Source organism: Neltuma alba, unplaced genomic scaffold, assembly GCF_004799145.2.
Source record: "Neltuma alba isolate B1F8T4 unplaced genomic scaffold, ASM479914v2 tig00012753_pilon, whole genome shotgun sequence".
NCBI lineage: Eukaryota > Viridiplantae > Streptophyta > Magnoliopsida > Fabales > Fabaceae > Neltuma > Neltuma alba.
In genome coordinates this window covers 40,361-112,449 of record NW_021637167.1, presented here as the reverse complement: position 1 = coordinate 112,449, position 72,089 = coordinate 40,361, and the positions used below count along the sequence as shown (strand labels likewise).

The 72,089-nt window shown below is 31.9% G+C and overlaps 5 protein-coding genes across 5 annotated transcripts; 2 read left to right on the top strand and 3 right to left on the bottom strand.

Moving 5' to 3' along the window:
• Nucleotides 1-15,836: 15,836 nt before the first annotated feature.
• On the bottom strand, nucleotides 15,837-23,291 carry LOC114730653 (dolichyl-diphosphooligosaccharide--protein glycosyltransferase subunit 1B). Its single transcript, XM_028917759.1, has 9 exons — nucleotides 23,153-23,291; nucleotides 22,148-22,192; nucleotides 21,130-21,761; nucleotides 19,660-19,807; nucleotides 18,206-18,385; nucleotides 18,031-18,099; nucleotides 16,914-17,003; nucleotides 16,203-16,335; nucleotides 15,837-16,093 (listed from the first exon to the last, which is right to left on the bottom strand). Exons 1-8 carry the CDS (start codon nucleotides 23,267-23,269, stop codon nucleotides 16,213-16,215), a joined length of 1,404 nt encoding a protein of 467 aa, XP_028773592.1. The 5' UTR covers nucleotides 23,270-23,291; the 3' UTR covers nucleotides 15,837-16,093; nucleotides 16,203-16,212.
• Nucleotides 23,292-26,501: 3,210 nt separating this feature from the next.
• On the bottom strand, nucleotides 26,502-31,199 carry LOC114730656 (E3 ubiquitin-protein ligase WAV3). Its single transcript, XM_028917763.1, has 2 exons — nucleotides 30,480-31,199; nucleotides 26,502-28,591 (listed from the first exon to the last, which is right to left on the bottom strand). The coding sequence occupies exons 1-2, from the start codon at nucleotides 30,717-30,719 to the stop codon at nucleotides 26,675-26,677; spliced, it is 2,157 nt and encodes a 718-aa protein (XP_028773596.1). The 5' UTR covers nucleotides 30,720-31,199; the 3' UTR covers nucleotides 26,502-26,674.
• A 10,239-nt stretch (nucleotides 31,200-41,438) lies between these two features.
• Nucleotides 41,439-46,425, bottom strand: LOC114730654 (synaptotagmin-3). The gene is made up of 12 exons (XM_028917761.1): nucleotides 46,315-46,425; nucleotides 46,074-46,172; nucleotides 45,935-45,985; nucleotides 45,731-45,854; nucleotides 44,992-45,110; nucleotides 44,789-44,890; nucleotides 44,601-44,675; nucleotides 44,039-44,115; nucleotides 43,369-43,618; nucleotides 42,564-42,914; nucleotides 41,955-42,083; nucleotides 41,439-41,840 (listed from the first exon to the last, which is right to left on the bottom strand). The coding sequence occupies exons 1-12, from the start codon at nucleotides 46,423-46,425 to the stop codon at nucleotides 41,712-41,714; spliced, it is 1,617 nt and encodes a 538-aa protein (XP_028773594.1). The 3' UTR covers nucleotides 41,439-41,711.
• An 11,228-nt stretch (nucleotides 46,426-57,653) lies between these two features.
• On the top strand, nucleotides 57,654-58,295 carry LOC114730660 (vinorine synthase-like). The gene has a single exon (XM_028917767.1). The coding sequence runs from the start codon at nucleotides 57,654-57,656 to the stop codon at nucleotides 58,293-58,295; it is 642 nt and encodes a 213-aa protein (XP_028773600.1).
• Nucleotides 58,296-58,790: 495 nt separating this feature from the next.
• LOC114730659 (BAHD acyltransferase BIA1-like) lies at nucleotides 58,791-59,444 on the top strand. Its single transcript, XM_028917766.1, has one exon. The coding sequence runs from the start codon at nucleotides 58,791-58,793 to the stop codon at nucleotides 59,442-59,444; it is 654 nt and encodes a 217-aa protein (XP_028773599.1).
• Nucleotides 59,445-72,089: the final 12,645 nt, after the last annotated feature.

Here is a 72,089-nt window from a genome sequence, read left to right as displayed (position 1 = left end):
ATGCACTACATTACTAAAGTGTCTACCATAAGTACAGTACGTACTATGTATTTATATTTTCGTATCAAATTTGTGATCCATGTTGCTTAATTGTTATGAAATTGAATTGCTAATGTTCATTGTGACATTGTGAAGAGTCGAATTTGTAACCTCGTACTTAAATTTAAAAAGTGTTTAGATGGGAATAAAATTATGATTTTTAAAAGTGATTTTACGGTACACGAAGTAAATATGTAGAGAATTTATTTCGAATTATAAAAAAATGCTTTTCAAAAACATTTTTATAACTTTCCAAGTACTCGTTGAGACAATGGCTTGGATTGATTGTACTTGTTCTGTGAAAATTTCCATTCCTAATCTTCTCATTTTGCAGGTATACTAATCCATATTTACTTGGTTAATCCTAACATAATTATCTCGTTCATTTAATTTAATAGTATTTGTTTGTGGGGTTAATTTAGGAGGTTGGAGGCATTTATGGCAGCGAAGGAGGGGGAAAGGGAGCAGGAGGAGGCGCGTGAGGCACACGGGATTGGAAGGCATGGGATGAGTGGTATGTGGGGCTTGGGAGGTAACTTGGATGCGGTGGCTACGCGCCTACCTTTTTGCACTGTTGCGTGCCTTTTATGAAGCTTGTCAAACAAAACAGCTCATTCTTAACATTACATTACAACACGCCCTCCTCTCACTTCCCTCCCTCCGCGCATTGGAATCCTATTTTTTCCAAATTTTATTTTATTTAGAGTACTTTTTCTTTCGTTTTGTGACGAAATCCCAAAATAATATTGGAATTTTCCTCCTCCTTGTTCATACGCCACCGTTTCTTACTATTTTTATCCCTCCCCCTGCTCCCTTGCCACGTCGACGTACCCCTCTACACGTGGCACTTCTCCTGCCCCCTTATTCGGCTCCTATTCACATCCTCAGACACCTCTAACCACTTTGTCAAAAAAAAATTTTAAAAAAAAATGATTAAACCATTCATTTTGTCTAAAAGTAAAAAAAAAAATCAAATTCACTTGTATTTAATAAGATACCAAATAGGGATAATTTTAAAAAATACAATTAATATTTTTTTAATTTGATCCAAGAGTTTTCTTTTCAAAATTTATAGAGCAAAGAGTTTTCGTCTCTTCCAACAAATTAGCTTCTAAGCATTCAAATTATATTATCCTCCTCCCAACATCTCAATCAACAACTTGTTGGTTAATTAATACTTATTTAATGACTTGTAATAAAAATCATCGGGCTTTTTTTTTTTTTTGAAAATACAAGTGGATTGATTAACAGGAACAATGTATGTATGTGTCTATATATAGAAATAGGACGTAAGTAGCAAAATGCGTGACTTTATTGGAATCATGCACATTGTTCACATAAAAGGGGGGTTGGGGCATGGTGGATTCCCAAGTTGAGAAATGGTGGGTGATTCAAGCTGCAAATATGTAAAGTTATCTTAAAAACGAATAAAATCAGAATCATATATCATTGCCACAATTTGGAATAATGCAACCTAATCCCGTGTTCAAATTTGAAAGTTTTTCCCAATATTATAAATATAACCAACCCCCCCCCCCCAAAAAAAGAAAACAACCCCTCCGTACGATTCTCCTTAATTCACTCTTCTAAACTCTAAAATGGCCTATATACACCCCCACACATATCATTATAATTATTAATTACTCCTCCGGTCCTTAATATAAGATCTAATTATTAAGTTAGTTCTGGTCCTAAATATAAGATCTATTCTCATATTATTAATTTTTTCTAAATTACTCCTATGGATACTCCATCGACCATAATTAAGTAGAAGAAGAAGAGGGAGTATTAAAAAAGATGAGTATGGTATTTTAGAAAAAACGCGTCATATTTCGTATAATTAAACTAACTTACCTAACTTTCTTAATCTATCAAATTAGTTAAATAGGTCTTATATAAAGATCGGAGGAGTATTAATTATCAAATTTGACGTTTGTATGAAAAAATTATGAATATAACAAGATCAAGACACTTTTTAAAAATTTCTGTTACTCTATTTATTTAATATTTAGGGAGGCGTTCTTCAGTGGTTATTATCATATAATTAATTTTAATAAATACAGAATTAAATATATGATGTTTCGACCTTATTTATTCATGGATAGTGTGGATGGAAGCAAGTAAAATGTGCTGAATTATGATTCTTTCACGGAATTTATTGTATTGCAAGTTTGATATGTATGCATGAATGATAATTATATAATCTGACAATATATGGCTATAAATAATAAATGTTTGAAATATATATATTTGCATCCGCAGATTAATTATATGAATAATGAATGCAAAAAATATCATATAAGTCTTGACGGGTAGCTAAATTTGGTATCAAGTTTGAAGATAAGGATGGGAAATGAAATGGTCAAGGAGCATTATTATGCATGAAATTTTATTATATTTTGTATAGTTAAATTCCAATTCAAGCTATACTCCAAACTTCAATTCCCTATTAATTGAGCCACCTTCAATTAAGGAGGAAAAAAAAAGAAAAGATGAAAAATTGAGACACATTGAGCACATAAAATAAAAACCCGAAAGCAGAAAAAAAATACTAATTGTTAATTCTCATTACAACACATTTCAAGTTTTTTTTTTGTCCGGTGTTAAAAGTATAAGTTAGATAATTAATTTATAAATATTATAAAAATAGTCACTTCTAAAAAAAATGTGTTGTTTTCTTAAAATGCTCTTTTTAATCGTTACATTAAAAATTACTCTATTGATTAAAAAACAAAAACTCATTACATATATGTGTAATTCAATATGAAGATTTTTAAAAAAATTATAGATTTAAAATACAAAATAAATTGAGATCTCGTATTTAAAAAAAACAAATCCTGTTATTAATTATTTTTCTTTTGATTTTGCAGGCTTATTGTATTTTATGAATAGAGAAGGAAAACGGGTGAGATAAAATAAAAAGGAAAGGTTAGCACAAAAGTGACGGCACAACTGAAGCGTGTTTGGTATTGGGCCTAACAAAAATGATGGTCCTCGCTCACAATATCTTTCCCTTTTTACTCCTTTTATTTTTTGAATAATAATAATAATTAAAAAAGTAACAAAAAATTAAATTGACTTGAGTTGTACTCTTTGAATCAATCCCTTCAGAAACACTCTCCCTATCTCTCTCCCACTATAAAAATTAAAAAAAAAATCTATCTAAAAAGGAGAGGGAGTAGTGTGAGGGAGTGTGTGTGTGGGTGTGCACTATGGCAATCTTTTTTATTATTATTATTATTATTTTTCCTTTAACTAACTTGAGATGCACTCTTTGAATCCCTTTCTTGTAAAAGACTTCTTGTTGTTCTGCTTCAACCAAATTATCATAATAAATAAATAAATATGAGTAACAATAATAATTAGTTCAAAAACCATCTCATTTTTGCAAAGAGTCCAAGTGTTAGGCTTTACTCATTTTAATTGTAACACACAAGCATCCATTTGTCCCCCCTCTTGTTTAATTTGTTGACTAAAAAGTAACATCATGACTTTATTCATTCAATAATCCTACCCCATTTCAATCCATTTTCAAGGCAATCTTTTTTTTTTATATAAAAAAAAGTGACATTTAGAAGGCCTCAGATAGAAATGAAAGGTCATGTACTTAAACCTGCTTGTAATTGTAGACTGTTAGTATCTGTCCCTTTGATTTTTTTTAAAACACCAATACAAAGTGGATACATAGGGAGTTTCTATTATTTTCATCACTTTTTTTCCTCCATCCCCATTGAGCAGGATTACATTTTGAATTAATTGTATAAAGTAAGAAAGGGTTGACATGATTTTGAGAATAGAGGGTAAAATAAGACTGATAAGAAAATAATGCGGGCGATAAATTGAATACTACCTCCAATTTTTAATATAAGAGCTTGTTTGATTTTTATTCTGGTCCTAAATATAAAATCCCAATCCATTTTATTTCTTATATTTATCTTTTTTTTAAAGATAATTCTTATAATAATAGTAGTACTAGTTAATATATTTGATTAATACAGATATTTTAAAAAAAATAATACTTAGTAAACTAATTTTTATATTGAGAAAGAATGGAAGGAGGTAATATTTGAAATAGAATCGAGAACGAAGAAAAACGAGTACGATTGAAGCCATCATCAACGGCAACGAATGATGATGGCCTATCACAGTCTTGGCAGTGCATTTTTCCCCAAACGTGTCTGGGATTTGACGTTTTGACGTTTTGACGTTTCATCCTCTCACGTTGCCCTCTTTTGGCTGCTTTCCAATTCATTCATTTATTTATTTCGGTAATAACAATAAGTGGATGGAAGCCGCGATATAAGGCAGAGCAACACTACAAAGTCTTCTTTTGTTTTCATTAGTATTTTTCAACACGCTTCTACGCACACAATACAGTCGTTTTGTACCTGTTTTGTTTTGACTTCACATGCCATGTTCGGTGTTCAATTCCCAGCAAACCTTCTCAGTTTGTTTTTTTTTATTATTATTATCTTAAAGATGTTTTTATTTGATTCAGAAAATTAAATTTAAATCAGATGAAAATAACAGTTAAAAAAAAAACAACAATGGTTTTGTTATTCAAATTCCCCATATTTTCACCTCATATGACCATGGAATGGCTAGGACTTAGGACTTTACTTTGACAGGTCAATATATCCCATTCCGAATTCTAGCATTCTAAGTTTTTGAAGCGAAGTTGACTATTCTATATTTTTTTTTGTAAATAAGATTTTATTTCTGTGGTATATTTCAAATGAAGACGTGATACATGTACTGTGAAAAATTATTCCCTCTAATTCCAAATTAGTTTTCATAATAAGTGTGTGGATTCTCTGAAATATCCTATATTTAATTATCACTGCATTACCTCTTTGTCTTTTTAAATTCAATATGTATTTTTCTGTTATTTTTTTAAATTATTCAGGGGAAAAAATCAAATAATATCTCATTGGCATTCAAAATTGTCTTACATAACAAGGGGAAAATAAATCTAAAAAAAAAAAAATTAGTGGACACCGACGCTCTTATTTCAGTCACTAATTCGTACTTAAATAACAAATGAAACAAATGCCCGTGAGGTTTAGTTTGTCAAGGACAGGAATTTAGTCAATTCTCCATCTAATGTGAAAGTTATGTGATAGAATTAATATTAATACTATTAATAATAAAACGACAAGTGGTTGCGCCTAGTGTGATGTCGTTTTCAACTGTGAGGCGCATTTGTTTTTTTTCCTTAAACAATTACTCAATCAATTTCAAATTTAAATTTTCATTTCACTGGCCTTTTTTTTTTTGCCCTAAAAAATTAAACTTCAAATCAATTTTGTGTTTTACTCATTGAAGCTAATTTGTGTTAGCAACCAATATTTTTCATTCATGAAAGTGTCGGTTGAAGGAAACAGATTTGTACATATGTTGGGAAAATGGCACATGGGGTTGTGCCCTAATTTGGGTAAGCATAAATGATAATTTATATAATTGAGGGGCCAAAATATTTTTAGAAAAATAAAAATTGCGTGCTTATCAAAATTATGATGTAGTACAAATCACTATTGCAAAATTAATGACAGGTCTTTGTAGCTTTTATTAGTGGCAAATCCCCTTGGATAAGGACTTTTTAATGTATATACTTACTTATTGTCTGTTTCAATACCCAACAACAAAAATCATTTGAGTTTAATTATTTTTTGAAAATTATGTGCTCTTTTTGTGTCGCCAAATTATACTTAATAATTTTATTCATTAACTTCTCTTATAAGAGATTCATGGGTGCCATCAAAATTATTTTGTTTGAGAATAATCTTAGTTGTAATAAACTAATAATAGGAGCCACACACAACAAAATTAAATTAAACAACAGGAGCATCTTTTCTCTCACATCACTGAATATTCTGAAAATAAATTATTTAAAGATTGAATATACAGAGCACATAAACATAGCACATAAACATAGCACAATTTGATCTGAACCTTGTTAAAACTGTAATTTTTTTGGCACAATAAAAAAATTGTGCAAAAAAATCTTTTTTATTTTCAAAGACTAAACAATTTTTAAAAGCATGTTCAAATTATTGAAACAAAATACAAATAAATAAGGGCAATTCATTTTTTTTAAAGGATTCAAAAAACTGAAAAAAAAAATTAAGTACATGTGGGGGGTAAACTAAAGATAAACTAAACTTTCCGTGGTTTATTGACTTTGCCAATTGCACACACATTATTATAATTTAATCAAGCTCACTGGGCTTATGTAATTGATTGATGATGGAAAAAAATTAATTGTTAATTATATTTAAAAAAATCTTATATTTAAAACCGTAAGAGTATTATTTAAATAACTGAATATTAAACGAATAATCATGTTTAAATATGCTTCTGGTCTCATGGTAGTATTGTAATCCCAAGTCGAACTTAATCTGGGTAGAAATTTTGGTCAGATGACTTCACAATGCGCCAATGGAAATTTTGAAATAATTAATTTTTTTTTTGAATTTGAAAAAAATAAAAAATGTAAAACTGGTGAGGTGGCATGAGACGGCGAGATGAGCGGAGGCGGAGGAGAAGGAAGGAAGGGGTGGGGGGACGTGCGGGCGTGGGAGCAAGTAAGAAGAAGGAAGCTCGAGCCATGTTCCCTGTGGGTCCCACTTTCCATGTTGTGAGCGTCGGTTCACACGTTCGTCAACGTGCCCCGTTTTAAACCCCCCCTCCTAACTGTCCCACGGGTCCCACTCTTAACCCCCCTCACGTGACTCTGCCCTCCACCTCCAGCCTATCATCTCCCTCCACGTCACCCATCTTCCATCTCCCTCAAGTACCTCTACAGTTTAAAGATGTTTTGCCGCATCATGTGCCCGCCTGGGCCCACCCCCAAACTGCGCCCTGCCGTACCTAAGCATCGTCCCCACCCAAACCAGTCCTTAATTGTCGACCATAATTCATGATTCATTGCTCCCAACTAAATTTCCCCTCCTCCATTTTTCCCCCCTTCAAATTAGGTATGGAAACGGAGATTTCTAGTTTTTTGTTTCACATGAATCTATTTTTTATTGATTGCTCAGTTGAAACTAATTTTGTTCAAAATCTTTTCAACACTAAATATGAACACTTGATTTATCGTTTTCTAAACCCAATTCTTATTAGCCGTGGAATGCCCTTGGGTTAGTTAATGTAATGAAAGCATCACACAAGCAATCATTGGAGTGGTGATATTAATAAATAATTTATGAATATATTTTGAGTGATATTAGTAAAACCCACTACCTTTGATCTTTAATATAAAAGTTTGTCTAATTTTATTTTAGCTCTAAATATAAAACCTCAATTTATTTATTCTAATATTTATCCATTTCTTTGAAACTAGTTCTTGTAATAATAGTAATTTTAGTCAGTACACTTGATTGGTAAGAATATTTAAATAAAAATAACATCTATATAATACAAATAACTAATTTAACTAATTTTTTAATCTACTCAAATTAACTAATTATTTTTTATATTAAACACAAGAGATAGTATTATAGCAAAAGGAGGGATTATGCATGGGGGAGCGGAGAGAGGGAACGCGGAGGGGGGAGAAGGAGGAATGGCTGAGAAAGGTTGGGGTTGGGAGGTGTAATATTTAATGATAAATGATTGGCTGAGTTTAGAGGGTTAGCGGCCGGGGTGGTGCTTGAGATTCAGAACCTGCGACGATGCTTCGCCCCAACTTGGCCACAAAGCACTAAAATTGACAAACCCACCGCGTCCTGCTTCTTGGTGAACACCCAAATTACATCTGTATTCGGATTTTGCATGTAGTGCTCAATCATTAATCCTCACCTCACTGCTGCCTCATCATTTACTTTCTCTTATATACTATTTTCTGTCTTAATTATAAGATTTTATTTATAAATTATAATTTTATAATTAGATTGAAGATATTATTATTATTATTAATTATTCACAAAAATCAAAAATAAAAAGGAGACCTCACTACCTCCTCCTCCTGAGCTCACTATCCCAACGAATATGCGTCCCAATGAAAGGGACTCCCCCAATGTCCTGCATTTAAAGACACCACCCTTTATACCAGCCATCACTTCCATGTATCCCTTCATTTCAAGCCCCACAAATAATTTCTTTTTCTTTTAGATTAAAAAATAGGATAAAACATTCATGTCAAGTTGCTTATACCCATCTGGCAAATTCTCCAATCATATTTATAACTAAATATTAATATTTTATTATACGTAATTAGAGAACTTGACATAATAAATACTCTTATGGTCCTATTTATAAGACACTTTCAGCATATTTCACACAGATCAAAGAAAACCTTAAAATGCGTTGGCTATCGATTAAAATATAACAATTTTTTTAATTTTACTCATATTTAATATATACACTTTTCAGAAGAGATAACTACCTACATTATAATAAATGAAGGACAAAATAGTACATTCACCCTAAAAATTTAATAAAGTGATTTATAAATAGGATCAAAATAAATTTTCTCTCTCTACCTTATAAATAGGACCAGACGAGTATAAGTAACTTGATCTAGATATTATCCTCAAAAAATAGATACTCACGATCGGATATTATAATAAAAATCAAATTACAACCTCTTAAAAAACATTCATATTGCCAGACTATAAGGTGATTGAACACCCCAAGCAATTCAAAATATTAAATTATTATATTCTCGTAATGCTCTTACAAAAAGTCGCTGTCTTAGGCCAGTGCACCAATAGCTAATAGCTGTAAAAACATAAAATATGAATATTGTGTGCGCTCCTCGCATTATATATATTACTAGTTCGGTGGTCAAACATTGTGAATCTGTGGGGTAAACTAGATGTTCAAATATTTACTAAAAAGTATTAAAAAAAAAAGTAAGAAAAATGGGAATTACTACTATTATTACTTATTAGTGGTTTAATATTTTTCCTTGGCAGCTTTTACGGGGGGAAGGGGGAGACGGAGGTAAGGCGTACGGTAGCGGAGAGCACGGGTAATGGGAAGACCAAGAAGGATGAGATGCCACGTCACGGGGAGGAGTGTTGAAAAAAAAGGAATGACCGGGAATGAATATGGCGTGTCGGTGCCGACAGGAATGGGATGGGAACAGGATTACCGGCTACGGAAGGTTACTGGACCTGAATCCCATGCACCCCTTTATCACACCGTCGGTGCCTCCCCACCCGCGGTTTTCCTACTTTTCTCCTTTCCCCACTCTCTCTCCCTATCTCACCTCATCCGTATATTTAATTCATCAATAATTTAATTTCCTACAAAACAGATATATTCTCTATTCTTAATATCTAGCATGAGGTTAGTATTCACTGCATTTGAAAAGCTTTCTTATGGTTGGTAGATTTGGTGTTATGTAACCTCAAGCCGTTAACATCTTGAGTTCTGCCTTTCTAATTCCCAAAAAAAAAAAAAAAGAGATAGTGTACTTCTTATTCCTAAAAAGAATCATGCATGATAATATGACTCATAAGCTTATAAGATCATTTAAAAGTATTGGTTTGGTTGTGGATGAGTATTTGATAATTTGGTACTACCTCCTGTCCTTAGTATAAGACCTCGTTTGACTTTTATTTTTATCCTAAATATAAGACTCCAATCCATTTTATTTTCTATGTTTGTATATTTTTTTTCAAGTTAGTCGTTCTAATAATAATAGTTCTAACTAATATATTGATTAGTAATGATATTTTAGAAAAAGATAACATATGTTTATTACAAATAACTAACTTAACTTGTTTTCTTAATGTCTTTAAATTAATCGACTAACTCTTATATTTAGGACTGAAGGTAGTATAATGTCTTGATTGATGGGTTGTATAATTTTTTTCCCTTATTAAAATGAGAACTTAGGGGTCTTTTTTTTTATTTAAAAAAAGACAATTTTGGACCCGGGGCGGGGGGTAAAATATTGGCTAATATGTGGAAGGTTAAGCAGAGTTATATTATTTGGAGAAGATGGGCCAAACCATGTGACAGGCAGAAGAAAGCAAATCAAAGAAGGCCTATAATGCATTATTTAATTAATCAGCACACTCAGCAACGGTCAGATTTGTCATTCCTCACAAGTCACAGTACATATAATTATATTATATATAGATTTCATATAATTTTATTATTGTTTTAAAAAATGATAGAATCTCTTGTTAGGATACACTTGATTGACCATTGGGGAAGTGGGGTGATTTAGGAATATAAAAATGAGGAGACATATACTTTCGTTGCTGGATCCCAACGGGGAATAAATGTGGCACGTGATTGTGCCATGTGGATTTGTATCTTTATTTTCATTTTTATTTTTATATTATCACCCCCGGAGCGTCGTCAGTAATCAGTAATTATGATTAATTAAGCTTAATCATGTAGTATAATTAATCATGCTTATTCGTAATTTGTCCACGCTTACTTACGCTGAATAGTGAATATATTTGCAACTTCGTGCTCAAAGCAAAGTGAGCTTCCAACTAAGGTACGGAGCCAGTCAAGGCCAACAGTTGTGTAAAGAAAAAAGGGAGCCATCACAGGCATACATGAAGCTTCCAGGAGTAAGCTAGCCGGTTTTTAAAATACGAGATAAATATGTATAAATAAAAAATTTTTATTTATGTAAAATGTGTTTATAAATATTTATGATTATGATTCTAAATAGGCCCCTATAGTAAAAACTTCTCTTTAAGTGAGAAATCATATATTTGATTCTATTTGTAATATCAAGTTGTTATGAGTGTCTTTTCCTCTATATATATTATTAAAAAAATACTTTATCCAGTTCTTGTTATAAGAATTTTTAACATGTTTTTTTAGTATATTATATATTGTCTGAAGCAATAATTTGTTTTATCTAATATCCCCAATCAATTATAAAATTTTGCAATTAAATATTTTTTTTTCTTTTATCAGAAAAATTAAACAGACTTTTCTAATGAATCAATTTTATAGAGAATAATTTAAAATTTTATAAGAAATAACTAATTCTTATTAATTCTCTTAATTTATGTAAAATTGTTGATTGAATATAAGAATAGAAGGCATTAAAATGTGAATAGAAAGGTTTCCAACCAAAAAAAAAAAAAGTGAATAGAAAGGAAGTATCGTAATCAGCTAATTAAACGGCGAGATTGATGAAAATGAAATTGATGGACGGGTCCTTACATGTGAAGTTACAAGACTTTTTATAATTATCTCGTGAAACTTTTTTAAACTTTTTATCTTCGTTTGTAATTTCCTTTTCTTCTAAGGAAATTCCACACCAAAAAACAAAAAAAGTTTTCTTGATGACCCCACACACACACAAAAAAAACACGGAATAGGGAAACTTGTTCTGCGACAAAAAAAAAAGTAGCTTCTAACATTAAAAATAATAAATAACATATCATTTTAAATATATATACTCGCATATACTGATTTTTTATTTGTCCTAAATGTAAGAGTTGACTGAAGAATTTGTTTTGATCCTAGATACACGTATTCAATCTACCTTATTTTCCAAATTGATAATTTTTCTTCTCAAATTCTCCTTATTAAATACACATATTAAGAAAGTGATTTTGATATAAATGATTAAAAGAGAAATTTTTTAAGAAATAAATATACAATTTTTTAACTAACTAACATACATATTTTTTAACATCTATAAATAAGCAGCATAATTCTCATACTTAGGATTGGAATATATATATATATATATATATTTGAAAAATCTCATGTTGTGGTATTAAACATTTGTTTTACTAGGTAGGGAGACAACCAAATCATGCTGGAGGGGGAGGGTAGCCCCAAGCCATGTGGGGAGCTACAAACAGTAATGACGTTATTGCCCTTATGCGCGACTTATTAAATGGGTGATAAACAAGGTTAGTTTTGGGATGAAAGAATTTATGAGAAATTGGTTCAATGGGGCATATAAGTACGTTGTTGAAAATTAATGTTTCGGGTGGTGGCAGGTCACATGCAAGGCAAATATCCTCTAACTCAAAAGCTGAGGTTCTTTTTTTTTTTTTTTTTTAAGTTTGTTCCTTTAGAAAGAGAAATAAAAAGGAAAATTGGATGGCAATGGTATTTGCAATTTTGTATTGGATGATACATAGATAAAATAAAACCGCAATTTCTTTCAATTTAAATGGCACAAGTGGTTATATATAGTTATTAAGATTTTACATAAATAATTTTTTCACCATAGAAAATTAAAGACTACTGCTTTCCCTTGCTTTAAATATGTTTTCTTCATGCTTCGTTTTAATTATAGTAAGTATAATTTTCAAAACAACGACATGGAAATTTTTTTAATTGTTTATTGCCTATTCCATAATTTTATTATGAAAGAAAATCTAATAAGAATGATATAAGTCACGGAGTTAAGTAGGATGATATTTCGATTTTGTCTAACAATTTTTTTTTTTGTTGAGAAGTTTGTTCGATTACTTTGAGACGAAGTAATTATATGAAGCTGCTTTCTGTTTTTTAATTTATTTCGGTGGGCCAGCCCAAGGTCCACTCTAATAGCTTTTTCTCAAAAGGTTAAAGCCCAAACTAAATGGACATATTTATAAGACAGGCAATTTCATAACATTTTTTAAGCACCTGAATTAATGACTTAATCTAGGAGTTATGAAGCAACATTAATATTAATATTTATATTTTTATTATAAAACATTGAATGAGGATTGATGGGGAAAAACTACGAACCAAACAAACATATAATAGCAGCGTGGGAATCGTTATCAATAATAAATAATAAATAAATAATCACATCAGGATGGGCTTTTCTGATGTAACCAAATACTGTGCATGCTTAAAATATGGTATGCTGTGATTGTTGTTGATGTTTTTGTCACACACACACACACATATTTTGGCATATTTTTTATATACTCATTTATATTTATTAACTCGTTTGGTCAAAAAAAATGTTTATTTGTTAAATTCAAATGAATTCACTTCCAAATGTTGAATAAAACTAGGTTAGCCGTGCGGCATTCCATGTGTATGAAAAATTTAAACAAAAAATACAGTGCACTCAAAACCACAAAAAACAAGATATATATATATATAATTTTTTAATAATTTTTATACAATGGTATTTTTAATTTTCATTTGAAAATCCAAGATTAAAATTATCTGTAATACTTTTATCCATAAAAAAATGCTGCAAAGTCGTTTATCCATGGGCTTTGGACAATATGATGTGATGTAGGGATGGGGCCATACATTATCTATCTTTTTGTTAGCAAAAACAAAAAAGTTCCTCTCGCAACAACAAAGATTCAAATTTCTTTTAGAAAAGATGTCCATATTTAATGTTGGACAGCATCTCAAATAGAATTATTTCTGATAAGAATGTACATAATTTCATTCTTTCAGTATCGTAAAATGAGCAAAAAAATCTGTTTAATGTTTTAAACTCAATAGATCTTTGAGGATGTCTTCACATTTGAATATGCTTGGATATATGTTTAATGGTTTATGATCAACAAATATGCATATTCACTACATTATCATGGGCCATATTGCAATAAAAAAGTTACATAATGAAAATCAATTAAAAAAATTAGTATTTATAGTTTTTTCCAGTTTTAGTAAAAAACAAAAAAGGTAGAGAACTAAATCTTACTGTTAGCTGCACACGAGGATGAACATCACAATTAGGGAAATACAAGAAAAGGGAAATTAAAGCTTCATTTTAATACCACTAGACATTTTATATTTCATTTATATTTCTGCTTATATACTTTTTAGGTTATTTGGCCAAAATATTTATGATTTTGATGTAAAGCATAGGGGCTGCTTAGTAAAGAAAAAGTCTAAAAAGGAAAGGAAGAATTAAAAAGAAAAACACATGGTGCTTTTTAAATTGGAGGTGCTTTTTATTTCGGTCAAGTATATTGGGCCACTTATACATAATCTTTTGCCTTTTTCTTTTTTTCCTTTTTGAAAACATTCTTCTCCATCTTCTTATACCTGTTCTGCCAAAAGAATAATCACAGCGTGTTTGGCAAATAACTTTTTTGGTCAGAAATTGGCACAATAACTTATCAGCAAAGAAAAAAAATTTCGTGCTGTCGATGAACAAAATATGACTTGAATATTGTATTCTTCTGCTCTGCCGAACTGTGTAGAAGGAAAAAAAAAATTGAAAGACTACAATAAAAGTTGTGTAAGTCAAATGAAATGCATAACCGAAAAAAAGGAATAAAAATTATATATAAAAACTGCATTATTTTGATGAGAAAAACTGAATTATTAATAGCTTATAGATAGTAGTGCTTAAAAATTTATGGACAATGAAAGTCGCTATGGATTTTTTATTCATAAAATACACCATGCATGAAATCAAGCACTTAATTTATTCTATGTAGATGAGAAGAAAGTGAAGGCTATTTGAAGTTTGTCAACTTCAAAGAATACAAGCAAAATTAGGGATTCTCATGAACAAGAGATTTGTTAATAGTTTTCCGTTCATTGCTGTACGTCAATAAACTTGAAAGACTAAAATATCTTCCGCCTTCAAAACCACAAAATTATGAGGTTCAATTGCACCAGAAGTCTGAAAGTGGGGGTAATGAGAGTTTTAAGACCAAAAATGATTTGGATGCATAATTAGGATAATTGAGTTGACATGTCCAATTTCATGTGTTCCCGGCATCGATGTCACATGTAGTGTTTGCTAAAGTCCGTTTACACTTGCCCTTCTCTCTCTTTTGCCAACTCAGTTTACACAGTTTCAGGCACTGCCTCATTTTAAATATCCACATGTAGCCAGTTATGAATCAATAATGCTTTTTATGATTTGAAGATGCCATCATGTGCCTCCACCCATCTTAGCCACCCAAAATGCCACCAACTGTTAAGTCGATTCTCCATTTTCCCCCTTGCTTAGCTTCGTCGCCATGTCACCCTTTCCGTTTCATAATTATCAAATGTTTTGTTCTTAAAAAGAAATCCCCAACGAACAGATTGAAACAAACCGTTATCTTATCACCTCGTGATTGATCTAAAGCTGATCCATCCACACCGAAATTTACATCCAGCAAACCTTTTTTGGCAAGCAGCTGAGGGTCTCATTATGACTACCCCATCGTGCATGATTAACCTGTATTTCCATATAGAATGAGACAAGTTGTCCTATTTTTCACGATTACACACATTACAAAAGAAAAAAAAATAAAGGGCAGGGAGATGAACCGACAATTTGATTTTTAAGGAAAGACGTTGAGTAAGCTCAAAACCTCACAAGTGATATGATTTGCAAGTTTAAAAAACTCTTCTTGACCAGTTTTTGGGATTATACTCCCTTTAAACTTGTGTTTATAGTATTGGTACTTTCATTGAGAGTTCAATACTCATTTTGAACTTGGGCTTTACTTTTGTGTCTGTGTTCATAACATAATACTCCTTCGGTCCTTAATATAAGACCCATTTAACTAATTTAATTAGATTAAGGAAGTTAGGTAAATTAGTTAATTATAAGAAAAGTGACACATTTTTCCTAAAACACCATAATCATATTTCTTAATACCTCATCTTCCTCTTTTACTTGATTATAGTTGAGGGAGTATTTATAGGGGTAATTTAGAGAAAATTGATAAATATGAGAAAGGAGTCTTATATTTAGAACCAAAACCAATTCAAGAATTAGGTCCTATATTAAGGACCGGAGGAGTACTTGTTATGATGGCTTCTCAAAATATATTTTTCAGAGCATCCCACTGAAAAGGGTTTCTCTCTCTGGTAATGTGTTCAGATGATATCCAGATTAATCTTGATGCATTTCGACTATGTCAACGGAATGGCTGAAATAGTTTCGTTATGGAAACTGCATAAAACGCCCTCACCAAAATTTGCTTCTCATCGGCTGCGAAGCTCACCACTCACCGGCTTTGACACAACCATTGTAAAATAAAAAGCAGACAATCCTGAATTCCTGATATTCTCTAACTTAAATATTATAAAAATTTAATGCTGCCGTATATTTAAGTATAATTTCTACAAAAAAGTTGTTTGACCTTATCATCTTACATCAAAGGATTCCCATTTCCCAGCAACTTCGGATCTTGCACAGTCGCTGCATGTTACGGAAGTGAGTGGGTCACAACAGGGAACAGTTACACACATCTATGTCAGAAATTCCAAAAGAAGGGATAAAAAGGAGGGGAGAGGGGGTGTTACCATACCTTTCTGACATCACTTGCGTATAGAAAAATCCAGGTGAAGGTATGACACAGCAGCCACGAAAAAGAAGAAAAATGCAGACACCAGCATTAATGGCTCAGCAAGCATGAAGATAGGGTTAAAATTGTAGTGGACCTACAAAAATAATGGGAAAACACGGTTAGACACAACCAAGGGGATGTGATATTACATGAAAGAGCTAAACAGAACTGTAAGTCTTTGGGTGCTCGAGCTTGATTATAGAAATTGACAGTCTAAGATGCACAAACAGTCTTTGAAAGTATCACTCAGCCCCGAAGAAAAGCAAAACATGCTTGTTAAAGAGACTCCTATCAAACATAAAATTCCATACGTCATCGTCAAAAAACAACATCAACAACTGCTACAGAACTTTCAAATAAGACTACGAAACACAGGGTCATCATTCCCAACTAGACTTAAGCCGCCAGTGGACTTCCATCTATCCGCATTCATCTTTGATAGTTTAGAGGTCTGGTTCAATACAAGTCATTGTTAAGAATCAGTCCATCTCTTGTACCAGCATAAAAATTCAGGCCTACTGTTGCCACACAATTGATCTCTCATGAAATCAATATCTTCATTAACATTATATCGCACATTTGAAGGAAAATTTACTTGTTTTTGGACCTTATCTAGCATCCAAATTTTCAAAAAGTTTTATACAGTAATTTTTTTAAAGATCCCAGTAATACCTGGAAAGGAATGTTATGCTCAGGCACTACATTTCTTTTTTCTAAAACCACCACAGTCCTGCCAACAACGTCAAGGTATGAATGCTTGATCTGCAAATATTCAATCAGAAAATACAGTTAGCTACAGTTAATCAAATGCTTTACAACAGAAAGTCAAGATCTGCCACAACAGAATTGCTCACAATTTATCAAAGTTGCACACGCACATAAACACAATTGATAGCAAAACCTCTGCTGTTTTTCTTAAGGTGATAGCCCTGCAGAAGTTGCTTTATACCTGTTATGGTTTTCTTTCTAGATTTTTCTGGTATTCAATTTTTTTACGGAAATTTCCAAAGTGAACCTAATCATTTAGGTTGCTTGGTTGACCAAACACTCGAATCTCACACCGAGCAACAGTCAGACTGCATATGCTTAGACAACCACCTATCATCCAGGTATTACAATTCCCCAACCAATCCTCGTCTCCTTGATGAGAAAAATTTAACTTGAGGTGCCATACCTCTGAAGTCTGAACCATCAGATCATCGCTACAAGGTTGGCTATAAGGGTTATCATACTCAAAGATGCATATGAACCTTTAGCCACTACCTAAAATGCATGCTTCAATCATAAAGTTTAAACCCAAGCATGTCTAACAAGTGAGGGTCTATAAATAATCTTAGAGGTATAAAATATCCAAGTTTAGCCACGGGATAATGAATGTCTTGGTTGTTGTGATGTAATGAACCGCCCCTCTAGAGTCTTGCCCCAGCTGCTTCTACAAACAAATACTTTCATACGCTAGTCATATATTAACCACAGTAGAACAAGGCCCTTTTTTTTTTTAAAAAAAAAAAAAAAGCCAAATACTGTGCATTCTCAATAGACAAAATATGCATGACAAAAATGTTCCCATCACATGCCTTAACGGTCGAGAGATGTAAAGTGTGATTGAAAGCCTGACTAACACAGTAATACTTATATTTTCTGCTTTATTCTATTTATTCATATTGTATTCTTCTTTCTTCTGTAGGTGATTGAGAGATAATTTTACTAAAAAGAGGTAAATATTGGCCACTAACAGAAAATTTTCCACAACTAATAGGAATTGATTCCTAATTATTAGAAAAGTTACCTCTAGATGTTGCTCCACGGGAAATGAGATGACAGCTTTGGGATCTTTGGATCCCTCTGGTAGCACAACCTGAAAGTTAACAAGTCCTAACATCCATTATTATGTGCATAAGCACTCAAAGCAAAGAACAGAATTTGGCTTACAAGAACAAAGTAACACACAAATCCACACCCACCTTGACAAGCAACTTGTCAACAACTGTATCAGCAAGAGGACAACCAAAAGTGAAGTTGAGGTATCGGCCACCATCTGGAGACTCAAAAAGGAAATCCTCCAATGGTACCCCATAACCAATGACAAAGGTAGACTTCCAGCCTCCAAATAGAGGATAACGAGGCTCAATTAATAGTTCTGACTGCAGCAAATAAGCATGTCGCTAATGATTGTGAGATTAGACATCATAACCTACTAAATAACATGGGAAAAAAAAAAACCAGACCGAGCCGGCCAGTGGTTTGGTTGGTTTAGACATTAAACCTGGTCAAGAATTGAACCAGTATCGAATTGGTTAAACCAGTGTGAACCTGTTTGAATGATTATGTTGCTATTGGCCTCATTTTTTTCTCATTCAGCTCTTAATATCTCAGTCACTATATATTTGAATGAATTTTAGTGATTATTTTGGTATCAATGATTATTAATTTTAGTTATTGATGAATTGTAAACATTAAAATTCTCAATGTTGTTGTACTTTGTTATTGTTACAATCTAACTATTGTTATATTTCTTGTACTCTCTCTGTTCCTTATTATAAGAGACAAATAACCAAATTACGTTGATAAAAAAAAACAGTTAAAATTAGTTGAGAACAATAATGTGTAAAAAGTATAATGTTTTTTCCAACAATGCCCCCATTAATAAGGAGAGAGAGTATGAGAGAGAACAATTAAATTATTAAAAGAAAGAGAAGTGGGAGGGAGAGAGAGTATGAGTTGGAGACAAAATAAATAAGGGTAAAATAGGAAATTAATACAAAAAAATAGAGACAACTTTTAAGTGTTTCTTATATATGGGAACATACCATAAACATCAAATGTCTCTTATAATAAGGAACGGAGGGAGTATTTTGTTATTAGTGATTATTAATGTTGTTGTATTTTGTTATTTTCAATTAAATTATTTTATTTTAATATGATCGGTTTGACCTCGAGTTGACCCCAATCAGACCAACTGATCCTTGAACCACTACCTCAACCGGTTTAACATCCAATCCCGGTTTTTGTTCCTTGCTAAACAATATAAATGCAACTTTCAAAATCATTTTCCTCAATAATAAACTCAAAATACCTCAATGATAGCCAGAACAAATTAATTTAAACCAAACAAGGGTGCTACTGACATGAATAACATTTTAGCATGTAAAAAATACAATATCACAGTCTCATCAGAGTAGAATATATAGCCATTTGGTTACTTGATGAAACAGCTTGACTTGCTTCATAGTTCTTCCTTCAACCCAATTGCTAAGGATAATGGATAACCAAAACAAAAGAAAAGGCTTGAAGAAAATAACAAGCGTAGTAGAAGGTATTAAGACAAATGATGCTACTCAACTTGAATATGATTACTCTACGCCAATAGGAGGTGAGGAAAGAAAAGGGTTAACCCTAACCCAGGGGCATATATTACCTTAAAAAAATCTGTACGTAAACGTGAAGATGAAATATTCCCAATTCCATCCCGATAGTATACCGAATGAACTCTTGGAGGTAGTCGTGCAAGCAGATGTTTGAATGAAGACACCCCAGTATTACCTGGTTTAGTTTGATAATCAACCCTGTCAACAGCGGAACCATATTATATTGTGTGGAGATTGATAGAAAAGGAGAAAGCATCAAATTGCAGGCTAAAAGAAATCAGATAGGACCCTCCTCTACACCAGAAATTAATAAGACTATAAAATAGAATAAACAAGGGAGAAGGAGATAACTTGAGGTTGATGGTACTAACACAAGGAAAAACACGTTACATTCACAGATAAACAGCAGACCAACACAGAGACTTATACAGGGGTGTACAATTACAGCTTCAGACTACACACAAATCACTCGAACACAAAAAATAAACAACACACTCACAAACATACTCTCACACACAGGTCTGCCAATCTTTCGAGAGGTTAGCTCTCTCCTTCCCACAAGGGCCAAGTTCAATACAAAAATTCTCCACACCCCCTGTTAAGCCAAAGGAACGATTTATAAACCCCAAAAAGTAACTTCCGCATACCCCCAAATAACCCTCTTATAGCATGACCATGGCCTCCCTATAGCAACCCTATTTTTCCACTTCTTTCCCCAAAATAAAAAGTCAAAGTTCTGATACACAAAAGCATCTTTTCCCCTTTCATGTATTTTCCTAATTCTAAAAAATAATCCCAATAAAATCTAAAGACAGCAGACACAATACATTCATGTATCAGAAACTTTAATTCACCTGACAACTGATAAATGAAAAATAAGATCATTTCCATATTTAACTTGAGAGTAGAAGTGTTCCGATCATCACTGGGGCCAATAGGATATGAATAATCAACATAACGTAAAGATAGAGTATGACAAAAACTTTCACAATTTCATCTTCATGTGATGAATACGTCGTAATGCTCATTTTCTTCGGTTACTTCCTCCACTCACCTATGTTTCTGCTAAATGCAACAATGAAACACATGACGCAAGGACCATAACTTTCAATACTCATCAAACTATCAAACCATTTAGATAGCGCGTAAGTAGCTGACTATCTGTCAATACTGTGTGGCCACTTAAGAATAGGAAAAACACGCGACCGAGAGCATCAAGGTTTAGTGAGAATTTCCAATTCATTAACTATGTTTATTTATTTATTTTGCTCAACTTCCAATTCATTAACTTGAAATCCAGAATCTATCATGTATCTTTAAACCAGTTATGTCCTAAATAAGTACACACACAGATGGGTCACGTCAAAGATCAAGAAGGCAACTACTTTAGGGAATTGGAGAGAGTACTTCTGACAAATAGGCACTTTTCCAATTTCTTTCATCATGATTGCATATATTGACCATGAAAAGACTAAGTTCAAATCCACTCAGAAAGGAGTGAGTGGTGGATAACAATTTACCTTGAAAAAACACCTTTATGTCGGGCCCCTGCATGAACCAGGCTATATCGCTCTGTAACCTGGAGGTTGCCCCAGTGAGATATTTCAATTTCACGTTCTAGCTCCTCAACAACAGCAAATGGATTGTTATTTTCAAAATGAACAAGTATAGGAGCATATGAATATGGCGGTTGATTCTCATATGGTCCATATTTGATCTCTGTACTGGCACGTTTAGTAGGCTCCACCACTGTGAATGATTCCACCCGAGTGCTTGGTGTCTTAATAAAGGTTGTTTGTTGCTTGACATGATAAGGAGACAACAAAATAGCACTATCACGGAAATAGACCAACTGTGACTCTGATTGACTTATTTCTACGGGGAAAGGTTCCAGGGAACGTGTCAATATGTAAAGCACTTCTAGCGTTGCAGTTTCACCTTTACCTAGTGGATTTAACAATATTATAGTGAAATATTTAGTTCCATTTGGTCCAGCAGGTTGCTCAGTAGATTTCACACCAAGAGGAACATAAGTTTTCTTCTTCTTTTTTCCAGTAGTAGCAGCTGCTTTAACAATTGCTAGATGTTCAACTTCGGAAGGTGAAAAAGCAAGATTTACTTCTGAAACAGGCGATTCCCCAACATTCTCAACCTGAAAGAAAATCTCTATGAAATACACTTCAAAGTGGTAGTATAAGATTTAGTTAAGGAGAAACATAATTAGGTAAAACAAAGAAAAAATATTGCATTAACAAATCTTGTTGATGGTCCAAAAAAGGATTTAAATGTTTGGAAAATGTCTCTCAAACAATATTGGGCTACAGTCAGAAAATCGAATGAAAAGGATTATACTCAATTTAATTCTTTTTTCTCAAGGTTGAATATGTCAGTCAACTTATACAGATGCAAAGGTAGGTTCATAATCAAGTTAAGAACAAAAGAGTAGTTGCAATTAGTGAAAATTCTTTTTGGCCAAAAAAAATTAGTAAAATTTTTTGACACCGGGGAGGGTGTGAGGATCAAAGGGAGGAGGTTTACCTTCAATGTCAAATAAACCTTGATAATGTGAGAAGTCAAGTCAATCTGCAAGGATCATTGGAATATTAGTCATTACATGTATCTAAAACCAAAAAGATCACTTGAAATTCTGAGTGAACCCGAAAACAAAGGCTGAAGAGACAGCATATTTCCTCCAAAAGAAAAAGATCAGCCACATTTAACAAGAAGAAATGATGCTACAATAATAATACGCTAGTTATTTTACTTTACCTTACCAAGAAAAGTAAACCATTAAACATACATACGCACACAGGCTGCACAAGTTGGTTAAAGCGAGTAATGAATCCTCTACTATTTTAAAGAGTGACTATGAGTTGAAAGCAAAAATGCTGTGGAACTGAATGATAAACAAAGAGAACAGTGAAACAAAAATGAGACAATTTTTTTCTCACAAGTTTATTTTCTTTATTCTGAAGGGTTCCTAGACAAACGATGGAGGGAATAAAACGTGACATGGCTGAAACCCGATTTATTCTGACCAATCATTGGTTTGACAAATTCCACTACAGCATCCATGTATGGCACCACAAATTCACTATATTTACGCTTTCCATTAGGATATCTTAAAAAAATTTCCCCGTAATCAGTACCCTAAACAACATTTCCATAGTTCCCTCAGATCTTGAGTGACGGCTATCATAAAACATTACCCGTAATTAGCACCCGTAACAACATGTCCTATTTCCCTCAGATCTTCAGCGGAAAAACGTGCCTTAATTGCTAATTGATATTAAAGAAAATCTCGACAAACAGATTGAGGCACCAGATAAATTAAGCTACAGTCAGAATTTGGGAAAAGGCAGGCTTCCAATCAGAATAGCTACACGTAAATTTATCTTCCAAGCATCTCCAATAAGCAGACAAACATTCGATTTTCAAGGAAATTTAAAAACAGACCTCAGGAACCAATTCAGCATAAAGATGGCCAGATAAAATTATTTCTGATAAAACGTAAAAAGTGGGGAGTGAGCTTGGAAAACGTACTCTGCGTTCGGCATTGACGATCTGAAGTTCCTGAGAAGAAGCCTGTGAAAGAACTGATAGAAAAAGAGAGATGAGGAGAGCAAGGTGTAACAATCGAGCTCGGAGAAGAGCATCCATTGCTGGCTCTCGGTTTCTTCCCTGCAGTTGACGTAGGAAGGAGACTGGAAGTCTATTCTCTATATGCTTGCGAGTCTTAGTCTCACCTTTATGGGCCTATTAATCCAGCCCATAATTCTTTGGAGCTGAGTTTCCAATTTCATAGGCCCATTTATGTTCCAAATTATCATTTTCCTTTTTGGGCCAAATTTTCAATGCTTTCACCATGACTCGTACTTTCGCTAATGGTTGCAGATTATTAGAGATGACAGTTGGCACTTGATTTTTTTTTTTAAAAAAAAAAAAACCTGTAAATGATCTATAATCTGTTTATGGAACAGGACTTGAAAAACAAATTAAGCAGAATATACTTTCTGATATACTAACTCCAATTCTAATTATTAAATCTTATTTATAATTTATAAATAAGGTCTTGTAATTAGAAATGAAGGTGGTATATAAACGTGGTCTTATAATTAAAACCGAAGATAGTATTATTTTCAATTATTATGAGAAAAAATATATAATAAACTGTATCATTCATAAATCATAAACAATAGACTTATTTTATAAATTTGCCCCAAAAGAGTATAGCCTACACCTCGTTAAGTTTTGTTGATATGTTGACAAATGATTTTATATGGTTGACAACATTATACTATTAACACTATATTACCCTTCGATCCTTAATGTAAGACTTTGTTTGATTTTTATTTTGATCTTAAATATAATATCTTGATCCATTTTATCTCTCATATTTATTCATTTTTTTCTAAGGTAGTCTTTCTAATAATGGTAGTTCTAATAAATACATTTGATTAGCAAAGATATTTTAGAAAAGATGGTTTCTATTTATTACAAACAACCAACTTAACTTATTTCCTTAATCTCCTCAAATGAGTCAACTAGCTCTTATAATTAAGACTGGAGGTAGTACTATTATCCATTCATGTGACCACATGACACAACAAACTCATTTTCCCATATATTATACTACCTCTGGTCCTAATTATAAGAGCTAGTTGATTAATTTGAGGAGATTAAGAACAAAAGTTAAGTTAGTTATTTGTAATAAATATGTATTATCTTTCCTAAAATATCCTTGCTAATCAAGTGTATTGACTAAAACTACCATTGTTAGAATGACTACCTTAAAAAAAATACATAAATATGAGAGATAAAGTAGATTGGAGTCTTATATTTAGGATCAAAATAAAAGTCAAACAAAGTGTTATATTAAGGACTGAAAGTAGTAGTTATATAAAATTGAAAAGTTGAAGGTACATTTACATTGCGAAGTTTTTTTTCAGGTACATTTAACACCCTAAACTATTTTGTGATATATCTAACACATTGAAGTTTTTTTTTTTTTAAGTGCTTCCAGTGCTTTGAAGTATTTTTTTCATACATTTAGCATCATAAAGTATTTTTTTAAAGTACGTCTAACACTCAAAAACATTTTTTTGTGCATCCAGCACTAAAGCAAGAAAAATATTTCAGGACGCTGGACGTACTTGAAAAATACTTCAGAGTGCTGAATGTAGCACAAAATATTTCGAGGTGTGGGATATACCTAAAAAAATGTTTCGGAGTGTTAGATGCACTTTAGTTCAATTGAAAATAAAATAAGCCATGCTCCCCGCCCCCAACAAGCCAATGCTATTTATAACTTATAAACTCTGGAATTCATTGCCAACAATAATTGATATATTAACATGAATTGCATGTTCCTTGTAATTTTGAAAGTTTGATGAAAAATCCTCCATTGTAAAATTTATTACTTAAGGTTACCTAAAATTTACTCAGGAGTTAGATGCAAAGATGCAATTTATGTACAATCAATACGACTCTTTTTTAGCTATGTGCAACCTATTTTTATACAGCTAAAGATATGTTGTATACAATTAAAAAGGAGTTGAGCCACTCTAAAATTTGGGTTCTTAGACACCTTTAAAAAATATGTAATGAAATTTTTTCAGCAAATTGTCATATTATTTTTTATCTTTAATATAAGAGTTAGATAACTAATTTAAAAATATTAAAAAAATTAGTTAAATTTGTTATTTGTCATAAATGTGTGTTGAATTTTCTAAATTATCCTATTTAATCATGTATATTGAAATACCTCTTGTTAAAAGCCCTTATAATCAATAGAGATATTTTTTTAAAAAAAATAGATACAAAATAATTAAAATCTTATATTTAAAACTAACTTTAATCTTGTAACTAGGTTTTATATTAAGAATAAGAGATAATATAATTTTTTTTAATTAAAAAAAATGTCAAATCATCACATCATTTTGCCTTTTCTCACATCATAATTCTACTTGTTTCCATGCAAAATAAGACTCGATTTAAAGTGAAAAGTTTCATCACAAAATCAACCAAAGTCAAAATTTTAAAAGTACACGTTGGTATTAATAGAAGTTAGCCTAATTAGAAAAGAATCAGCTCATGACCCATAAAATCATAAATTTAAATCTCATTATCAACACAAAAACCTTATTAGTGGACAATCTATAAGTATTTTTCTAAGTGCTTTTTAAATCTAGAAACATCCAAGACCCAACTTACCTAAAAATTTTCGTGCCAAAGTAATGAAAGTACCCGTTGGTAGTATTTTAATTTCCAAAAAAGGCGAAATCTTGAGTAGTTCAAACTTGCATTCGGTTTAAGGAAAAAAAAATAAAAGGGTTCAAACTTGCACACATGGGCGTCTAAAACCTAGCAACCAAAATGTAATCACTTGTTAGTTTCGAATCGTCATGCCTGGCAGAGTGAGAGTGATGAAACGACCAAAGGACTCGACAAGCTTCTTCTGAGAACACATTCAAAAATTTATATATTTTGCTCGAGTCTATCCCAACCATCTGCTCAAATACAAACTTATACCCAGGTCGCGTGGAAAAAAACATCTCCACCGTATGTACAGAACCCCCCCAAAAGACAAGAAACATTAATGACAGGAAAAAGCTTAACCCAGAGAAATTCCAACATTCACCCTTCCATACCCAGTTGGTGCAACAAGTCAATATAGAAGCTCCATGGTGGTTCAGTCATCAGTGCATCCCATCCCCTACCCATTTCGGTTTCACCGGTTCGTTGTATTAGCTGGCTGATGCATTTTTATGTAGAATTTCTCCAAGAACCCTCCTCCATCCCCCTCTCTCCCAAAAAAAAGAAATAAAGGAACATAATGTAGTGAATTCCTATCTACTCTTCATTTATACCCCTTGAGTACTAGCCTCCACCGTTTTCCCAATTTTATTCTTTTACACATTATATTAAACAACAAAATCACAGCACAAATAAATCTTGTGTCCATCTCTCCCATTTACCACCCTCCTTCCCAACCTTTTTACAAACCAAAAAGGGGAAAAAGCTACTTTGAACATGGTTTCTTTCTTCCACAAAATTCCGATGGCATTACCTCGGCTTTGTTTGTGATCTGTATGACAATAGTGGTTGGAGAAGCCTCTGGCGTGATGGACTACCTAGAAATGAGGCTTGAGATCGAGTAAGCATCTCAGCCATTGACGGGGTCTGATATGCTTGAACAAGACTTGAACTATCAGTGGAATCACCTCTTGCTGTGGCTCTTTGCCAAGAGTGGGAACTCAGCCCAGAAAGAATGTACGCTCTCCCCGATGCTTCATACACATGCCGACTCACCATCCTCTCTTGCATTTCCTTGAGTTCGGCATCCAATGCAAGACAAAGGCGATCCTGGGATCTGGCTGAAATAGACTCCGAGAGCGTTTTTCTGCAGTTTTCAAGTATTGATACTGCAACTGTTAAATCTCCACGTTCAGCTGCACTTCGTGCTTGGGCCATTGCTTCAGCTGCTTGAAGCCTATTGTGCTGTCTGTCCACTTCAAGCGACTTAATCACTTGCCCAACCTTTTCAGGCCTCTGCAGTTTTACTTCTTCACTTTCTGATATTGTTGTCTCCTGAGTTAATGGATCTTTGTACACGCAGTTGACTTTTATCAATGATGTTTCACTGCCATAAGCAGCCGGGACATTAACTGAAACTAGGAAATCTCTCTCTTCATCGGCATACAAATCTCCAACATCAATAAATCCTTGACGTCCGCCAGCCATCACGCGGCTTGGATAACTTCCAGCCTTAAGTGAGACAAGGTTGAGATTTTCATCTATGCCCTCAATTGCGACTTGCAACTCCTGAACCACAACACTCAAAAGTCCGCCAATGCACTGTGCAAATGCATCCTGTATCACAGATTCAGTCTCAATGAAGGAAAAAGTCCCCCCAGAGTTCTCTGAAATTGAGTGCATTGATGAGGCATCATGATCTGCACCAAATCCAAAAGCATGCACTGGAATTTGGAATCCCGAAGTGCCACGATTACTGATAGACATAGGCAGAAGCAAATGGTAGTTTGGCTGTGGTTGGTTAGTACCAGAACCACCAACAGTGTAAGTATCTTGCCCATCAGATAACAGTATTATGCTGGCAACTGGATTTTTTTCTCTTCGTTCTTCCATTATCTTGGCGCCTTTTCTCAGGCCCTCAGCAATGTTTGTGCCCCCATTTGCAACCAAAGAGTTAACAGCTTGCAGTGCTTGTTGCCGCCCAGAGTCAGACATTCTGCGGAGAGGAAACAGTCGGCGAGCGGTAGAAGAGAAAGCAATAACTGATAGTCGGTCATTTGAACCTAAATTCTGGATAACAAATCCCATAGCTCTTTTTAGTAGTGCGAGTTTAGTGCCAGCCATGCTACCACTAATATCAAGCACTGTAACTAGGTCAACAGGGGCACGCGGAGTCTGAGAAACCTGCGTTGGGCTAGCATGACTTCTACTGAGGTTGGGCGTTCTGGTTGCTGCTGCTACAGCAGTGGCCTTGAGATGGACCAAGACATTAAAGTTACTATAAGAGTTGGACTGTGGAGCAACTGACACTTCAGGGTATGTCTTAATTTCTATTGTTTTAACAGCACCTGTATCAGCAACACTCTTACCAGAACATAGATGTTCGAGATCTAAGGATTCATCATCGTTAAATACACCTGGCTCTGGAGCCTGATGAAGTGGAACAACATGTCGCCTATTCAAATCTCGTCGAGGGGGTGGTCGAGGAAGGCTGTGGACAACTGCCATGAAAGCATTATTTGGTGAAACCCTGCCAGGGAGAGGATCCAAACTGGGATCCAGTAAGGGTATTTCCTTCCACTTTGCTCGGCACACTGGACATATTTTGTTTCCATGTTTCACGTTTGAAGCAATGCAGTGAAAATGGAAGGAATGTGAACATTCAGCAGTGAACAAAGCATGCCCACACCCTTGTTTCATTTTGGTTAAGCATATTGAGCAGGTTTGCTGAATAAGAAGGGGGGAAAAAAACATGTTAAGATAAGAAGCACAGATACTTGAATTTCTACAATTTTACAAATTAATATGAGAAGAAAATTCATACGCGAACACACACGCAGATAAACCAAAATTTGTGAGATACCAAATACAGGGTGCTTCTACATACATATAACGAATTGAAAATGTTAATACTAGCAGCACAAAATATGCAGCCAAAGCTGGCACCCTAACTTATTATCTAAAAGATTCAGAGGAATATGTACTATTCGCTAAACTTGCACACCGTCATTAAGATATCATTTCAAATTTTGGGACTGATCAGGCAGCTTAGACGAGACGTGCTAGCACCACTATAAAGACATCAGTCAGATTTAAAATAGAAACCAATTTCATCTCCAATTTCTTTTACCAGGTCTTAAGCCTAAATTGGATTTGACTTTAACCATAAAATTGTATATTAAATTATATCATTTGATAAAATACATAACATGTGCAATTACTACAATGACTACTCTGGAAAAAATAGATAAATATGAAAAACAAAATAGATATTAGGGTCTTATATCTAAAACCAAATTAAAAGTCAAGCTAGCTCTTATATTAAAAACCGGAGGTAGTAACATTTATTTCCCTTTCTCATCTTCCTTTTTCGATTTCAATATTTTTCCCAAAGGAAGATCATAAATTCTCAATCAAAAGATATGACCTACAAACACACAGATTTCCATACTCTGTGTATTAGGCACGTCTTTAAGTAGGCAAATATGAGCGCTCCTGATAGAGACTAAAGCAGCTTTTGCACTTGCCCAAAGAAATTTACAACAGAAACAGTAAATTCTCAGAGAGTCGTTCGTACTTGGCTCTCACAACCAGCCAATTTGATTTGACTAATGAACAAACTGGTTATGGTGTCATGCATGTATACTTTTTTTTCCCCCTTAAAAGCAAAACTTGACCATTAGAAAAAGGAAAAGAAACGAGTCTTATCCACAAGAACTTGTTGTGCACACATAATGCGATGTTGAAGCGAGCAGTTATCAATTATATCAAGATGAGGTCCCGCAAATGCATATAGAGAGCATTATTGATTAAAAAAGAACTTCAAATCACAAACACACACATAACATCGAAAGTTTGAAAACAATTCATGAAAACTGACAGCTCTATCACCTAACCCATGTCACAACAAAGTGGAAAATAAGAAATAAAGCAAAAACAAACACGAAAAAATTTATGCAAAATATTAGTAATAATATTTCAGAAAAATAAAAATTAAGAAATTCTATGATTTTTAAATCAGCTTTGGTCATTTTCAAGTTTCAGGATACAACGTCCTCTCCTTTTTTCCGAATAATAAAATAATAATCGGCCAATCCGCAAAAGCCCAATATGCTTAGATTTCTCGAACTGTAATTCGACAGATTTACAGCAATAAATCCCACCACAACACAATACCTAACCTCTATTTGCAGGTAAATAGGATTACAACAAGAAAAAGAGGTTTTTTTTTTTGGGGGGGGGTTGTATAATTGAACTTTTTATCATTTTTTAATGAAATCAGAGAATAAGTGTAGCAGAGAAACCAATTGAGCACAGTAAATTTTCCATTATTCATGCCTCGTTTTCCCATCCTTGCTTGAGCCCATTTTCTCAGCGACCAAACGGAGCACAGTTCATGACAAAAAGCATGGATGGTGACACGGACGTGGAACAAGATATCTTAGCATATGCAGTGTCTAAACTCTAAAGTGTTAGTTGGGGGGTCATGTCATATCTGATTCAAACATAAGTCTGCGGAATTTGAAATATCGGCGACCAAAATTCATTGAAATTTCGGAACCGGAATAACAGTTGCAAAAAGAAAAAGGACGGTGAAGAAGGAAAGGAGACCAACCTTGGACGATTTGCTCGCACTTTTCGACAGCTTCAAAGCGTGAGAAGAAGCCGCCGGAGCGGCGGACATCGAACGCGAAGAAGCGATGTCCCAATTTACAGGCGAAAGCAGAGCAGCGTCAGATAACCGCTCGGAAACCTCCGTAGCCGGGGGCGAATCCATGTCGTCTGAAGTTCTGGGGACGAAGACACACAGATTCAAACCCAGAGCAAGCTTCGCCTTCTTCCATTTACTCCCCATTTCAGCTGAAGATCTGAAGAAAACCACAAATGTCGTCCCAAGAAAAGAAAAACAAGAAAGCAATTCCCAAACGCAGGAAAACGAAGCTCAACGGAGCAAAACTCAGATCTCAAACAAAGAGTATGAGAAAGGAGAAGGGAACAGAGATCTATAAAAAAGCTAAAAATGGAGCACGAAAACCGAGAGAAGGGGGCGATTATTGAATACGTGAAAGGGGAAGGAGGCAAGTGGGGTTGAGAGGTCAGAATGGGATACGAGGGAGGTTGGTGAAGAAGGAATGAGAATGAAGAAGAAATATGAAGACATTAATTGAGGCAGCCATGAGGAAGAAGAAGAGTCTGAGTAAGAAGAGGCGGTTGAAGGATGGTGTGCTGAGGAGGATTTTGACCTGCGCTGTATTTGTTGGCTTTACCTTGGTTGAGTTTTGTAGGTAAAAGAGTGGGAAAAAGGAGGCTCTCTCATAAAAAGCACGTTCTGCTTCAACCAGCGGAAAGTTGAAACCTTTATTATCACCCACTGCTCCTTCAATCATTCATTCTTCCCGTTTTACCCCCTCCTCTTTTCACCCGTCCCTCACAATTCATCTTCAACTCCAATTTTATAATAAAATAATATATATATCTCTTTTTATTTAAAACTGTTTTTTCTTGGAGAAATTATGTGCCATTGTTTTCAGGAAATTTTAAATTAAATAATATTTCATTTTATGTCATCTGTTTGGTAAGTAAAGTTTTGAGATTTACCTGATTTATAGTAAAATCACTTGTCAACAACCAATTCAAATGGGCACTTTAAGTTTATGATAAATTGATAATATTCAGATAATGTTAAGAAATGTAAGAAAATAAAATAAAAAATAATTTAATAAGTCTCTTTTTTTCTGATTTTAATTGTAATGATGAATTGTCCATATTAAACATCTATCTTACTTCTGTGTGATAATGAAAATGTTTGACCGACCGTAAGAAGGTGGATTATGTAGAGCTCTTATCAAAAAAAGAAAATGAAAGGGGGGAAATAAACAGCTCATAAAATAAAATAGGTTGGGTTTATATAAATAGAGAGAGAAAGGCTAATATTCGCAGATAAATTAAATATAGCGATATTTATTTAAATGGGGGGGTAATTAGTGGTATTAATGATTAAAGGTGATAAAAAAAATGAGAAACAAGTTGGTGAGTGGAAACATGTCATAATCTCTCTTGTGGAGAAAAAGGTGGGATATATGGGTAATAAGAGAAAAAGGGGAAAATTCTCCTTAGAGGGGAATCTCATATATATATATATATATATATATAAATGTATCTGTGTGTGTGTGGATGACCGAGTTCTGTGAATGGAGGGTTGCATCATGATGGACTATCATTGGGCATGAGTCAACATTGTGGGATTTTCTTAATCATTCCTTTTTACAGAATTATTTTACTTTTCCTTTTTTTTGTTTTAAAATTTATTTATTTATTTATTTTGTTTTTTGGGGGCTCACATGCGACGATGATAATATCCACACGTGCACATCATCGCTGAGGCTACCATGTCAACCCTGTTGACATTCATTACTGTTTCTTTCTAGATCTCTCTTCACATGTCTCCGGCTCGGCTTTTTTTTTTTTTTTGGTTGGGTTCGTTAAAGCGCCCTTCTTATTCTTCTCCTTCTTTAATTAATTATTGTATTAATTTGGCTCCATAATTCATGATTTGGGATTTTGACTCAATCAATTATTCAACTCGCCATTATGTTCTTTCTGGAGACCTTGCCCCCACGCCTTAAATCATTTTAATCCAACACTTGAGCGTTTCATTTTGAAATTTATTCGGGACAGTGATGGCACACTTGAATGAATTGATCTGTGTTTAGTACTGTTATACTACTTCCGGTCCTAATTATAAGAGTTAGTTAACTAATTTAATGAGACTAAAAAAATAAATTAAGTTAGTTATTTGTAATAAATAGGTGTTGTTTTTTTTAAAATATTCTTACTAATCAAGTTTATTGGTTAGAAATACTATTATTAAAATGACTACTTTGAAAAGAATACATAAATATGAGAGACAAAATGGATTTGGGTCTTATAATTAGGATCAAAATAAAAGTCAAACGATATCTTATACTCCCTCCGTTCCTTATTATAAGAGACATTTGATGTTTATGGCATGTTCCTATATATAAGAGACACTTAAAAGTGGTCTCTACTTTTTTGTATTGATTTCCTATTTTACCCATATTTATTGTCTCCAACTCACACTCTCTCTTCTTTCCACTTCTCTTCTTTAATAATTTAATTGTTCTCTCTCCTTATTAATGAGGGTATTTTTGGGGAAAAAATTATATTTTTTACACATTGATTGTTCTTAACTAATTTTAACTGCTTTTTTTTATCAACGTAATTCGGTTATTGTCTCTTATAATAAGAAACGGAGGGAGTATCAAAGACGGGGTAGTATTATTTAATCATGAAATAATAATACTAATAAAATTAATTTTTTGAGAACTCATAATAAAATAATATAATTCTTGATAACTAGTTGACGACAAGGTATTTGACCTTTGAACAAATCTCCATTAATAATTAATGTGGCGCGCAATTCTGGAAACATAAATATGAAGCAGTCGGCGATAAAATTTTATTCAAAAAAAGCGGTTGTCGACGATAGGAGATGATGAAATCATTAATATAAATTAATTCATTGTTCCCTGGCATGTTTTTTTTTTTGTTGGGTAACGCTTCATTTGCTTTGTAATGCTTCAACTTCACAATTGAATTGTTTTAATTTTAGATTTCATATAAAATGACAAATATATTAATATCTTATGGTAATGAAATGGTTTTTTTTTTACGACTTTTTAAAGAATATAAAATTACATCATTCGATCACCATAATATCAAAATACTACCTCTGGTCCTAATTATAAAAACCAGTTAACTAATTTGAGGAGATTAAGAAAATAAATTAAGTTAGTTATCTGTAATAAATAGGAGTTGTTTTTTTCTAAAATATCCTTGCTAATCAAATGTATTGGTTAGAACTACTATTGTTAGAAGGATTATCTTGAAAAAAAATGTATAAATATTAGAAATAAAGTGAATTTGGGTCTTATATTTAGAATCAAAATAAAATTTAAACAAAATCTTATATTAAGCACCGATCTTACTTTTTATAAAATTTAATGATCACAAAAAAAAAAGTTGAGACATTATAGGGCAAAAAAAAAGGCATACAGGTGGAAGCTTAGAAGCCTCATGCTCGTCCATGCACAGCTAGCGTCAAAATTGGGCATTGAATGGTCGAGTTTCTAGATCATGGAATTCTTCAATAAAACATGGCTTCTAGAATAGAATTTTATGCAAACTTATATCTTTACACACATTACTTTTGATTCTTAATATTATTTTCTATCCTAATTATAAGATTTTATTAACTAATTTAAAAAGATTAAAAAATTATTAAATTAATTAATTATAACATATATTATATGGTATTATTATACATCAATTTATAAACAAGGCATATTATTAGTTTAAAAAAACAATAAATATAAATATTTTCAAATAATTTAGTGACTTTCTCAATTTTTTTCAAATTAGTCAATCATCACATCTTATATTAAGGAGCAAAAATAGTACTACTCTAATCTTAACTATAATACCTCATTTTATAAATGAGGTCTTGTAATTATAATTAAAGGTTGTATAATGCTAAAAAGTATGCTGCCAATAACCAGAATAATCTCCTTTGAAGAAAAGATCAGAGCCACGTGTTTCGATCTTGCTTGGCCCGTTCATGATCGTTTGTGGGATTTGGTGGCTTTCAACATGGTTTCTCCGTTTATTTTTATTTAAAGCAAGAAATACTTTAAATAAAAATAAATAGTTTCTTATAATAAGAAATAAAATTACGCTTCCATTTGTCCCTTATAAAAAAAACTGTGGACTTGTCCAGGATAAAATCATAGGTTAAAAAAAAAAATCAAGTCACAACTAATTTTTGTTGGTATACCGACTCTCTTTGATGGAATTGAAGTACCAACCTTCAAAAACATCATTTTATTAATAATTTACAGAATACGAAGTAAATATATTGAAAAAATTTTGTTCTGGCTCACATAAAAATGCTTATAATAAGCACTTAAAATAATCAGATCCGACGAAGTGTTGTTGGTGACAAAAATCTGGAGAGCACCACAAATAGGAAAGGGCATGCATTTGAAATGTGAGGGAGATAAAGGGGTCTGTGATGGGGGGAAGTAGTGAGTGGCATTGTTGACTTTTTATTTTATTTTGCTAAAGCATAGATATTTTATGATTGAAAACAATCCCATTCGAAGCACTATCAGGCACTAAAATGTAGGTACCTCTCTCAATGGAGATTCAAACCTTCATTCGTTACGTTGTGAGGAATTAACCCCTTCTGCTAGACTCAACCCTCTGCTGGTTGTTAAATATTGATGAAAGGTTTATAGCTTTATGGAGATAAGGGGGATGGGCCAAACAGTGGATTCTTCCCCAAACATGTAATTGGTGTAATGTGGAATCATTATAATCATGATAATGAGTTCACTTGCCACTATGTGTGTGGTTAGTCTAATACCCAATCAGCCAAAGCTTCCAAGCTGTCACTACTCACTCCTTATGCTCCACTCCCGACACCACATTATGATCTCTCTTACACACACCTTAATTCTAATTCTAATTCTTGGAAAAAAATTTAAAAAAAGTCCCCTTTTCCCTTAGATACATTTCAATTTATTTGCAAAAAAAAAAATTTACCCAAATCTTTTAATATACGATCTATTTAACTAATTTGATTAGATTATCTAAGTTAGTTAATTATAAGAATTGAAACACCATAATCATCTTTCTTAATATCCCCTCTTCCTCTCCTATCTTATTGTGGTTGAGGGAGCATCAATAAGAGTAATTTAAAAAAATTGATAAATATGAAAAATATGTCTTATATTTAGAATTAAAAATTATTAAATAATTAGGTTCTATATTAAAGATATTAAAGATATGATAAATATATTTTTAGCATATACAAAAGTAGCTTCACTTGTCTTTCAAGCCATGTTTCATTGGAAATTGGCCTTTTAATACCATAATAGTTCAATGCTGACATGACCACGCTATTTGTCTTTTATTGATAATTACTCCCTTCTGTCTTATAAATGTAGGTAAAACTAGGAGCTCTCTTTTTTAATCCTAAATATTAAAAAAAAACTAACTATTCATATTTATCTGAATTTTATTAATTAATTAATTACTTTATGGTCGTCATTAAATATTTGGTAAAAAATTAAAATTAACTGGGGCATTTTGAAAAAATAAAAAATTACACTTTGTATACTTTTAATATATAGTGAAAGTTTTCAATTAAATTCTTTTATCTCCGCATATACATGTTCATTATTTGTTTCTCATACAAAGAATCAGAGAACTTTATCACAAAATTACTAAAGATCGTAACTTTACTAAAAATATAATTGTTTTGTCAAGTTAATAAATCAAGCTCATAAAAAAACATGATAGTACAGCTAGTAAGTTTGACCGCCAGCAAGAGTAAATATTTTTTAGTATTATAATATGCAGTCGCTCTGCATGGATAGCTATGGTTTTAATCAAAACATCAACTTTTTACCTAGAATCCCAGCAAAATTCCACATAACTTTACTCTCTCATCATAAAAAAGAGATAATCTTTTAAAAGTGGTGGGAAAAAAGAAAAGAAGGGGAAAAAATTGAGAAGAGGGAGTGGTTTGTGTTTGGAGCATGCAAAAAGATATTCCTATCCCCCACAAGAGAACATGAATAAGAAACAAAGGTGGTGACCACTTTTCAATTCCCTTCCTCCTTTTGAGGGCACACATGCCTCACTCACACTTGAAAGAAACACACACACACACACATTCACAATTGTTGTGTGTGTTGTGAGTTGCGAGTTGTGTGTGTGTGTGTGAGTGCCATGAAAGCTTCTTTCTTGCAATGAGTGGTGATCCATTCACATACACTCACAACACTTTATCTTTCTCTTTCTCTCTCTCTCGTGATCGAGGGATAGGATTCCCTTTTGGCCACACTTTCTAGGGTAAGTCAACCCCAAAAAAGCCTCAGCTTTTGTTTCTAGGGTTTGCAACTCAACCTCATTGGGAGGGCCAATTCACGTATCTGATCAATTACTTTGATTGACTGCTACTATTCTTTTCTTCGTTACTAGTAAAATACAAGTGAGTAATTAATTAACCGGGATAGATCGCCTTGGTTATATCGTTGGCTCATACCACTTTCTTGCAAGTTAAATCCGTATTTTTAATTTAATGAAACGATGCACTTAAGATAATTCAGCTTATTAATTAAGCATATAGTCCAAGTGTCCAACTATATATATTGTTTATAACAAATTTCATCCCAATCAATGCGGGAGAGCATATGGGGGCCATTGAGCTTGGAAATATATATATATATATATATATATATATTTCCTTCAATCTCTTAAACATGGGTACTACTAAATAACTACTTTGTTGGCGAAAAAAACTATAATGAATACCAAAATTTGAAAAATAAATAAGTGCAAAGGTTATCATTCTTTATTTTTTGAATTTATATCGTATATTTATTATTTTTAATTACTACTCCTAATTTAATGAAGGCTCTAATTAAATTATTATATTTAATGTATCACAAATAAGTTATTTGTTCTTTTATGTGCCAAAAAAAGTTATTTGTTCTTTTATAATTTTAAAGTTAAAACAAAGCAAGTCTCTTTGAATCTCCTTATATTCTAGTGTTATACATATAACATTGGTTGGAAAAAATATATATATATATAAAGATTATGTAAATTTTATATATTATTTATTTATCTATTATTGTCACTTTAAAATCTACTTGGGGTGTTTGGATATCCTTAAAAGTATTTTCTAAAAGTATTTTTTTACAAATCAAGACAAATTTCTTTAAATATTTACTTCGTATACTGTAAAATTATTTTTAAAACTATAGTTTGGTTTCTATCCAAATATCTGTTCTGATTTAATTCTGTAACAAAAGTATATTAAGCATATAAGGCTAAATACCTAATTATTTTCTCATGGCTAGCATATCATGGTACTTAAAACAACTGAAAAGAGTTAAAAAAAAAAGCTTGTAACAATTTTTTTTTAATACAATGCCACAATAGATAGTTTGTTATGTTTATGACATAAATCATGCAAAAGTTAGCATATATTTACGCTCTAAAGAAGGATCATCCAAAAAAACGGCTTTAGCACATCCAATTAGTGTGAGCCAACCAGCCAGTCTGCACAACAATATGCTTTCCTCGATAAGTGATTTATAGTGGCGATCCAATCTTGCATTAATAGCAAGGCTGCAAATTTCTCCAATCTACTTCCTCTGGTCCATAATAATATAAGAAGTCCTTTAGAAGAAGAAAATTTTATTCACCAAAAAAAAAATTTGATCTAAAATATAAGAGGCTGACAGAATAATTAATAATAGTGTTCTACTTTTACTCTTTATTGCAAAGAGTAGAGAGAGGAGAAAATTTTCCAATCACAATATTTAATATGAGTAAAATATAGATAACTTTTATCAATTTAACTAACATTTTTTTGGCTCGTGAGGAAACTTAACTAACAACATTGAAGGGAATAGCTGCTTAGTACATGATTCTGAGAATGTTCACAATCAATCAAGTGTAGAACTTCAAGACAATGGTTTTCCGGCGGCCTTGCTGGCTCAATAACTAACCTTCAAGATTTAAAGGTAGCTAGCGAATGCTTTTTATGTGTGCTAATGTCCAGCTTCAAGATTTTGGATCACGGACCCATTTAGTGTCCAATCTAACCAGAAGCAGAATCGAATATCATGAACTCATCAAATCTCAGTTGTTTATATTTAATTTGAATGGTTTGTATTTAAAATCTTCAATTATTATTTTTAAATAAAAAAACTATTTTTTTAAAAAATAATAGTTAAGAGATTATCTCTATTTTATATTTTATATTTCTTAAAATAATTACTTTGAATAAATAAAAATAAAAAATAAATCAAATATGAACTATCCAAATAAAATATGGATGATTCAAATCTAATGAGTTTAGAATGTTCATCAAAACGATGAGCACCGGCACTGGTTCCCAATCTAACCAAGCTTCTTTAGAGGATGCCAATTAATGGGATAATTTTTTGTATCTTTGTAGCTCTCGATCGGGTTTAGGATTATCTTCAAAGATTGGAGCTTGTATTAATTATCCTTAATTAGTAATTTTTTAAGTAGCTGAGAAGGTGATTTCTTTCTTCACGGCTAGTTTGTTTGAATAAATTCTATTGCATCTATATTTTTATATGTCACCAAACATGAGGGGGGGATCTTTTTCAAGAGATTTTCCTGGCGCCATGATTGCTTCATTGAGGGAGAGATTTTAACATTTTTAGTGAGCAGAGGATTTTTTTTAATTACACCTGTGCATCGTATAATTCTTATAGGAGAGAGAATTTATACACCATTTGAATATCTAACATCACTAAGCTATTGCGTATAATTAGAGCGAAGAGACATTCTCTCTCTCATGCATTTACAAGTTAAGGCTACATGCACACAAGCGAATCAGCCTAATTAAATACTGATCTGATCTTATTTACAAGTCACTTCTAGTATGTTTCACACAAACCTAGAAAAACTTTAAACTTTATTAACTCTTATTTAAAATTCAATAATTTTCTAACTTTATCCTTATTTATTATACATTATACATTTATATCTCAGTAAACAAAGTCAACATGATAATAAATGAAGGGTAAAATTGTACATCTATACAAATTTTTTTTTGTCAATACCCTATAAATAAGATCAAAAAATGTCTTTTCTCTCTATCTTAGAAATAGAACCTGAGGAGTATATGATATATCATATATATGATATATATTTTTAATGCTAAAATTTTCCTACAAGGCAATATTAGCTGTAGCATTTCACATTTATTTCTTATTAGTACGTGGATATGTTATAACCTGTTTGTTGTGTGAGTAGTGAAGTTTTCAGTTTCATTTTCTTAATAAAAAAAAGATATAAGTGTCGTGTAAAATGAAACAGGCTCAAATTTGAAGTGGTTAATTTAATATTGTAGGGCAAAGCTAATGTAATGTAATACTATCTCTAGTCCTTAATATAAGAGTTAGTCGACTAATTTGAGTAGATTATTAAAATTAGTTAAGTTAGTTATTTGTAATAAATATGTATTATCTTTCCTAAAATAGCCGTACTAATTAAGTTTATTGGCTAGAACTACTATTATTATAAGGACTATATTAAAAAAAAAAATGAAAGACAGAATGGATTGGGATCTTATATTTAAAACTAAAATAAAAGTTAAATAAGTTCTTATATCAAGAGCCGAAGCTAGTATAAGTTTAGATAATAGTAGTGGTAATAATGATGATTATGATGTATGATATCATAGGATAATGGAAGGTGAGAAGCATGTGAAGGCAATAGTATTGGGGAGAATTGTGAATGATGCAAAGGCCCAAGGGATGGATTAGAATGAACGAAGCAAAGTCAAACCTAATCCGGACATTCTGTGGGGCCCACCTCTTCCCCCAACAACAACATCATTGGCCCCATTCTCATTTCTCACCCTCTCCCACTTCAACCCTTTTTCCCCCTACCCTTTTTTTTTTTTTTTTTTATTATTATTTTGTACACATTCCCCAAATTTTCCCCAAAAAAAAACTATTATTCCGTTCTATGAAAATACACAAATTTAAGAAACTTCCATTGATTTTGATGTTGGCCCTTATTTGTGGCCTTCACACTTCTCGAATTGAATCTTTTTCTTGGTGCAAAAAAGTTCAAATAAGTTGGATGCTGAGACTCACCAAAATCAAGACATGTCTCTAGGCTTTAAGAGTACTTATAGAGTTATTTATAGATCACCTACCAATAAAATTCTCATATTAACAGGAGAATTCAAACTTATAACTTTATGAGTTATGAGCAAACTCCTAATCAACTAAACTAATTTTTGTTGGTTGGAATGAATGAATCTTTCTTTTCATCCGAGGGAACATGCTAACGGGGCTCTTGTCACTCGGTGCTTTCCTCGTCTTGGGGCATTTGGCATTTGGAATCTCAGTCGTATGGGCCTAAAATCGAAAACTGGTGCTCAGCAAATTCGACGGAACTCTTGACAATGACAAGGGAAAATGTGGGCTGAAGATGAGCCCGAATGATAGCAGTACTGGGCCTCAACATATATTCTTGGGCCATAAAGCAAATGCTCGGCCCAATCCAAATATACGCAATGCTACCTCTTCCCTCACCCCCCCCCAAAAAAAAGAATGACGTATTTGATGTTTTGTTTTTAGGCGTGTTATATTGTTCATCAATTTGCATTTAAATTTATATTCTGTGATTAGTTTTTTTTAACCAAAATATTCTGTGAATAGTTTCACAATAATATTATAATATGTTTTTCAATGACAATTTTAGAGAATTCCTTTTGATAATTTGACCCCAAAAAAAAAAAACTTACTAAGCCATCTGAAAATTACATAAAAAGGTACTTTGAAAATATCTTCTACTTTATTAAAACCATGTTTTGGTAAAATTAGCCCTTAGTTTATTGCTTTTTGGTCGTGTTTTCAAATACGTCCTAATATTTTTGGCCAAAAAATTATACGTCCCAATATTGATAAAATGTCTAAACATTTTTTGATTAGATTACAAGCAACTTCTTTCTATTTATGAACAATTTATTTTGTTGCAACAGTCTTTTTACAACTGTTAAAAAAATAAAATGAAATAAAAAACTATAAAATGCCTAAGAAAACAAAAGGAAAGTTTTGATATAGTAAACCATGTCATTTTTTCCTCTTATATTCAACAAACTGAAACTTGCTCCCTACTAATTCTGTGAAAAAACAAACCTTTTAAAGCTATAGAAGACCTTAAGGCAATTACATTATGATGAGTCTGTTTCTGGGTTAATTTAAATCACCTTCCATCTGATCTCAACATGGATCACTCCATTCCTTGAATTAATTAGATTGTATTTATCATTAATCCGACCATTGTGCACAACATCATTCAGGTTAATCTCCACATGCCCCAATGATTCCTGCATTTCAATACACAGAATCAAACCTTTAAGGAGACTACTTATGAAGACAAGGTAGCGGTAGCAGCACCAGCAGTGACAATAATAATAATAATCAACAATGATTAATAATACCTTGGACAGAAAACTGAAAAAGGTCCTCCTACTCATTACTTCAATGTGTATCTTCTCATGTAGAGGAGCCTCCTCTAGCATAAATTCAAATTCTTCGTTCCACCTTGGGTCACGAGTTTTCCTCATCATCTGCAGAATTTCATTTACTGGGTAATCTTTCTTAAAATAAAAATCGGTATACCAACGATAAAATATAGACTAAAACAATCATATTATCAAACATGTTGATATACATGCCAGAGCTGAGGTTTACCTTAAAGGATATTAAGGTTCTTACATCAATAACAGTGATCAGTTTGATCTTTTCAAACATTTCGTAAACTTCCATTAAGGTACACAATGTCCTCCATACACTAAGTTCTCTAGTATGTTATCATAGCATATATAGAATCATACAACACTAAAACCGTTTAGTAACATTAATATCTCTTGCGTTTTGTAGAAGGTAGTGTATTATTTAAGATTTTCATGCATGATGAAACACTGAAAAGTTATCAAATAATTGATACAACTAAAAGAATGAGAACTAAAAATTTTCTGGTAGTATGTGAAATGTTATGCTTCTGTTCATATCTTAAATATCCTAATGCCGAATGCATGCGGGTTTACCTTTGTCTTTTTCCTTTCACCTCTAAAGAAAACCAGTGCGTATGGATTGTTGTGGCTTTTACCCTCAACCTCCTCAGCCTCCTGTATCAGAACAGAAAGCAAACCCGCTCCTTGGACATCATCATCAGATACTCTATCACTCCCATTTTCCAGATGCCCACCAAATTTGCTACTTTCTTCTCTGAAAGGAGCAAAAGTAAGGTCCACCACTATTTGACCTCTTGGCTTCTTATTTGGAGGCTCCGAGACATTTGTGTCCTTGAGTAAATCAAGTGTGAATTCCTTGCTCTCACAAGGCTTCAACAGCTTAAGTGGGATTAACTGCATCCCAAGCCTGTCATGTCCGCCTACCTATTAACAGTTCAATGAGAAGAACATCATGTGAATTATGTGTCATCAATGAACAATCAGTGAGCAAAATGGATACTAAATGCATCATGATAGTATGGAGATTCCAATACAATGTATTGCCAAAGCTAACATTCTCTGAAAGTTATCGTTTATGTGCACCAAGTCAACCCAGTCCTTTTTGGTTGGTAGATGTATGATTGAAAATTAAAAGAAGACAAGAAGATTCAATAAAAATGTCCAGTGATAAGCTGAATTCAGTCCCAAGTTTCCTTTACATAGGATCACAGGGTCACCATCCTTCTGAAAGGTGATTGCGTCCTGTTAGTCATATTATGTAAGCAAACAGTGACATAATTTGAAATGGGATATTGTCTGAATTTTTTCTATCATTTTTCTTCGTCAATATAAGTTTTTCTATTAAATTTTAATGCAGTAGATTAAAGATCAGTCAAACCTTATCCCAGTCGAAGACTTGCAACTGGAGAACCTGAGATTCAGGGTCCTTCACAACAAGCTTGAACTTCTCGTTCCACTCGGGATTCAAATTCCTCCTTTTGATGGTGGTTTTCTTTGCTGGAAGCTTGTCCCCAGAAAGACTGAGTTTGACATATGGATCAGAAGTCCCCAATAAATCCATCTTCAAAAGCTTCACTGCCCGAATCACATTCACATGTAATATCCCTACAGGCTTCTTTATTGCCACCCTATAGGCATATGGAAGAATAATTAGGAACTTCTTTTAAAAATCTTGATATTTTTACAAAGAGTGGCAGAAAGCTCAGAGATAAAACCTCAGCACGTTGTGGTGTATTTTAACCCCAAATACTGCTATTAATGTACTTGGAAACATATTTTATAATGTAACATTGCTCTAGTAAAGATATACACTACAAGCAATTCAGTACACCTCTTCCAACCATTGACAGTTGCAAAACATTATCAACCAAACAGAATAATGGTCTTAGAATCAACCGTACCAACTTCTTTTTAGGCTTTAGAAAAGAAGCAGGGGTCATTATTCATGTATTTCCCGAACTTGCATGATGAAGATATGGAGGTCCTTTGGACTTCCAGAAAATTTCTAATTTAAGCACACAAAACCGTATAGTTTCATCTAAACTTACGATGATTCATCAAGAATAGGAATCTCAAGAGTTTGAGGCCAGAGATAGAGGTTTGCAACTTGTTTTTTGATTGTTTCCTGTAAACAACTAGAGCAGTCAGTCTATCATGTCCAATTGTTTATGGCAACTATAAGTCTGTAAGTGCCAAAAACAAAATAAAAGTGAGCGACCAAAGAGTAACAATATGATGAGCACAAACACAATATTAGTGGTTCACCCCTTCTAGCAATACGTGCAAGGGACAAAAATAATCAAACAATCGACCATGGAACCATAGAATCTGTATGTCACAAAAAGCACCATAGAAATCTGCAACATTCCCAGAACTAATTTGCGTACTTAAATAAATTCATTGTTGTACGAAGCATAATACAAAAGGAAATCCTAATTCTTTTGTTTATTTGGCCAAAAGAAATTCTAATTCACTTCACAAGAAAATTATATTACTATATTTATTGTAAAAGATTTTTGAGAGAAATTGGGGGGGGGGGAAGATTGCAAGTCTGCAGTAAATAATTTAGTGTAAAACAACGTACAGAAAAAATAATTACCAGGGGAGCACCTGAACATATCTGTAAAGACCAGGAATTGACATGATGTCACCTCCTGATATTTTCATCCCGAAGTCTACATGAGGCTGCATATTAAATAAAACAATTACTGAATTATAGATAATCGGGCTTCTCATTGACCACATATATTAGTGGAAGCAAGAAATGAAACTGTGCTTGAACATAATGTTTCCTTTACCTTCTCCAATAATGACACGACAATGTTTGCAAAACATGGAAATGTAGGCACTAAAGGTTTTAAAGTTATCCGTGGTGCTGCAAATACTTGTAGCTCTACCACCTGAGGAGAGGCATCATCAGTTCCAGGAAGAACAGCATCAATTTTGTAGGAACCACAAAAAGCATTACCATTTAAGATTTGTGCCTGAAGGATGATCTGACCTGAACCTTGATCCGTGGAGACAACAACTTCAAAGCCACCACTACATTCTGATTGCCAGCCCATTTGATGATTGGTTCCATAATCAATTCATTTTCATTTGTCTCGAAGACTTTAATGCCTGCAGAATCACAAAATAGACGGTAAAAGACCATTAAACATGATGCTAGACTTTCATACCTCATAGGTTATGAGCATGAAAAAAAAAGATGCGCAAAATTTCTTTGAATCGTCTATTTCATTAGACAATAATAACACAAATTACTGTTTTTCTCATCAGCAGTTTTGTGTGTGTCTCACTCTCTGACGTGCATTTTTATCACTCCCACAAGGTATCCATGTCAAACATAAACATTTGTGGTCCTCCGATATGTGTCAAGTGTGCGGAGTAAATAAGGTTAAATAAGAATTCGAGTCAGATGATTTATGCTAAAAATGAGATCACATGTGCGTTGCCATGGGCATCACTTAATTATCTATTCAGTTCATTTGCTGTTTCTTAGCTCCAAAATGTATCACACTGAACTTAAGCATTCGTTAGATATGTGTTTTCCAGACCCTCAACACAAGTCCTGTCATTGGCATTGACAATCTACAAAAGCAACTATTTGCGTTCATAGTGGGATTGAAGAATATAAGATGAAGAATTCTTAGGGAGGAACTGAATAGCACAACAACAGTAGCACATATAAACCAAACTTTAAGAGTTGCCAGAAAATCTTACACAACAAGTAGACTTACCGCATATGGTAGGAGGAAGAGTACCAAGGCTTAAATTCTCAAATTCAATGCTTTTAATCTGATACTTCCCTATATATTCTGCAAATATTGGCTTAGCCATGCTTTCAATCATACGACATATTGCCTACACGTTAACAAATAAAAAACTCGGTGAAGAACAGAATAATTAGAGGATAAATCTTCCCATACAAATTACAGAAGTACCTTATCAAGTGAAGGCCACATATATAATAAAAATTTGTTCATCCAGTCCACCTGCGTAATCAAGCACAATATCATGAGGTCCATATGTAAAATTGCACAACCAAAATAAAATTTACATAGATTGCAGGGCTATACTAACTCGTTCATAATCGGGGCTCTTCATCCACAAAGGAATTTCGGAGAGAAGTTCTTGCAAAGCATTTGGGCCTAAATCGCTAATTGGAACGACCTCTGTTTCCTGTAACATCAAGCTTTTCATGTAATCATGCATGCCCACAAACAAAATTCTAAATGTACCTAAGCTCAGTTTCCGTCTCACTGATCACGAGAACCGGGTCGTAACCGGATACATTACAATGAAAAATGAACCAAAAAGTTACCTCCACTTCTTTGGGTTCGGAGTAAACGAAGAGGAAAAATCCCACCAAGAGACCGAGAGGAATTCCAATGGAGAAACCAAGAATGCCCAAGATACTGCTGATTAAACCCATTTAGTAGAAAAGCTCCGGAATGAAGAGAAATGAACGTGAGACTGATCAGAGAGAAATCCCCAATGAAAATGTGAAGGATTCAAGCGGGAGAAGAGAGAAGAGCGATGGAAACTATAAAGAAATTAAAAACAAAAAAGAATAATCGGGAACAACGCAACGAATAACAAGAATGGCACTAATGAAACCGCCTTTTTGTTTCACGGTTTCACTTCAAAAATTGCTCTTCTCAACTCATTAATGCCTGAGAGCCTATACTCTGTTTGTTTTAGTTTTCTGCCGATAAGGTTACTACTCTGTTTTGATCTAACAGTACAACGACGCCTCGGCCGTTGAAGTGATTACGCTACCCTTACCTTCGAAGAATATGCATTGTGGCCTGGATAGAAAATATATATATATATATATATTATTTAATTTAATACAATAAATGTATTTTCGTTCAAATTTAAAAGTATATAGTTTTTACCATTTTAATTATAAATCTTCTCAATCAAGAATATGAGGATCACAAATATAGAGATGAATTGTATTTAGAGTTAATCTCAATTCTATTATAAACCAAAGTATTCTCCTATTGAAAGTAATCCTATTCAAAACATTGTCGGGCACTAAATTATTACAAACCTAGGTTTGTCTTTAAGAATCGTATGCTAACTACATTGTTAGTGAAAATTATATATATATATATATATATGGATATTTCAATCAAAATAATATGATATTTACATGTAAGATCATATAAAAATGTTTATTCTTAAAAAGTCATACGTTTAACATGATTTTATAAGTCAAAGAGCATAATTTGAAAGCATAACATGAATAGTAGTATAATATAATATTTATTAAAGAGTATATACTCTTGGTTTTTTTCTTGAAAGCGAATTTCAATCCTCATTTCAAAGTCCACGTCATATGCAAGAAAATCCTTGAATTGAACAAAAATGCAAGAAAGCATGTCAAATTGATTTTCACTTTTCTGAGTAATAACCTTTTTCTTTGGGAAAACCTTAGCAATAAAATTTGGACTTTTCTTTCTTCTTTTTTTTTTTTAAAAAGGCATTGATTAGAAAATTGATCATACCCATCCGTATCCTCTCAGCTTCACACTCGTGTGGCTGAGATTGGACAATTTATTGCCACTGAGAAAGACATTTCAGCTTTAACAAATTATAAATATTACTCGTATTATTATTTTTTATAATTGGCCGTTATTATTTTTTCTGATGATAAAAATATAATAGATAAAAAGTATCTTCAGCTAATTTTCTAAGATGACAATCTCATATGCAATCGTTGGGTGTGAAATTCGGGAAAAAAAAATCCGTGGGAAAAAATTCTGATTTAAAATACTACCTCTAATCTTTAATATAAGAGCTAAATAATTAAGTTGTAAATGTTAAACAAAATTAGTTAAGTTAGTCATTTGTGATAAATGAGTATTATTTATAATAAATGAGTATTATTTTTTTTTAAAATACTTTTGTTAATCATATTTACTAGAATAAAAACTCTTTAATATATGCAATCACCATGAGAATTATATTGGGAAAAAGTGAATAAATATGAAAAATAAAATGAGTTGAGGTCTACAAATTAAATTTCTAGCTAGCTCTTATATTTAAGATTGGAGGTAGCATATCAACTTTATTTTTTTTATCTGTTTGAGGTATTATTAGACACTAAATATAAGCATCTATCTCAACAGATATTCGAAGCTTCCTCCGTCCCCTTATCAGCTTTTGAATCATATGAAAAAACAAAGGTAATAAATTTGGTAATATATATAAGCTTTTTTTTTCCCCTCCTTGAAGCACATTTATGATTTAGTTGTTGAACAAAATCTACCGGGTATTTTTTTTGTTTGATAATATCGCGCCTTTTTCAGTGTCGTGATCACTTGGGCAATAATGATTATAAACACCTATTTTCTTAATTAATTATAAACACCTCAATCAATCATACTAGTCCCGAGCTTAATTATTCAATTCCTCTTTCTAAGGGTTGGCCATCAATCCCTTTTTTAATTAAAAAAAAAGGCCATTAAATATTCACTGCCACTATGTTGAATTCAAACATTATCAGGGCTTTAAATAAGGCATTTCTTTTAAAACGTATTTTTATATTTACATAAACTCAAATTCAAAATTTTGTGCTTAAGAATAATGGGTCATAACTTATTTAAAGATCATTAACACATGTGAATTCTGTCGCCATTATGAAATTAAACTCATGTATTGTCTTAAGAAAAGCATTGCAAGTCAAATCTAATTCTTTTCAAATTAGAAACACCATAAGCAAATTTTTATGAAAAAATTAATTAGCCTATATAATTTATGCGCATGCTTAATGTGGTTCATATATTTCGGATATCCTTATTTGACTATTATATTTCAAATTCTTTTTTTTTAAATATTATATTTAAATCATAATTAATGAGTCAAATTAAATGGCGACGTGGACAAATCAAACAAGGCACCAAGGGATTTTGGTTTTTTATTTTATTTTTTGACCTGGAGGGATTTTGGTTGAAACCCTACGCCATAGGCATTCTCAATTCTCAGATGTGAACTTCCTTAATTAATTCATAACCTATTGTCAGGCCGATACGCACTAGAATATTTGTTGATCTACGACAGACAAATAATAAATAATATAATATATTATTTATATTTATAAAACTAACCTTAGCGATTAAGATTCATTTGTTTTTTTTAAAAGCAAATAAAGAGCTGTGTTTTGACTGGCGAGATTATGATGTTTGCGCGTAGCACTCTTCATTAGACGCCAAACCATATTCATTTCACATCTCCTTAATTAGTCTCAATTACACAAAACTATTTGCTCTTATCCTTAATATAAGATCTTATTTAACTTTTTATTTTAGTTCTAAATATAAACCTTAATCCACTTTGTTTATATTTATGTATTTTCTAAGATAGTTCTTCTAATAATAATAGTTTTAGCCAATATATTTGACTAGCAAGGATATTTTAGGAAAGACAACACCTATTTATTATAAATAATTAACTTAATTTATTTTCTTAATCTACTCAAATTAATTACCTAGCTTTTATATTAAGAACGGAGATAGTATTTTTAAAAATACATTAAAATGCTTATTAACCTGCCGAAATGGCTTAATTAAGTACTACCTCCCTTTGTTAATATAATATTTCATTTAATTTTTATTTGATTCTAAATATAAGATTATAATATATTTTATCTCTCATATTTATATGTTTTCTAAGGTAGTTTTTCTAATAATAATAGTTCTAACCAATATACTTGATTAGCGAGGACATTTTAGGAAAAAAACACCTATTTATTAAATAACTAGTTTAACTTATTTTTTTAATCTATTTAAACTATTCAACTAGTTATTATATTTATTATCGGAGGTTGTATCATCCTTCTCATCAATCTTGGCCGTAGAATTTATTAGGCTTCTGTTAAGGTTGAATACAAATTCTGCATTCTAATTATAGACCCTATTGTTTGATTTTTTTCAGGACTTTTTTTTAATTAAAGAGATCACACTAGCGGCCAGAAATCATAAGCGAAATTGTCCAATTGTGATGAACTTCGTTAACTCCTTTTTTTTTTTTTTTTTGCCAACGATGAACTTTGTTAATTAAAAGGAGCCATTGATACCTATTTTTCATGAAATTTCTCAACTTGTTCCTTTTCCTTTGAGACAAAGTATACTACTGCGTACTCTTGATCCACAACAAAATAATGTTCAATATTTAATAAAAAATAGTAATTTTTTAAAAAAATATCATTTTGTGATTTGAAATATAATAATGATAAAGACAAACGATAACATCAAACATCACAAATATCACATAGCTTAGTCTCCAAAAAAAAATGTTACATAGTTTTTTTTTGTTGAGCCCATAGTATTCACCACTGATAATAGTGACCAATCTTAGTGCACCAACGGATAAAAGTTGGTCTAGTTGGTAAGGAGTCAACTCATAACTCACAAGGTCAGGAGTCTAAATCCCGTTGTCGATATGAGAACCTTGTTGTTGAGTGACTTGTAAGTGTCTCTGTAAACGCTTTCTGAGTTTGGAAGCATATTCTGGCCCTGATAAACCCTGAAACCTAACTTACCTAAACTTTTGTTTACCAAAAAATAATTTCACCGCACCATAAACTTTTGAAAATGTTTGGTGCTGACGGACCTCTTCATATATATACTCCTCTAAATCCTAAATATAAGACTCTTTGTATAGTGTAAATTACACTATAAAAGAGTTTTATATTTAGACCGGAAGAATACTATTTATTCTTTATACAACAGGCAACTTCTGATAAACAAATACGGATTACCATAAACAAAACGATGCGATTTCGAAATTATCGCCATAACAAGACCGTTGGGTGCTCTAACTAGGTCCGTAATACAACGACGATAATTAAAAAAGAGTCCAAGTTGGAGTTCAAAATTTATACACACACCCGGGACAAAAGGAAAAGAATTAAAAAAGACAGTAAAACCATCGACAAATCCACGTATATTGAGTATCTGAAATGGATATATACTACTAATACTTAATATAAAAACTAGTTTGACTTTCAATTTGGTCCTAAATATAAAACTTACTTTTTTTGTCTTTCATATTTATTTATTTTTTCAAATTAGTTATTATAATAGTTGTACATGTTAAAGATTCTATCAAATGATAGTTCTAATTAATACACATGATTAAAAAGACAATACCTATTTATTATAAATAACTAACTTAACAAGCTTTCTTAATCTATTCAAATTAGTCAGCTAACTGTTATATTAAAGACTGAATGTAGTATATACTTACAAAGAACATTAACTTCAATTTTATTAGTTGCAACAAAACTTGCCGTAAGGACACCTCTACTGTGTTTCACCTCACCTAATTCTTAATTTAATCGAAAACCGATTATAATAAACATGTTTTGGAGTGTGAACGCTTTTAAAAAGAGAGGAATCTATGGTTTATTGAAATGATAAATTAAACTTTGAATATTTTATAGAGTACTTAATCTAGAGAAGATTAAATTATTAATAACAAGATATGTACGTAGATAAAAGGAGAACTAATAGAAAAGTAAGAATTTAAACACTTAAGCGCCCATGCAACTTAAATCCTTTTAGAAGACAACGTTAAAGAGTGTACATAAACTAATTAAAACTCTCTATGAACTTTTTATGTACACATAGCTGGGCTCTCTCTCTCTCTCTCTCTCTCTACACACGCACATATTTAATTAGTTTACAATAACATATGGATGATTAGAAACTAATGTCGTAACCAATGAATTTTTGTGTGGTTGATAAGGATGCAATTCATAGATCATAAAAAGTGATGAGTTTATATTCCATTATTAATGTGGGGATCTTATCAGTATATAAAATAATTGTGGTGGGTTAGACTTTACTGCACCTTTGATTCTCTGTTTCCATTTAATTTGTTCATGTGATAGTGCGTGTTTTTTCTAAGCATATGCATCAGAAACCTCGTACGTTATTCCAGCTTGACAAGTTCCTGAAAAGCACTTTTATAATTAAATTATTATGTATACATTCCAGTTGGATATAATATATAACAGCAAATTGAAGAGCTTTTGGTTGAAAAGATGACGCCATAGCCATTGGCCAATATGAACCTACGTTATTCCATTGCGTTTTATTGTGGTGATACCAACCTTAGCAATTAAGATATATTACCTCTGATCCTTAACATAAGAGCTAGTTGACTAATTTAAGTAGGTTAAAAATTAGTTAAATTAGTTATTTGTAACAAATAGGTGTTGTTTTCCTAAAATATCCTTGCTAATCAAGTGTATTAACTAGAACTACTATTATTACAATGACTATTTAGAAAAAAATAAATAAATATAGAAAACAAAGTATATAAGGATCTTATATTTAATATTAAAATAAAAATTAAACGAGTTCTTATATTAAGGACCGGGAAATAGTATAACATTAAAATCAGCATTATAAAATGGTATTATTCATTCATTTTTGAAAAAGGACCGGGATTAATTTTGGTTATGTACAGATGATTATGACATTTGCATGGCAGGCCCCAAATGGCACGCTATTTAAGAAATTTCTCTGCCTTGTTCCTTTCCTTCCAAACAAAAATAAAGTTTGCCAGCATCCATTCACAAAATAAATATCAATATATCAGCCTCCGTAATATATATATATATATATATTATAATGTATTGCATAATACAAAAGCTTAATTATCATGGTAGACGTTTAGAATTATTATTTAAATGTTTCAACGGCTCAAATATATTAAGGACCCGAGGTAGTATTTATACAAAATGAAACTTGATGTAAGCTTGTACGACGTATAGTATTAAAAAAGAATCATATATTATTATTATTATTATTATTATTATTATTATTATATATGACAAATTGATATAGAAGTTTAAGTATTCCTTATGAAGGGTACAACTAATAGGGACAAAACCTAAAACAAAAATAAAGAAAAGCTATGTTGCATCGGAAGGCTCAATTCAATATTGAAATGAAAAGGAACGTTAACTTTTAGTTGGAAGTTGCTGAAAGAAGGATCGGACTTGTCTTTTACACTTTAATTTATTTACAGTTAATTCCTAATCGAATAGAGCAAGGTGCTGCAGTATGAACGCGCTCAAAACGAGATTAATTAATGAATAATATATTTTACCGTCCTAAACATAAAACTCATTTCATAGTATAAATTACGTTATAAAGTAAATTTAATATTTAGAATCAGAAGAATAATATAAAAAGACAAATATTATTAATATAAAAAGATCATAATACAGAGTTAGTGCATCATTCCCTCTAATTCTGTTATTTACAAGAGACACTTTTTTCAAAAGACATGTTCTTTTTTTTTTCCCCTCATAGGAGGTATTTTGGAGATCTTTAGACATTTACTACTTTTTTTCATATTTATTCTTAATTAATTACATTTCTTTCTTGTCTCCTTTCTACTTATTCTCTCTTAGCCGCATTTTTCACAAATAAGGGTATTTTTGAAAATAAATTGTACTTTTTGCATATTTATTGCTTCCAATTAATTGTAGTATTTTTTAATCATGTGCATTGTAACTATTTTTTAATGAAAACTCCTTTACCATGTGTAATTAATAAGAATACTTTAAATAAAACATTATAAATTTAGAGGATAAAATGAATTGAAATCTTAAATTTAGAATTAAAATAAATCTTTTACTTAACTCCAATATTTAAGACAACTGACAAGAGGTAGTATTATATAGATTCTGACACAAGGAATATGTGAATTTTCATGGACTTAGATATTAAAAGAATTATATGCGAAATCGTCTATTCCTTTAATCCTAAATGGGTGAGATATTAAAAGAATTATATGTCAAATTGTCTATTCCTCTAATCCTAAATATGAGAGCTAGTGACGGAGTTGGTTCTAATTCTAAATATAAGGTATTAATTCATTTTATTTTTTATATCTATGATTTTCCAAAAACTAAGTTTTATCTAACTTATAAACTAATATATAATCTAACATTGTATACGTATTTTAAAGAGGTTATCATGTCACATTTATTATATAATTAAATAATTTATTTAAGAAAAAAAATCATAAAAAAAGACCTTGAAAATAAAAAGAACTATATACAAGGACCTATTCACAAAAATTGTTGTTATTTGCTTATCAATTCAATTGTTATCAAAACCCATACTAATATTGTAATGGGTTCCTATTTGCAATTGTTCTATTTTCAAAGTCTTTTTTTACGATTTTCTCTTTATTTAATTTATTTAAATTAATTAAACAGTTCCTTAAGTTAATATACTACTCCTCCGGTCCTTAATGTAAGACCCATTTGACTAATTTGATTAGATTAAGGAAGTTAGGTAAGTTAGTTAATTATAAGAAAAGTGACACATTTTTCCTAAAACACCATAATCATCTTTTTTAATACCTCCTCTCCCTCTTTATTTAATTATGGTTGAGGGAGTGTCTATAGGGGTAATTTAGAGAAAATTGATAAATATGATAAATGGGTCTTATATTAGGACCAAAACCAACTCAAGAATTGAATCCTATATTAAGGACCGGAGGAGTATTCTGTTTTTAATTATAAGATCTTGTTTATAAATTACAAACGTGGTTAATTAACTAGTCACTTTCTTCCATCTTTCGTGACTCATTTTCCAATTGGATGTCACTAGGCTAGCTTTTTGGTTAACACATAGTGCATTGTCGAATATTCTGGAATTATGGACCATTACATAAAACTGAATAATAAACCCCAGGATAAATACTCATAAATGTGCATTTCCCAGAATACCGTTTGCGCTGTCGTTTAGCCTAATTATGTCTTTTATCCTTGTAAATTTAAATGATATTCAGTTCAGTCCTTATGTTTATGCTCAAGGAATATTACCCTTAGTTTTCCTTTTAGAAAAGGGACAACATTATCCTTCTTCTTTAGTTTTTCTTAGAAATCGATGGGTCTGTACTCACGAACGGTGACAGCAGCTGGGGAGGTGTGGTGTGGGATGGAAATCACAATTGGAGTGTGGGTTTTGGTTGTAAGCTCTCATCGGTGCAGCCAACCATCGTGGAGCTGTTGGGAGTAATTTATGGTTTGCACATACGTTGGAAAAGGGGCTTGAAAAAAGTGATTATTATTACTGATTGCGTTCATGTGATCAACTTTTTAGGTAGGGGATGTGATAAAAGATCACCCTTACAAGGATATAGCGGATGGTGCTAGGTTGATTTTTCACAGGAATTGGCAAGTGGGGATTAATCATGTGGGTAGAGATAGGAACAAGTCTGCGGATATGTTGGTTAAATCCGCTCATAGATCACAGGATATTTTTTGTATCTTTGATCATCCCCACCTCTTACCCGGGAGGAGGAGGAGGATGATGAGAGAGACTAGGAGTCTTTTCCTTCTAGTTTCTGTTGTGTAACTTTTTTTTTAAGTTGTATACAGTTATCATTCCCAAAAAAAAAACATTATCCTTCCATCTAAATAAACCTATCAAGCTCTAATATTTGTATGAAACAACAACCCCCAAGTCCCCGACACATTTTTGTTATTTCATGTATGACTTCTTTTTCTTCTTAATTACCACATACCAAATTAAGATATGAAAAATGAATATTCACTATTCAGTTTGATTATTTTAATTTAATGGTTCAATTGAATTAATTTAAAAATCTATATCGAAGGACTCTGTTGGGGGAAAAAATTTGGGTACAGACTCTGTTGAAAAATGCGCCTCTTTTACAATGCGGTTTCTTCGGCCCACTCTCAAAAAAGGGCCCATTACCACAAATGAAAATATCCCAACTAGTTGGAGCCCACTAGTCCTGCCATCAATAAGGTGAGTTTATACTACACAATTATAAAAATTCATTTAAGGGTTAATGCGCAAATTTACTTCGGAAGTTTGCATTTAGGAGTGCTGAATATCTGAAAGTATTTTTTGGCTCAACGTCATCTTGGAAGTTTTCAAATCATAGCAATGTCGCCATTATCCAGGTTAAGTTTGACCATTAGTTGATCAATTATGCTGAGTTGGTATGTCTATGTGTCGTCCACGTCTTTTTTTTTTGGGTTAAATGTAAATTTGTTCCAGAAGTTTTTACTCAGAAGCATTGGATATTTGGAAGTTTCAAATTATAGCAATGTTGCCCTGCCTGTTATCCATGTTAAATTTGACCATTAGCTAACCAAATATGCTGAGCTGGTATGTCCACGTGTGACTCACTTCATTTTTTTTCTCAAGTTATCCACTTCATTTCTAGTTTATAACCCTAGTGCCATTTTTCCCACACAAAAACAACTCTTTTCATCCCTCTATTATTCCATCATTCGCTTTTAGATTAGTACTTTTTGTAAGAACAAAAGTAGTATAAAAATATAATAAATAATATACGTAGAGAAGATACTCGAGAATTCTTAAAAGATGTAAACGATAAGGACGATTTTGAGAATAATCACAAGCTTGGAAAGTATAGAAGCAGTGATTTTGCAGAATTAATGCTAAATCCTCCCCCTAAAAAAACAATGAAGTGGATATATCACACAGATCTACTAGCTCAACATATTTGGTTAATTAATGATCAAATTTAACATGGATAACAATTAGGGTAATATTACTACAATTTGAAAACTTTCAGATATCCAGCGCTCCTGAGTAAAAACTTTCAGGGTAAATTTGCACTTAACTTAGAAAGAAAAATGACGTGGATGATAAGTAGACATGCCAACTCAGCATAATTCGTCAACTAAGGTCAAACTTAACCTAAATAACTGTCAAGGTGACATTATTACGATTTGAAAAACTTCAAGAGCGATATTGAGTCAAAAAATACTTCTGAATATCCAATGCTCCTAAGTACAAACTTTCGGGACAATTTACACCTTAACCTATTAATTTAATCAATAAAGCAGTTTTTTACCTCCATAGTAAGGGTTTTGGTGAAATTAGATTATTTTCAAATCTTCGTAGCCTTGATTTGCCAAGCGCAAATGACTTCTAACATCTTTTATATATACATATACATACATATAAAAACACACAATGTCCATCCTAGGGATTTATATTTATAACTCACCTGCTTTTTAGAGATTATAATTAACATCGTATGTGATGCATTTATAGATCCACATCAGTTATTCAATTGTTTACTTTTATTCAATTCTCAAAACATAGGGGCATTTTTAGCCTAAAACGAAATCAACATAAAATTTTAAAAAAGTAAAGGAAAGCTTACTTTTCACATTTAAAATGCATGGTAAGTAATTAAAGTCAAGCATAAGTTTTATTTAAATTATTATTTACTATCAAATTGACTGTTTAAAAATTATATCTATTCTGCATTTTCTCCATCTCAACTAGTTTTTTAAAAAAATAATACGGACCATTTAAAAATCAATTATTTTAAAATATTTTTGACTACGCACCCGCACACGTAACCTATAAATTGAAGGCCTGAACTAAATTAAACATATATGGAGTTATAATTTGCATAATAATCTGTATAACCGAATGATGATCAATGACGCCCTTGATATAACCCCTCTAATATTAATTAGTAATATAAACTCATATTCATGAACGTAACTCATTTTATAATTCCTCTCTATATATTATCTAGTTCTCTCTCTAGCCACCTCGACTGAGCTAGAAATCAAAGTAAAAGCTGTAATCTTTGAGGTGATTTAAGATGGAAATCAAAGTGACTTCAAGAGAAATCATCAAGCCATCCAAACCCACTTCTCCAGAAAACAAAACCTTCAAGCTTTGTTCCTTCGACATCCTCCACCGTAACACTTACATCCCTGTAATCTTATTCTACCCCACCTTCACAAACCCCAATAACATTCTCAAACACTCGCTTTCGGAAACCCTAACCATCTTCTACCCTCTCGCCGGCCGACGAAACGACCTCGTTTCCGTCTCCTGCAACGACGAAGGAGCCGTCTATTATGAAGCCACCGTGAACACTTCCATCTCCGACTTCCTGAACCCACCAAAAACAGAATATCTAAACCAGCTTCTTCCATGCGAGCCGTGCAAGATTCATCCACCGGGATCGTTGCCTCATTTGCTGGTTCAAGTTAACACTTTCGAGTGTGGCGGTGTGGCCATTGGGGTGTGTAATCTTCATACCATCATGGATGCTTGCTCGTGCCGTGTCTTGTTGAAGACTTGGTCGGCGATTTGTCGGAATAAAAGAGAAGACATCGAGTGGCCGGATTTTGATTCTGCATTTGCCGTGTTCCCTCCCATAGATTTTTCCCGTGTGCGTGCCGGCCTTGTTTCTTCTTCCTCAAAAGTTGAAGCCAATTGCACCATAAGAAGGTGATTTCGTAACAAGCTTAATAAATTTTTTGCCAATAGAAAGTTTAAGCCAGTTAATCACTAGTTTTAGTAGAAAGGGCTTTGGATGTTTAAACATAAGTTCTCGAGTTTAAGCTCATATAGATGCAGAAAACACTTTTAGCTAGAAGAACTAACTCTAATTTTACTTAATAATACTCTGACTCCTTCAGATAGTTACATAAAAAGAGAGAGAGAGAGAGAGAAAGTGAGTGATAGCACGCCTCTGGCTAAAGAAAACAGGTATATGTTTATAAATAGCTCATCAACAAAATTCTTATATTAGTGGCAGTTGGGTTTGAAGCTATGATCTCATATATTATGAGCCAAAATCCTTATTAACTGTATTGAATTTTCTTGATAACAATCTCGAATATTAACTGGATACATTTTTTATGAGCTGAATTGATATATATATATATATATATATATATATGACATATCAGTTTTATTTTCCAGATTCGTGTTCACTGAGGAGGCCATGAATAACCTGAGAAACAAAGTAAAAGATGATGATGATGGAGGTTTACCGAATCCTACACGTTACCAAGTGCTGTCTTCTTTCATCTCCAAGCACATGATCCTTGCATATAAAAGCAAAGGCATAATATCTTTGGTATTACTAATGCACATAGTGGACGCGAGAAGAAAAAGGGGCGACCCTTTATCCAGTAACTCCATGGGAAACCTGCACTGGCCAGTGATGATACCCTATGACAAGGCCAATTACACAGACGATATCAGTCTCAATGACTTAGTGAAAATCACGAGACAGAATATAGGAAGCGTCAATAAGGACTTGTTCTTGAGGATTCAAAGAGACCCTAATTTTCTGCTGAGTGCTGAGTGTGGAGGGATGTTGATGGAAGGGATAGAGGAGAAGAAGCCAATTCCACTTGTGTTCTCAAGTTGGTGTAATTTGGGGTTCGATGAGATGGATTTTGGATGGGGCAAGCCACTGTGGGTGGGTTTCAGAGGAGGAACACAGGAAACAGTTCCTAATAGTGTTATTCTGATTGATACAAGCCAAGGAATTGAGGCTTGGATCACTATGCCAGAAGAATATCTGGCTGTCTTACAGAAAGATGAGGACTTTCTCAGATATGCATTGCTTAATCCTACAGTTTCGTCATAATAGGCATTTATAGATTTCTACAGTAATAAATCGATTGACTATAATGCAGATTTTCTTATAAAGTTTAAGGTTATTGTTAGAAAAAAAATAAGTTTGGGGTTGACGACCTTGTGGTTAGTGGCATGGAAACTCTTTTGCAAGTGGGAGGCTATAACGTGCATCGATTCCATCTGTAATTTCATGCCATAAATTGATGATTTTAATAAATAAAGCTTTCATTTTGATGGGTATTTATCAGTTTTTTCAGTACTAAATTGATTGATTGTAATTGAGGGGGATGGAGATTGGGGGATATAATGAAGTATGAAAAGATAGAGTGTGATGGTAAGATTTAGAGATTACATTTTAAGGTGTGGAATTGGGATTATTATAAAGTTTATGGTTTGACCTTTATTGCTTCATTTTGATTACAAATTAAATAAAATTCCTAATTGAATTTTTAGATCCCTGAATTGCTATAATGTCGAGTTTGTGACTTGGTCTTGATCAGATAGATACATATAAATGGTGATTATACTATTTTGAGAAAATCATACACAAGGACTGCAAAAGATTGACAATTTATAAATTAAAATATCAAAATAGTGAAATTCAATTTAAACACCATAATCCTTAATTGTAAATAAAAAAGTTTCCTGTGGTTAAACTTTTTCCCAAAAGAAAAAAAAGAAAAAGGCTTGCCACGGGCCGACTTATTTCTTTGGCAAAGTTATTTTTTTAGATTATAATTAAGGACTATGATCGGTAATTGAAATTTCAATAATTGGGGGTTCTAAATTATGATTATCAGTCATTTGTGATCTTCATTTATCGTTTTTCCTGCCATTTTTTGGGACTCAAATATTGGGCCATCATACTACTCCTTAACTTGTCTTCAAATGGGCCTTCTGAATTATTCTCAGATCAAAAGCCCATTTTTACGCAAAATGTTAATGATAAGCCGATGGTGGCTTCGCTGAGAGGTCCCTGCCAACACTTGGGGGGGGGGACTTTTACGTAAATTAAAATAAAATTTCTCTAGCATTCTTAATCAAATTTCATAAAATTACTTTTAAAAATTTAATTCAAACATTTTTTTTAAAGTAGAGAAAAAACTATCTTCATATATTTACTTTATATTCCATAAATTACGATGGAAAAACTGCTTTTCAAAGCTTTAATCCCCATTCCAAACAAGCCCATAATCATCTAAAATTATTGTGAAAGGTTATTCACATACAAGATATAAATTTGATCAAGGAAAAAAATATATATAAATTTAATTTTAAATTTTTATAATTTTGCAGTCTTTTGGCTCCTTCGTTTTCTTTTTTTGGTGTTTTTTTCTGTTTTTTTAAATCTCAGCTTTCTTTCTTGGTCTGAGGCTCTACATTATGAAGCATGAAAAAAATTGTACCTTTAGTTCTTAATATAAAAGATCGTTTGACTTTTATTTTAGTCTTAAATATAAAATTTTAACTCACTTTATCTATCATATTTTTTTTCCTAAGGTAATCCTTATAAGAGTGATAGTTTTAACTAATACATTTGATTAGTAAGGATTTTTAAAAAAGACAACACCTATTTATTACAAATAACTGATTTAACTAATTTTCTTAATCTACTCAAATTAGTCAACTATTTTTTATATTAAAAATCAGAAGTAATATAATGTATGCGTCTTTAACTTCAAATTTATTGAGTGTGTTTGGTTTAGTTTGTTGAAAGTTTGTCAAAAGCTAGTTCGGTAGAAGTTAGTTATATTGTAATAGAATTTATGTTTGAAAGTCAATTTATTAATTGATCGTCGTTTGGAAAGTAACCTAAACTGGCTTTTACCATTAAAATGTAAGTTATTCCACGGCTGAAAGTAACTTTGAAAAGCAATCCGGGTAAGTTTTTCGGCAATGGATTTTCAAAAGCATTAAATGGGCTTTCCCATTTGACCTGTGAAACTGAAATCTTTTCAAACAGACTATTGATTTTCCAAAAGTGAAAAACAAACATGCCCTAAGCTTTTTTTCCGGATCTTTTACTCAGAAATTTAATTTACAGTGCAAATTATATTACAAAATAGATTTTATATTTAAGATCGGAAGTAATATGGAAGTAGTATATACATATTCTTATTAACACAATACTCACGTCATGTTTCTTATATCTATTATGTTAATTTTTCTAATTACATATAATTTTGTATTTTAAATAGAATATCCATTTTATAATGTAAATTACACTATAAAATAAATCTTACATTTAGAACAGAATGAGTATTATTATTTAATTATAAATTTACATGGAAAAAAAAAGAACATACGATCATATTTGATTGGAGGAGTTGAGATAATGGATAGAACAAACTTAGGCTACATATTTTCCTTTTTATTAGTATTTATTTGGAGATATACTTCCTCCTCTTCACAATGTAGGACATCTTGTAGTTTTAAGAAATATATTTCTATTTTTACCTTATCTTGGTTAATGTATGCTGAGTAATTACGCCTAGAAGGTTGTGGGTGCCCATTGTGGATGACCCTAAAAACTGAAAAAATAAGTCCATGTTTTAAGAGATTTGTAAAAGTTGATTTTATTAACATACATTATATATATTTGAAGTGTCCTCGATCATATAACACTCTATTTTTATATAAAAGTTACTTATAGAATAATTAATGATCTTTTCTTAATTGTACCCTCACTGAATACACTAAATAGATAAATGTGAAATTTTTTATCGATTTAATGTATTTTTTGACATTTGATGTTATATAAATGACCTATATAAAAGAACATAGTAGAACCTAAGAGGAGTTTTTATTTGAAAAACATATTTTACTTATTTTGTTTTTCATTACGCCATAGATAAGAGTTTAGACATGGAAAGACATTTGTTGCAGGAAAAAAAAAAAGGAAAGACAATACTACCTTTGGCCCTTAATATAACAGCCAGTTGACTAATTTAAATAAATTAAAAAATTAGTTAAATTAGTTATTTATAATAAATAGGTACTATTTTTATTAAAATATCAATGTCAATCAAATGTGTTAGTTAGAACTATTATTATTACAAAAACTATCTAAAAAAATAAATAAATAAAATTAAAAATCAAACTAGTTCTAGTATTACTTACTGTTTTAAGGGCAACGCCCAAAACAAAAAATCATTAATTCAACCATTAGGATTTACTAATATGTACCAGACCGACGCCCAACAAAACCATTTATTTGGACAGCAAAATATTATAAAAATGTTAAAAAAATGATGGCCACTCATTTAATTTTTGGGCTCCAGTACTGAAAATGGCAAAGCAATATCAGAGAAAAGAGCAGCATAGTTCGCTGGCCAAAAGAGCAAAAAGAGGAACAGAGCAGCATAGGTTCCCGAAGCTATTTTGCAGCCCAGAAGCATACCTCTCATTAACTTAATCCATGTGGAGCTTCACATGGTTCTTTTTCAATAAGGTGGTTATTATTCTAAATCAACTATCATTAATGCAACCAATAGGGGTTGGTCCAAGTGGTAAGCGGCTTGGTACCGTTTAAGTGAAGTCTCGAGTTCGAGCTTCAGCGTATGCAGAAATCCCTGTTGGGAGACTCACCCACCACAGCCAGGTGCGCGACGCGGGTCGGATCCAGATGTAGTCGGAGCAAAGCTCTGGTAAACTGGGTGGGTAACCAAAAAAAAACTATCATTAATGCAAAAAAAAAAAGGCACCAAATAAACTCGAGTAACAAACACAATTCAACAATTTAAAAAAAGTAAAAATGACAAAAACAGAAACAAAATCATTCAACTCTTACTCGAGCTTTGTCGGACAAGTCTTTATCCATCAAAATCCCTGTTCAACATTACCAAAAGAAGAGCGTATAGGCAAAAGATTCAAGTAGAAGTACAAACCTTTTAGGGCCCGTTTGGAACAGCTTATAAGTAACTTATAAATTGTTTTTTAATAGTAATTTACAGAAGACGGGACAAATATGTAAGAGGAGTTTGGTTTCAACTTACGTGAAACGTGCTTATCAGGGATTTCTACCGCTTTGCCAAATTAAGAATCTCAAGCCAATCAGCAAATAAGTTTGCCTCTCTAAAAATGCATAGCACATAATGATTCTATATGGGTTTTTTTAATTAAAATTAAACTCTCCTTTTAGAAATTTGAAACAGGAATAAAACTGAAAAATATTAATCAATTAATTAACAAGCGTCGAAATGATTTTGAATGAATTTATTCTAGAAGAGAGCTTGGTACATGAACGAAGGAGAGCACCAAAATTGTAGTGTGTACGTGTAAAATCGCCGCTAATTTAATTTTCGGTCATGACTTTTGAGTAACCGATCCTTAAAAGTCACCCCTTTTTTCTTGTCAGCCAACACATGAAATTGCGACAATGTTTGTTAAAAGCTGTCCACTTTTAATCTCCAGCAATATCTCTCTAACGTAATTGTTTCTAATAAAAAGATACATATATCTAGTAAAAAAAATTGTAGCCAAATTGTAATGGTAGATAATAAGGCAATAATATGTCCAAACAAAGAAAAAAGGAGCAGACTCACTGAAACAATTTAATTAAATATCATCATTGAAATTATTCATGTGTTTGCGGGTGTGTGTGTGTAGAGATCTGAAAAGCAAAAATCGGTGGAAAGCACTTTATAATAATTACTCTTCTAGTCCTATTTATAAGGCATTTTCAACATATTTCACACAGACTAAAAAAAACTTTAAAATGTATTAACTCTCTATTAAAATATAACAATTTTTTAACTTTACCCATATTTAATATATACACATTTCAAAAAAGATAACTACATATACCATAATAAATGAAGGACAAAAATAATACATTCACATTGAAAATTTAATAAAATAACTTATAAATAGGATAAAAAAACTTTTATCTCTGTCTTATAAATAGGACCAGATGAGTATATTTTTGTGGGGGTAGGAATGCATTTTGAAAAGTTGTATTGGAAATTATTGTTTGTATGAAAAAAAGGGTATTGAAGTGCCTCCTAATTAGCTGCCGATCGGAGCTGAATGTCTTGACTATTATAAGGAACAAGTGATGATAGATAAAAGAATGAGCTAGCCAACAACTAATTTGAAAATGACTTGCGCCTAAACGATTAACTCAAAATATTCAGACATTACAATTGAAAAAACATAGATTAGGATTCAGAAAAAAAAGAAGAAACAAGGGAAGGTACTAATTAATAGTCCTTTGGTTTTTAATATAAAACTCATTTAACTAATTTGATTAGATTAAGGAAGTTAAGTAAGTTAGTTAATTATAAGAAATGTGACACATTTTTCCTAAAATACTATAATCATCTTTGTTAATATCCCATCTCTTCTTCTACTTGATTATGGTTGAGGGAGTATCCATAAGAGTAATTTAGAGAAAATTGATAAATATGATAAATGAGTTTTATATTTAAGACCAAAACCAGCTCAACAATTGGATCCTATATTAATGACCGGAGGAGTAATAAATATATCAAAAGTGTTACTAACTACCATTAATATTCTTAAGCATAGTAGTTTTGGATAATGGACTTAATTAATTAATTAGATCATTGAATCTCTCAATGCACTAAACAGTTCATTTTCTTGGGGTATTGGACTCGCACGCACTAAACACTCTTTATTTTGATTTTATTTACAAGACACTTTTTAACACGTTTTATTGAAATAAGAAAAAAACTTTTATTCCGATTGGCTCTATCTTAGATTTTAATAAATTTTCAACTTTATTACCATTAAATATGTATACGTTTCAAGAAAATAACAATTTGCAGAATAATAAATTGCGAGTGAAATTATATGTTTATATGATATATTTAATAAGTTGGCTTAAATTAACCCCAAAAAAAAACTATTTTCATCTTATCCTATATATAAGCAACACTTTCACATAGAATTGGCTCTATATATAAACAACATTTTGCATCTATCTAAAAATTTACTACAGTTTTCAATTATCACTCTCGATTGATTACTTGTCTCTCTCCCTTTTTTTTTCCCACTCATTTTGTCTTACTCATCAACTTCATAAAAAAAGAGTATCTTTGAGGGGAAAAAAATTACAATTCTTATATATTTATTATTTATAACTAATTTTAACTCACACATTTTGGTTAATTGTATATATAGAAATTAGACTGCCTTATAAATATGACTAAGAGAATCATTCACATCAATCAATTAATGTGATAGAATACGAAGGCCTGTTAATTAAAACTTAAATATTTAATGTTGGTGGCTAGGCAAGTTTGTTTAAGCGGCTCATTATGTTGATGTTGTCTGTCCCATAGCAGGACAATACAGTGTGTGGGTGCGTGACATACTTCCATCCATTCAATATTTTTGTCAAATTAAAACCAATAATAAAGAGCAGAATAATTTAAAAAAGAGTGAATAATTTGTATAATAAGCAAATTTATATTTTAAAAAAAGTGAATAATTTATACGATCATGTCCCAATCCCAACGGGCAACGTCCTGCGACACACAATCCCTAACAAAACAGTAAAATTCTCACAAATATTCTCAAAACATGCCTTACTCCCAATTAATAAACGAAATTTATACAATAAATTATAGGACTAAGTTACAAATTTGTCTCAAATTTTTTTTGTTACAGTCTCAAAAATTTTTACTTAGAAGCAGTGGTTACCTGAAATTTTTTTTCAGAATAAATTTAAAACTATAACAATATTACCTTTTAATGTTAAAAAAAATGAAGTTAACAGTTAAAATAGTAATATTGACCGTTGATATTTTTAACAGCAATGGGTAATATTGCTACAATTTTAAACTTTCAAGACAAACTAGCTCCAAAAAAAAAAAACTTTTGGATACCTAATATTTCATGAAAATTTTTAGGACAAATTTGTACCTTAACCCTAAATTATATTGTACACAAACATATGATTAATAAATACGGCTGATTATTTAAAATTATCCAGGTATCACATCATTCTATTATAATGGGTGGGTGAGAATAAGTAACAAGAAGTCAAGAATATTTCAGCTAGCGTTTGGTTTCCAAATCAGCATCCAAACTTTGAATCATATTCGTCATTTAATTAATTTTTAGGTGCTAAAAAAAGAATAAGATATGCACCATGTCTCCTTTGAATCATAAATAAAAATTAAATAAAATGTGGGTGCATGTCCCATGCGAAACTTTTAAAAAGTCTGGCTTTAAAGCTCTGATAATGATGTAATAATTTGTTATTAGTGCCGCGTCTATTAAAATCTCTCCAGGTAAATCTTAATATTTTTTAAATAATACATGGATAATAAATTAGCGCGTAGGATTTTTACTTTAAACTAATCAAAGGATTGGATCATAATTGAGCTATACTCGTAAGAAATAATTAGGTATAAAAATAAGCATAAGAAATATTTAAATATAAAAATGTATTCTTTTATTTACTTTTGACAGAATTGACTATTGAGAACGGAATTCGAGTTTTTTGGGCAGAAAAAATGGAATCCAATCCAATTTTATTATTAAATAGATGTTAAACAAAATATAAACAGGGGCATTATCGAATATTATTACATGTATACACAGTCCAAATCATTTAATTTATATATGGTTAAAATGGAATGATTGACACTTTATGCTATCGCCACTAGGATTTACTACTAGTAAATTCAGGAATAAAGTGAATGTGAAACGAATTTTCAGGCAAATTTTTTTTTTATTTTATGGTTTCTTCCATAGATTTTCTCCGACCTCTTAATTGAGGCCATCAGAGTCTAGGTATCTTTGTTCTTGGCTATCAAAGAATCTCCTTTCAAGATGATTCCCTACCTGACCTCCTTTGGTTCACACACACTCAGACACTGCACACACACTACAAAGAAAAATAAAATAAAATAAAAATAACTTCATGGCTAAGGAATGCCCTTTACATAGCATAGATATACAGTAGAAAATAAAAGATATAATTATTGTCAGATTATAACAAAATTTAATAAATAGTGTCCATGATCATAGTGTTGTATATGTGCATGAAAAGTGATGAAACTATTTCTTATATTTTAATTAAATGAACTAATAGAGCAAGGATTTTCATCCCTTTAATTTGTAATTTTCAAAACAACCAACATCGTATTCATCCCTTTAATATATCATACCATCTTTAGGTCTCGTTTAGTACCAAACACTGAAAATGAGCAGTAAAGATTATGATTGAAATTGGAAAAAAAATGTAAAAAAAAGTGTTTAGTACGAAAAATTACTTGTTATGTAGGATTGAACAAATAAACCCTGGGATTAAAGAATACTATGGAGAAAGGTGGTATTTCTCAATCCCATTTACATGGGATTGTCTAATTTTTATGTGATAATAAATTATTTGTACTAAACACTCTTTATGTAACACCCTATCTAGAGACTTGTCATACTTAATACAATATAGAAATGTCAACACTATTATTATGGTAATTAAAGAAAACGGGTTAAAAATTTTATTTCAAAATTTTCTTACTTATTATCACATAACCATGATATAAAAGAATAAGATAAACAGTTAGCAATACAACATATCATGGTTATAAAAGGATTATACTTACCCATTATGTATAACCATGTTAGGAAAAGATTATACCCCTAACATGGTTATAAAAAGCCTTTCATATTTTTGATTGACACAGTTTGCCACAATTAATCTAACAAAGTTTAGCTCATTTCAAAGACATCCTTATAAATGTATAATCATAAATATTTCAACATTGATAATATAAAAATATATGCATAATGATATCCTAGGTGGCAAATGACTAATGAATAAATATAACCAGAGTTCGGGGTGTGATCACCAATGAAGGTGACCTCACACCTCCGGTTCCTTTCTCGCCACGGCTCCTTTGTTACGCTTACCTGAAAATTGTAAATGTAACGGAATGAGACTACCGTCTCAGTAACAAAAACTCCTACCCACCTCACCTACCAGCACCCCTAAGAGGTGCCAAGTGAAACTAACAATTAAGATTATCATTAAATATGTTACTATCGCATAACAGATACCAGATATCATAAACATATAAGCTAAAGGAAAATATCAACATATGTGCTTGCTTTACTCATCATTCATTATCATTACTCATCATTCAATTCCTGTCTTATATCCTCCTTATACCTGCCGACTTGAACCCATGGGCTAAGTCTTAATCATGTGACTGATGACTCTCACAAGCTTCCCACGCGTGTGATGCGGACCGGCCAAAGTCGACAGAGCACACACGGGCCATGGGTTCCTCTAGAAAAAGGGGATTCTGCCCCAATGGGTTTACTGCCCAATATCCTGACGGGGATGCTGCCCTCGGGGGATACTGCCCTAGGATACTCCTGGAGTGTCGCAAATTAGAGGATACTACCCTCTTTAATAGGTCAACCATAGTGCGCTATGGAGGCAAACCACATGTTAATATGTGTATATCAAGCTCCATCACCACACCTCTCCTCGCATATTAACTAATTAATCATAGTCATGACAGTTCTAAATTCTCATCACGTATCTCAAGAACATGTATCTTAAGAAATTCAAAACATACATCAACCATATAAGATACTTAATATCATATCATACAATAGTATTCTTGGATAATCAAGGGCATAAACATATCATTCCAGAAGCTCATACTAACATATAAAACACAATCAAATAAAATAGCAGCTTGGATAAATCGCCTTGGTGAACAAATAACCTTTCGTCACAACAAACTACACAACACATCCCAAGTCCACAATTTCATCCGAAAATCACTCATCAGGCTCCTATCTAGTCCTAAAGTTGTAGCAATTGATTCATTTTTCACAAATCACTCCCATCAAGCAACTTCCAAATGTCTATAAAGTTTTTTGATAGTTTCAAAACAGCTTTCCTATTCCCTGTTATTCAATCCTATCCTAAAGGATTCAATTTAATTAAAAACTCCTCTTAGAGGAACCGATAGGAGAAAACAAGTAAGAATTCACGTTACCTGGTGTCCAACAAGTGCTTACAAGTTAAAGATTAAGACCCTGAACTTGGGATCGTCAAACCAAATATCATATCTACAAACAGAAAATATATGTTACTACAGTATCTTATGGGTAAGCTATGTATTAAATTTTAACCCATAACTCCCTCTTTAAGGTTTTCGAATTGTTACCCAGAATTCTAGCGCGTACAATTTTTCTAAAATCTGGAGTAAGAACATGGATACTATGCTTTAGATTCAATTCTTAAGTTTCTTTAGCTTATATTATCTTTAAATTTCTAAATCATGTCATTATAATTTATTTATAACCCAAATAGAAAACCTTCAACTTATAGCCTATGTTCTATATTCGAAAACTTAGAAAAAAAAACGTATTTAATACAAGTTAAATTATTCTCACTACAGATGTTTAATTATTAATCTAACCCTTGAAATTAAAATATTATATGTCTTGAGTCTATTCTCCAAATTTTGGCTTGATCTAACGGTGAACAAATTTAAAAATGATACTTTACTACTCAGTGTTCTATCTATAAAATCTGAAAATAAAGAGTTTAATACATATCTAGTAACTCATACCTCAGAAATTGAACCACTAATCCAACCGTTGAAATTGATGAAATAGATGTCTTAGACTGGAAGACCAAATTTTGGCCCGATCCAACGGTTTACAAACTTACACATGGCACTTCACTGAGACAGTCTCAGTTTTGTGTGAAAATATTTAACTTATTCTTAATTCTTCCCTACTACCACTTATTTATAGGCTCATAAAGTCCCATCTTCATATCATTTAGTCGGTGTGGGACTTATTAACCTTTTTGTTTTATTTATCGGTTCATATATAAATAGTTATACACACACACATATGATCTAAATATTTTAATTGTTTATATATATAATTAACCACTATTAAAGTGATGTCGATAAATATTTACTCACAAATTTACTTAAGTCTTGGAGATTAAAAATTAGGATGTTACACTTTAATGGTTTTTCTCAATCCCAATCCTTACCTTTCATTTTGAATGCTTTGTACCAACAGAACCTTAGTTCTTAATGTAAGGGTTAGTTGAAAGTTATATTTACTTTTAAATATAAGACTTTAATCTATTTTGTCTCTCAAATATCTTTATTGATTATTGATCGTAAGGGGTAGCTATCAAGGGATATTTCCAATTGCGTACATGATTAAATACGATAGTTTAGAAAAATTAACACGTACTTGTTACAATTAATTAATTTAACTAATTTTTTTTACTCTCCTCAAATTGGTTATCTATGGCTCTTGTATTTCGATTAAATGAAGGATTATACTAGTATAGTAGTATCATATTATTGTAATATCAAAATTAAAACCATTTGACATGTATGCGGGCAATAGCTTTTAATTTTTAAAACAGGGGCATGAATAGCGAGGATAATGCGTGAACGTAGATGCTAATATTTTAGTGTAATATTATAATACAATTTAATGATCCTCGCTGTCAATGAACATTGGACCCCCACTCGCCTGTCTTGTTTTTGCACCTTAAGGAGAAAAACTAGTACAATACCTGTGCAATGCACGAGTTTGAATTAGTATGTATTTATATATTATAAAAAGTTCAATGACTACGTAGTGATTAGTTAAATAAATTCATATATATGCTTCTGTCACCCAAAAAAAAATTGATATGCTCAAGATATAAGACTATAAAAAGTTTCTTTGTAAGTAATACTGAAAGTTCTTTTTTTGTGATGTTTCTATTATTCAAGATTATTATTTTCAAAATATTTAGAGCGTCATTGCTCTTAAATGTTCTATATGCTCTTCTAACATGTTTTGCTAATATAATCACAATTAACCATACATCATTACAAAGACAAATTGACTTCATTTATAATATTGTTATGTATAAACATGATTGAAGCACTTAATTTTGGTGGAAGACCAAGTATCCACTTCTATATATATATATAAATAATTATTTAAATTTTTTATTTTTTCCAATTTGAGATTTAAAATACACCCGTATAATTTAATTTGACAACTACCATCAACAATGTAAACTATAAATCATTATTGGATGGGAGGTGTGTTCATTCTTTCTTAGTTATAGCTTCATGTTTTAAATATAAGATCCCATATGTATGTTTAAAATAAAAATGAGATCCTAAAATATAGTTATTTGATTTTTATGCTTTTCTTAATTTAAAATTTAAAATATTTATTCAAGATTTTTATTCCGAATCTAAAATGTAAAATAAATATTAAATATTTTAGTTGTAAATATAATAATGAACCTTAAGTATTAAAAATTTGAAGAAACAACACTGCATACGAGTCCTTTTAAATTCTATTAAAAATGAAAATAATGTTATAATGTCTTAAGGACATAATCTTATATATTTTATTTTTCGCTTGAACTCAAACTCAGTATTACATACTTCAATTTTTTTAAATAAAAATATGATTACATATCAATAAGGTGCCATACAATAAAGTCCTTTACTTTTTTATGTCAATGACATAGACGTCCCACTCAAAATCACTATAAAAAGCTCATGTTAACCGCTGTAAAAGGCTTCTTTTATCGTATTGTAGGTGTCCGTGCAATATTCTTATTTGCTCTATTTACATTTTAAGTCAACAAAAGCTTGAATAACATGAAAAATTTGCACCT

What these genes read in the sequence shown, in the direction of transcription:
- LOC114730653 (XM_028917759.1), bottom strand. Translation starts at nt 23,269, where the DNA reads ATGGATGCTCTTCTCCGAGCTCGATTGTTACACCTTGCTCTCCTCATC. An exon ending in CATAAAGGTGTTTTTTCAAG is followed by an intron (nt 19,808 to 21,129) that starts GTAAATTGTTAT and finishes CGCTGTTGACAG; the next exon opens with GGTTGATTATCAAACTAAAC. An exon ending in CCGTGGAGCAACATCTAGAG is followed by an intron (nt 17,004 to 18,030) that starts GTAACTTTTCTA and finishes GAATATTTGCAG; the next exon opens with ATCAAGCATTCATACCTTGA.
- LOC114730656 (XM_028917763.1), bottom strand. Translation starts at nt 30,719, where the DNA reads ATGGGGAGTAAATGGAAGAAGGCGAAGCTTGCTCTGGGTTTGAATCTG. An exon ending in GTGCGAGCAAATCGTCCAAG is followed by an intron (nt 28,592 to 30,479) that starts GTTGGTCTCCTT and finishes CTTCTTATTCAG; the next exon opens with CAAACCTGCTCAATATGCTT.
- LOC114730654 (XM_028917761.1), bottom strand. Translation starts at nt 46,425, where the DNA reads ATGGGTTTAATCAGCAGTATCTTGGGCATTCTTGGTTTCTCCATTGGA. An exon ending in TCTTCCTCCTACCATATGCG is followed by an intron (nt 45,111 to 45,730) that starts GTAAGTCTACTT and finishes GTGATTCTGCAG; the next exon opens with GCATTAAAGTCTTCGAGACA. An exon ending in GTGAAAGGAAAAAGACAAAG is followed by an intron (nt 42,084 to 42,563) that starts GTAAACCCGCAT and finishes GAAATTCTGCAG; the next exon opens with ATGATGAGGAAAACTCGTGA.
- LOC114730660 (XM_028917767.1), top strand. Translation starts at nt 57,654, where the DNA reads ATGGAAATCAAAGTGACTTCAAGAGAAATCATCAAGCCATCCAAACCC.
- LOC114730659 (XM_028917766.1), top strand. Translation starts at nt 58,791, where the DNA reads ATGAATAACCTGAGAAACAAAGTAAAAGATGATGATGATGGAGGTTTA.